Genomic DNA, 72089 nt, shown 5'->3' with positions numbered 1-72089 from the left:
GGGCTAGGTTTATACTTCTGTAATCCCTATGCCAAAATATGACATCTTATACTGTTTGGCAGGGATAAGTCTGACATTACTTGATTAATAAATGCAAAAAAAAAGTATGCTGGCAATTATTAAGACATTTCTAATATTACTTTACCAATTATTTTAAAGCTAGCTTTGTTTATTAAATATTTTACTTAAGTTACATCAACTTGAAAAAGAACTTGACTAGTCCTTTTTTTTCCTGATAAAGTATTTGATTTAAGCACTTCTATTTTTCTTCAAGCCAATTACAGCTGTTTTATATATTTTTAGTGGTGAAACATTGTGTACCCAACCCATAAATACATAGACTTATTAGGCATGCCAATGGAAGTACATTTTATACATTCATAAACACCCTTCCTTTCATGTGTGTCCACGTGAAGAGACCACCAAACAGGCTTTGTGTGAGCAATAAATTTTAATCACCTGGGTGCAGGTGGGCTGAGTCCGAAAAGAGAGTCAGCGATGGGCGATAGGGGTAGGGCAGTTTTATTGGATTTGGGTAGGTAAAGAAAAATTACAGTCAAAGGGGTTGTTCTCTGGGGGGCAGGAGTGGGGGTCGCAAGGTGCTCAGTGGGGGAGATTTTTGAGCCAGGATGAGCCAGGAAAAGGACTTTCATAAGGTAATGTCATCACTTAAGACAAGAACCGGCCATGTTCACTTCTTTTGTGGTGGAATGTCATCCGTTAAGCTTGGGGAGGGTATTTTCACTTCTTTTGTGATTCTTCAGTTACTTCAGTCCATCTGGGCATATACATGCAAATCACAGGGGATATGATGGCTTAGCTTGGGCTCAGAGGCCTGACACTTCCTCTTTTCCCTCCTATCTTAGACTTTTAGATTCTTGATAACCTGTTTCACAACCCTAGCTGGTTGTCAGCTAAATAGCCTTAAATTTGGATATGAAAGGAAACAATTCAAGTGAAAATCAAATAGCAAATTTACATCATAAGGTACAGAGAGAAAAAGTCTGGTTTTCCTAGAGGGAGATGCTTTTATGTTTCTTTGAACTAAATAAAACAAAATTACACAAATCCATCATATGATTTTATAAGGAAACCAATTTTATTTAGATAAGGACGACCTATCTTTTAAATGGATCTCTGAGCTCTGGGCAGAGCCTCTCAAAAAGCCACAACTTTTGCACCCCCTACCCACCCCCCCAAAAAAAACACAAGGTCTTAGATGAGAAAAACAAACAAAAAACATGAAGGTCTTTTAAATACAAACATGCAAACATACACACACACACACACGCGCACACACAGGCACACACATCATGGATCTTAGCCTTTTAATTACACTGACTTCTAACCATTGAGATCCTTTAAAACATGTTTTTAAATCTCATTACCTTATTTCAGCTAGGACAAAATGCTGCTATTTCAGAAGTATAGCCATTGCTCTTTCAGTTTGGTCTGCCTGGCAAAAAGGCAGCCTTGTGATGTAAATGAAAGCCCTTAAGAATCTTTCCTTTTAGTTTTTTTTTTTCTTTTGCTAGCTGTTCTCCTACCCCTACCATACCACCCCTTTTTGTGTGTGGCAGGGGATGCATGGGGGACAGTAATTAGCTATTTCAGAGGACTTGTTCCTTATAATTTAGGGTTCTCCTTTGGATTTGACCAAGTCCAGATGTGTGTCAGACCCAAAATGTGTTGCTTGAAGACCGTGCTTTTCAGGGTCATTACCCCCTGAACTGGTTCAGTCCACTTGTTTCACAGCTACCTGGTGCAGTGTGCCAGGGGCTCGAGGTGTGGGAGGGATCAGACACTTATATGCAGCTGCTGGCTGAGATTAGACCCTAAGTATTTTCTTCTGAGGGGGAAACCTATTTATAGCCACTGCACATCTTAGGGAGCATTCATCCCTGACACCCTAATGCAATTCTCAGTCACCTGAGAATTTTGCCAAGGTTGAGGATGTGCACCTGTGACAACCTCAGGAAGTCCTGATGACATGTGCCCAAGGTGATTGGGCACAGCTTGGTTTTATCCATTTTAGGGAGACAAGAGACATCAATTAATATACGTAAGAAGCAAAATGGTTCTGTCCAGAAAGACAGGACAACTCAAAATAAGCCCCTCCTGCCACATGCTTCCAGGTTACAGGTAGATGAGAGACAAATGGTCCCATTCTTTTGGATTTCTGATAAGCCTTTCCAAAAGAGGCAATCAGAATATGCACCTATTTCCCTTACCAGAGGGATGACTTTGAATAGCCTGCCATACTTGTTGTTAGAAGTAAATGCCCATCTACATAAAATGGGTAGCTCAAGTCTAACCATTTTATACACACTGAGGGCTCTGGGTTATGATGATTGTTGTCTTTGCTGTTACAGTTCATATTGTCATCTGTCAGGCCTCTGAGCCCAAGCCTACATGTATACATCCACATGGCCTGAAGCAAGTGAAGAATTACAAAAGAAGTGAAAATGGCCAGTTCCTGCCTTAACTGATGACATTACCTAGTGAAATTCCTTCTCCTGGCTCAGAAGCATCCCCACTGAGAAAGTTGTGACACCCACCCCTGCCCACCAGAGAACAATGCCCTTTGACTGTAGTTTTCCACTCCCTACCCAAATCATATAAAATGGCCCTGTCAGGCCTCTGAGCCCAAGCTAAGCCATCATATCCCCTGTGACCTGCACATAAACATCCAGATGGCTGGTTCCTGCCTTAACTGATGACATTCCACCACAAAAGAAGTGAAAATGGCCTGTTCTTGCCTTAATGGATGGCATTATCTTGTGAAATTCCTTCTCCTGGTTCATCCTGGCTCAAAAGCTCCCCTACTGAGAACCTTGTGACCCCCACTCCTGTACGCCAGAGAACAACCCACCTTTTTGTTCACCTACCCAAATCCTATAAAATGGCCCTTCACCTATCTCCCTTTGCTGAATCTCTTTTTGGACTCAGCCCGCCTGCACCCAGGTGAAATAAGCAGCCATGTTGCTCACACAAAGCCTGTTTGGTGGTCTCTTCACATGGACATGCATGAAATTTGGTGCCCTGACTCTGATCGGGGGACCACCCTTGGGAGATCAATCCCCTGTCCTCCTGCTCTTTGCTCCATGAAAAAGGTTCACCTATGACCTCAGGTCCTCAGACCCACCACCCCAAGAAACATCTCACCCATTTCAAATCTGGTAAGCGGCCTCTTTTTACTGTCTTCTCCAAACTCCCTCACTATCCCTCAACCTCTTTCTCCTTTCAATCTTGGCACCACACTTCAATCTCTCCCTTCTCTTAATTTCTATTCCTTTCATTTTCTGGTAGAGAAAAACGAGACACGTTTTATCCTTGGAGCCAAAACTCCGGTGCCGGTCATGAACTAGGGAAGGCAGCCTTCCCTTGGTGTTTAATCATTGCAGAGACACCTCTCTGATTATTCACCCAGGTTTCAGAGGTGTCAGACCATGCAGAGATGCCTGCATTGGTCCTTCACCCTTAGCAGCAAGTCCTGCTTTTCTGGGGAAGGGGCAAGTACCCCAACCCCTTCTCTCCATGTCTCTACCCCTTCTTCGCCTTTCTGGGGGGCAAGAAATCCCCAAACCCTTTGCCTTTACCCTTAGTGGCAAGTCCCACTTTTCTAGAGGAGGGGCAAGTACCCCAACCTTGTATCTCTGTGCCCCAATCCCTTATTTCCGTGTCCCAACCTCTTATATCTCTGCACCCTGATCCCTTATTTCCATGACCTGACCTCATTTCTCTGTGATCCTACCCCTTTCCTGCTTTTATGGAGGATAAGAACCCCCGAACTGCTTCCCTCCATGTCTCTACTCTCCCTTTTCTTTAAACTTGCCTCCTTCATTATGGGCAACTTTCCACCCTCCATTCCTCCTTCTTCTCCCTTAGCCTGTGTTCTTAAGAACTTAAAACCTCTTCAACTCTCACCTGACCTAAAATCTAAGCATCTTATTTTCTTCTGCAATGACGCTTGGCCCCAATACAAACTTGACAGTAGTTCCAAAAAGCCAGAAAATGGCACTTTCAATTTTTCCATCCTGCAAGATCTAAATAATTCTTGTCATAAAATAGGCAAATGGTCTGAGGTGCCTGACGTCCAGGCAGTCTTTTACACATCAGTCTCTTCCTAGTCTCTGTGCCCAATGCAACTCATCCAAAATCTTCCTCCTTTCTCTCCCACCTGTCCCCTCAGTCCCAACCCCAAGTGTTGCTGAGTCTTTCTAATCTTCCTTTTCTACAGACCCATCTGAATTCTCCCCTCCTCCCCAGGCTGCTCCTTGCCAGGCTGAGCTAGATCCCAATTCTTCCTCAGCCTCTTCTCCTCCACCCTGTAATCCTTTTATCACCTCCCCTCCTCACACCCAGTCTGGTTTACAGTTTCATTCCATGAGTAGCTCTCCCTCACCTGGCCAGAAATCTCCTCTTAACAAGGTGGCTGAAGCTAAAGGCATGGTCAAGGTTAATGCTCCTTTTTCTTTATCAGACTTTTCCCAAATCAGTGAGCATTTAGGATTGTTCATCAAATATGAATAACCCAGCCCAGTTCATGGCTCATTTGGCTACAACCCTGAGACACTTTACAGCCCTAGACCCTAAAAGGTCAAAAGGTTGTCTTATTCTGAAAATATATTTTATTACCCAATCTGCTCCTGACATTAAATAAAACTCCAAAAATTAAGTTCCAGCCCTCAAACCCCACAATAGGATTTAGTTAACCTCACCTACAAGGTGTATAATAATATAAATAAGTTGCAATTCCTTGCCTCCACTGTGAGACAAACCCCAGCCACATCTCCAGCACACAAGAACTTCCAAATGCCTGAACTGCAGCAACCAGGCATTCCTCCAGAATCTCCTCCCCCAGGAGCTTGCTACAAGTGCCAGAAATCTGGCCACCATGCCAAGGAATGACTGCAGCCCAGGATTCCTCTTAAGCATGTCCCATCTCTGCAGGACTCCACTGGAAGTTGGACTGTCCAACTCACCTGGAAGCCACTCCCAGAGCCCCTGGAACTCTGGCTCAAGGCTCTCTGACTCCTTCCCAATTCTTTTTGGCTTAGCGGCTGAAGACTGATGCTGCCTGATTGCCTCAGAAGCCCCCTAGACCATCACAGATGCCAAGCTTTGGGTAACTTTCACAGTGGAAGATAAGTCCGTCCCCTTCTTAATCAATACGGAGGCTACCCACTCCACATTACCTTATTTTCAAGGGCCTGTTTCCCTTGCCTCCATAACTGTTGTGAGTATTGACAGCCAGGCTTCTAAACCTCTTAAAACTCCCCAATTCTGGTACCAACTTAGACAATACTCTTTTAAGCACTCCTTTTAGTTATCCTCACCTGCCCAGTTCCCTTATTAGGCTGAGACACTTTAACTAAATTATCTGCTTCCCTGACTATTCCTGGATTACAGCTACATCTCATTGCTGCCCTTCTTCCCAATCCAAACCCCTTCCCTACTTTGCATCCTCCTCTTGTATTCCCCCACCATAACCCCCAAGTATAAGATACCTCTACTCCCTCCTTGGTGACTGATCATGCACCCCTTACCATCTCATTAAAACCTAATCACTCTTACCCCCACTCAATGCCAATATCCCATCCCACTGCATGCTTTGAAAGGATTAAAGCCTGTTATCACTCACCTGCTATAGCATGGCCTTTTAAAGCCTATAAACTCTCCTTACTATTCCGCCATTTTACCTGTCCTAAAACCAGACAAGCCTTACAAGTTAGTTCAGGATCTATGCCTTATCAACCAAATTGTTTTGCCTATCCACCCCATGGTGCCAAACCCATATACTCTCCTAGCCTCAATACCTCCCTTCACAATCGGTTATTCTTTTCTGGATCTCAAACATGCTTTCTTTACTATTCCTTTGCACCCATCATCCCAGCCTGTCTTCTCTTTCACTTGGACTGACCGTGACACCCATCAGGCTCAGCAAATTACCTGGGCTGTACTGCCACAAAGCTTCACAGACAGCCCCCATTACTTCAGTCAAGCCTAAATTTCTTCCTTATCGGTTACCTATCTCAGCATAATTCTCATAAAAACACACGTGCTCTCCCTGCTGATCGTGTCTGATTAATCTCCCAAACCTCAATCCCTTACAAAACAACAACTCCTTTCCTTCCTAGGCATGGTTAGTGCAGTCAGAATTCTTACACAAGAGCCAGGACTACACCGTGTAGCCTTTCTGTCCAAACAACTTGACCCTACTGTTTTAGCCTAGCCATCATGTCTCTGTGCAGAGACTGCTGCTGCCCTAATACTTTTAGAGGTCCTCAAAATCACAAACTATGCTCAGCTTACTCTCTACATTTCTCATAACTTCCAAAATCTATTTTCTTCCTCATACCTGATGCATATACTTTCTGCACCCCAGCTTCTTCAGCTGTACTCACTCTTTGTTAAGTCCCACAATTACCATTGTTTCTGGCCCAGACTGCAATCCAGCCTCCCACATTATTCCTGATACCACACCTGATCCCATGACTGTATCTCTCTGATTCACCTGACGTTCACCCCATTTCCCCACATTTCCTTCTTCCCTGTTTCTTACCCTGATCACACTTGGTTTATTGATGGCAGTTCCACCAGGCCTAATTGCCACACACCAGCAAAGGCAGGCTATGCTACAGTACAAACCACTAGCCCATCTCTTAGAACCTCTCATTTCCTTTGCATCATGGAAATCTATCCTCAAGGAGATCACCTCTCAGTTTTCCATCTGCTATTCTACTCCTCTTCAGGGATAATTCAGGCCCCCTCCCTTTCCTACACATCAAGCTCAAAGATTTATTCCTGCCCAGGACTGGCTAATTGACTTTACTCATATGCCCCGAGTCAGATAACTAAAATACCTCTTAGTCTAAGTAGACACTTTCACTGGATAGGTAGAGTCCTTTCCCACAGGGTCTCAGAAGTCCACCATGGTCATTTCTTCCCTTCTGTCAGACATAATTCCTTGGTTTGGCCTTCCCACCTCTATACAGTCTGATAACAGACCAGCCTTTATTAGTCAAATCAGCCAAGCATGTTTTCAGGCTCTTTGTACTCAGTGAAACCTTTATATCCCTTAGAGTTGTCAGTCTTCAGGAAAGGTAGAATGGACTAATGGTCTTTTAAAAACACACCTCACCAAGGTCAGCCACCAACTTAAAAAAGACTGGACAGTACTTTTACCACTTTCCCTTCTCAGAATTCAGGCCTGTCCTTGGAATGCTACAAGGTACAGCCCATTTGAGCTCCTGTATAGACGGTCCTTTTTATTAAGCCCTAGTCTCATTCCAGACACAAGACCAACTTGGAATGTGCCCCCAAAAACTTGTCATCCCTACTATATTCTGTCTAGTCATATGCCTATTCACCATTCTCAACTATGCATACATGCCCTGCTCTTGTTTACACTGCCAGTTTACACTGTTTCTCCAAGCCATCACAGCTGATATCTCCCAGTGCTATCCCCAAACTAGCACTCTTAACTCTTGAAGTAAATAAATAATCTTTGCTGGCAGGACTATACTGAATCTCCTTAGGCACTCTCTAATTAGATGTCCTGGATCCTCCCAATTCTTAGACCTTTAATATCTGTTTTTCTCCTTCTCTTATTCCATTTAGTTTTTCAATTCATACAAAACCATATCCAGGCCATCACCAATAATTCTAAATGACAAATGTTTCTTTTAACAGTCCCACAATATCACCCCTTACCACAAAATCTTCCTTCAGCTTACTCTCTCCCACTCTAGGTTCCCACGCCACCCCTAATCCTGCTCTAAGCAGCCCTGAGAAACATCACCCATTATCTCTCCATACCATCCCCCCAAAATTTCAGCATCCCAACACTTTACCACTATTTCATTTTATTTTTCTTATTCATATAAGAAGACAGGAATGTCAGGCCTCTGAGGCCAAACTAAGCTATCACATCCCCTGTGACCTGCATGTACACATCCAGATGGCCGGTTCCTGCCTTAACTGATGGCATTCCACCACAAAAGAAGTGAACATGGCCTGTTCCTGCCTTAACAGATGGCATTATCTTGTGAAGTTACTTCTCCTGGCTCTTCCTGGCTCAAAAGCTCCCCTACTGAGCACTTGTGACCCCCATTCCTGCCCCCCAGAGAGCAACCCCCCTTCTCCTTTACCTACCCAAATCCTATGAAATGGCCCCACCCCTATCTCCCTTTGCTGACTCTCTTTTTGGATTCAGCTCTCCTGCACCCAGGTGAAATAAACAGCCATGTTGCTCACACAAAGCCTGTTTGGTGGTCTCTACACAGGAATGTGCATGAAAGCCCCCACCCCTACCTCCCTTCACTGACTCTCTTTTCAGACTCAGCCCACCTGCACCCAAGTGATTAAAAAGCTTTATTGCTCACACAAATCCTGTTTGGTGGTATCTTCACATGGATTCGTATGGCACTAACCCTAAAGCTTTTCATTCTTTCCATTGCTTTTTCTACTGATATTAAATTTGCATTTCTGCTCCTCTTGCACTCTAGAGAGGTAGCCCCCCTCCCACTGCCTTAACTAGTTGGCTCTTAAGAGATCATAAGATAGGTATTAACTTTGCCTGAGTAATTTCCCAACTCCTGGAATGGGATGGGAGGCATATAATCTCATGACAAGTTCAGTCACTTCTGTGCCATAAATCAACCAGAGCCCCACCAGGGCATTCATCCATCCATAAGCCTCCTTTTCTAGGGAGCATTCAGCCTTGACATGGTGGTCAGTGCCACTGGACATGGCCAAAGATCTACCCTGAAAATTGGGGAGGATGTTTATTGAAGACCTTTAATGTGTTAGAGTGTCAAGTGCTTCCCAGGCTTTGGACAGTTTGCTTTGTGTTGATGCCTGCAGAGTCTGCTGCTCTTCTTTCTTTTTTCTTTTTTTTCAATTTTGTTTTGGTAAGAACACTTAACGTGAGATGTTCTCTCTTGTTACATTTTTAAATACACCCGTATTTTTAACTCTATGCAATAATATTATACAATAGATGCCTAGAATATATTTATCCTGAGTAACTGAAAATTTATACCTATTGATAAGTAATTTCCCATTTTCTTCTTGCCCATTCTCAATGCCTGGTGACCACCATTCTACACTAAAATTTTCTATGTTTGACTGTTTAGCTACTTCATATAAGAGGAATCATTAAGTATTTGTCCTTCTGTGACTGACTTATTTTGCTCAACATCATGTTTTTGTTTTTTGTTTCATTGAGATGAAGTCTTGCCCTGTCACCCAGGATGGACTGTAGTGGCACAATCTCAGCTTATTGCAACCTCCACCTCCTGGGTTCAAGGGATTCTCCTACCTCAGCCTACCAAGTAACTTTGTTTACACGCATGCACCACCATGCCTGGCTAATTTTTTGTATTTTTACTAGTGTTACCTGCGGGTCCTTGCTCCCAGAGCTCCCAAGATGGTAGGGGGCCGCTTCCAAGATGGCCACAAGCCTCTTCTTATCTGACCTGGGATTCTTGACCTCGCAGATTCCAAGGAATGGAATCTTGGGCCATGCAGTGAATGTTACAGCTCTGTTAGAAGCCGTGGGTCATGGAAGAGAACCGCGGAACCCAGCGACAAGTGTTCAGCTGGATTAGGATGAACCAGGGCACTTAGCCATGTAGGAACAACGGCAAGCCTTTAGCCAATCTGGAGTGGCAATGGGTGCCTCACTGGATCAGGAACACAGTGGATACCCTGCTGGATCTGTAGGGGCGGAATTCAGCAGCAGGTCTGCGATGGTGGCAAACAGCAGTGGTGAACAGCAAGCGAAAGCTCAGGTAAAGCAGTAACAAACACGAACCAGAACAGTGTGCAGTTGCAAGATTTAATAGAGTGGAAACAGAGCTCCCATACAAAAGGAGGGGATCCAAAGAGGGTAGCCATTGCCAGCTGGAATGCCTGGGTTTATATCCAGACTATTGTCCCTCCTGCTGTGCTTTCAGGTGATAGATGATTGGCTATTTCTTTACCTCTGTTTTTGCCTAATTAGCATTTTAGTGAGCTCTCTTTACTATCTGATTGGTCGGGTATGAGCTAAGTTGCAAGCCCCATGTTTAAAAGTGGATGTGGTCACCTTCCCAGCTAGGCTTAGGGACTCTTAGTCAGCCTAGGAAATCCAGCTAGTCTTGTATCTCAGTAGAGATGGGGTTTCACCATGTTGGCCAGGCTGGTCTCCAACTCTTGGCCGCAAGTGATCCACCTGCCATGGCCTCTCAAATGCTGGGATTGCAGGCATGAACCAGTGTACCCAGCCTCAACATAATGTTTTAAGTTTCATATGTGCTATTGCATATTGCAAGATTTCTTCATTTTGTAAGGTTAATAATATTGTAAGAATAATACTGTAACAATAATGTTACATTGTATGTTGGGATGGCTAATTTCATACATCAACTTGACTGAGCTAAGGAATGCCCAGGTAGCTAGTAAAGCATTATTACTGAGTGTGTCTGTGAGGGTGTTTGTGGAAGAGATTAGCATTTGATTATTTCCTATTTTAATGTATTTGGGAGTACAAGTGTTATTGTATTACAGGAATATATTGTGTAGTGAAGTCTGGACTTTTAGTATACCCATTATCCCCATCATCCAAATAATATACATTGTACCCAATAGGTAGTATTTCCTCCTTCACCCCTTCCCACCCTCCCATCTTAAATAGTCTTCAATGTGTATTATTTCACTCTGTCTGTCCATGTGTACTCATTGTATGTATCTCACTTATAAGTGAGAACATGAGGTTTATATTTTTGTTTCTGAATCATTTCACTAGGGAACATTCTCTTTGCTGCAGTCAAGTTCTTGTTATGTAACTTTGTTGTTTACATGTCTTTTGTAGCAACATGGATGAACTGTCCTCCAGTTTCACCCACGTTGCTGCAAAAGACCTGAGTTTGGTTTTTTTATGGCTGAGTAGTATTTCATAGTGTGTGTGTGTATGCATGTGTGTACACACAATGTGTGATACATATATATATACACACACAGACACACACAATGTGCTGTGTGTCTGTGTGTGTATATGTATGTGTGTGTGTGTGTGTGTGTGTGTGTATATATATATATATATATATATATATATATATATATATATATCCCATTGTTTTTATCCAGTCATCATTGATGGACATTCTCCTTAGATCCAGGTAGATTCTGAGAAAATGCATCAGACTATAGATGTATAAACATCACAGGGTTTTAGACATGGTAGGAGCCTTTTTATTTTACAGCTATAGAAACAGAGAGCTGCAAAGACTGGATAACATGTCCAAATATTGACAGCTAGTTAGCAGCAGCACCAGGAAGGCAGCCTGTAGTAGTGGCTGATACCTGTAATCCCAGCTACACTGGAGGCCAAGGTGGGAAGATTCCATGAGTCCAAGAGTTTTCAGTAAACCTGGACTACACAGTGAGAACTCATCTCTACAAATATATATATATATATATTTTTTTTTTTTTTTAAATTAGCTAGGTGTGGTGGTGCATGCCTGTAGTCTCAGCAACTCAAGAGGGTAAGGCAGGAGGATTGCTTGAGCCCAGGATTTTAAGGCTGCAGTGAGCTGTACTTGCACCATTGTACCCCAATCTGGGTGCTAGAGTAAGACTTTATCTCTAAAAGAAAATAGTTTTATTTAAAAAATTAAAAAATAAGAAGGAATTAACAGAATTTTCACACATGCAACACTTAATGTGTCCCAAACACTTCTAAAGACTTCAAATGTAAACAAACAGGTCAGGCAAGACTTACTTTTTTAAACATAATTTTTAGATTAATATGTTGTTAATACTCAACATATATTATGATAAACTTAATTGTGCTAGGTATAATTGATTCTATTGAGAAATACAAAGACCAATGCACCAGGTAGTGCAGCACAGTAAATAGAAACAGATTCGCTAAATCGGTAAATCTTGAACATTTATTTCAGAAAAATCACACGTGATTGTCCAGGCCTGGTGGCTCAGGCCTGTAATCTCAGCACTTTGATAGGCTGAGGCAGGTGGATCATGAGGTCAGCAGACCAAGACCATCCTGGCTAACACAAACCCTGTCTCTACTAAACATACAAAAAAAAAAAAAAATTAGCCAGGAATGGTGGCGGGTGCCTGTAGTCCCAGCTACTCAGGAGGCCGAGGCAGGAGAATGGCATGAACCCAGCAGGTGGAGCTTGCAGTGAACCTAGATCGTGCCATTGCACTCCAGCCTGGGCAACAGAGCGAAACTCCGCCCCGCCCCCCCCCCCCCCAAAAAAAGAAAGAAAAATCACACACGTAATTTAAATATGTATTTAAATCTATAAAAAATATCTGTTTAGATACGATTTCAGAATGGGTTTTTGCTGTCCTCACGTCAGACTATTTTTCTTTATCTAATTAAAACAGGATATTTATTAGACAATAACATTTTCTGAACCAAACTTCACCACTGTGCATACCAGGGAGTGAACAAAGCTGCTTTTCTTCTAAAAAATATTGTTTGTCATGCAAGTTTTTCTCTGTTTTTAAAAACCTTTCTTCCCAATCTAGCAAATATAGCAGGAACATTTTCTTTGATGTGGTTAAGTTTCTGTTATATAAGCACATTGTTAATCTTCTTTTAATGAACAAATTTAATATAATTACATGTGTAGTTATAAAAATGTTATTTTGTCTCTCTCCTTCCTAATGATTTCTTCTATGAACAGCGCTTTCTCTATAAAAAAAAGTTTTTAATGATCTTTTGCCAAATAAATGTGTTCAGAAAAATGATTTTTAAAGGGAGAATTGTGCAGTTTTTCAGAAGTTAATGCACCATGTTCTTAATATTTTGGAGTGGAGCACTTTCATTTAATTTAAATGCTATTTATTTATTTATTTTACATTTTTATTACACTTTAAGTTATAGGGTACATGTGCACAACGTGCAGTTAAGTTACATATGTATACATGTGTCATGTTGGTGTGCTGCACCCATCAACTTGTCATTTAACATTACGTATATCTCCTAATGCTATCACTCCTCCCTCCCCCAATCCTACAACAGGCCTGGTGTGTGATGTTTCCCTTCCTGTGTCAATGTGTTCTCATTGTTAATTCCCATCTAGGAGTGAGAACATGTGGTGTTTGGTTTTTTTGTCCTTGCGATAGTTTGCTGAGAATGATGGTTTCCAGCTTCATCCATGTCCCTACAAAGGACACGAACTCACATTTTTTATGACTGCATAGTATTCCATAGTGTATATGTGCCACATTTTCTTAATCCACTCTATCATTGTTGGACATTTGAGTTGGTTCCAAGTCTTTGCTATTGTGAATAGTGCCACAAAAAATACACATGTGCATGTGTCTTTATAGCAGCATGATTTATAATCATTTGAGTATATACCCAGTAATGGGATTGCTGGGTCAAATGGTGTTTCTAGTTCAAGATCTCTGAGGAATCACCACACTGACTTCCACCATGGTTGAACTAGTTTACAGTCCCAACAGCAGTGTAAAAGTGTTCCTTTTCTTCACATCCTCTCCAGGACCTGTTGTATCTTGAGTTTTTAATGATGACCATTCTAACTGTATGAGATAGTATCTCATTGTGGTTTGGATTTGCATTTTTCTGATGGCCAGTTATGATGAGCATTTTTTCATGTGTCTTTTGGCTGCATAAATGTCTTCTTTTGAGAAGTGTCTGTTCATATCCTTCACCCACTTTTGATGGGGATGTTTGTTTTATTCTTGCAGATTTGTTTGAGTTCATTGTAAATTCTGGATATTAGCCCTTTGTCAGATGAGCAGATTGGAAAAATTTTCTCCCATTCTGTAGGCTGCCTGTTCACTCTGATGGTAGTTTCTTTTGCTGTACAGAAGCTCTTTAGTTTAATTAGATCCCATTTGTCAATTTTGGCTTTTGTTGCCATTGCTTTTGATGTTTTAGACATGAAGTCCTTGCCAATGCCTATGTCCTGAATGGTATTGCCTAGGTTTTCTTCTAGGGTTTTTATGGTTTTAGGTCTAACATTTAAGTCTTTAATCCATCTTGAATTAATTTTTGTGTAAGGTGTAAGGAAAGGATCCAGATTCCGCTTTCTACATATGGCTAGCCAGTTTTCCCAGAACCATTTATTAAATAGGGAATCCTTTCCCCATTTCTTGTTTTTGTCAGGTTTGTCAAAGATCAGATGGTTGTAGATATGTGGCATTATTTCTTAGGGCTCTGTTCTGTTCCATTTGTCTATACCTCTGTTTTGGTACCAGTACCATGCTGTTTTGGTTACCGTAGCCTTGTAGTATAGTTTGAAGTCAGGTAGCGTGATGCCTCCGGATTTGTTCTTTTGGCTTAGGGTTGACTTGTCAATGTGGGCTATTTTTGGTTCCATATGAACTTTAAAGTAGTTTTTCCAATTCTGTGAAGAAAGTCATTGATAGCTTGATGGTGATGGCATTGAATCTATAAGTTACCTTGGGCACTATGGCCATTTTCATGATATTGATTCTTCCTACCCATGAGCATGTAATCTTCTTCCATTTGTTTGTGTCCTCTTTTATTTCATTGAGCAGTGGTTTGTAGTTCTCCTTGAAGAGGTCCTTCACATCCCTTTTAAGTTGGATTCCTATCCCTGATGAACATCAGTGCAAAAATCCTCAATAAAATACTAGCAAACCAAATCCAGCAGCACATCAAGAAGCTTCTCCACCATGATCAAGAGGGATCCATCCCTGGAGCGCAAGGCTGGTTCAACATACACAAATCAATAAATGTAATCCAGCATATAACCAGAACCAATGGCAAAAACCATAGTTTATCTCAATAGATGCAGAAAAGGCCTTTGAAAAAATTCAACAACCCTTGATGCTAAAAACTCTCAATAAATTAGGTATTGATGGGACATATCTCAAAATAATAAGAGCTATCTATGACAAACCCACAGCCAATATCATAGTGAGTGGGCAAAAACTGGAAGCATTCCCTTTGAAAACTGGCACAAGACAGAGATGCCGTCTCTCACCACTCCTATTCAACATAGTGTTGGAAGTTCTGGCCAGTGCAATTAGGCAGGAGAAGGAAATAAAGGGTATTCAATTAGGAAAAGAGGAAGTCAAATTGTCCTGTTTGCAGACGACATGATTGTATATCTAGAAAACCCCATCGTCTCAGCCCCAAATCTCCTTAAGCTGATAGGCAACTTCAGCAAAGTCTCAGGATACAAAATCAATGTGCAAAAATCACTAGCATTCTTATACATCAATAACAGACAGAGAGCCAAATCATGAGTGTACTCTAATTTTAAGTACTTTTTTGCCAATGACTCTGTTTCAGTTTTTGAAACCTCTTTATAAACACCTTGTTCTAAGCCAGGCTTGTAGGAAAGATAAAGTAAAGTCCAGTTACTTCTGCTGGTAATAATTTATATACAGTGGGATTATAAGTGGCTCTCTTTTTTTTTTTTTTTTTTTTTTTTTGAGATGGAATCTCACTAACTCTGAGCACAAGCTGGAGTGTAGTGGCACAATCTTGGCTGACTGCAACTTTTACCTCCCAGGCTCAAACAATTCTTTTGCCTCAGCCTCCTGAGTAGCTGGAATTATAGGCACACAGCACCAAGCCTGGCTGATTTTTGTATTTTTAGTACAGATGGGATTTCACCATGTTTGCCATGCTAATCTCACAAACTCCTGACCTCAAGTGATGCACCTGCCTCTGCCTCCCAAAATGCTGATATTGCAGGCATAAGCTACTGGCCTTAAGTGGCTTTTAACAAACTTAAATTTTCACACATTCTTAATTGGGCTAGATGGTACTTCTCATCCTAGTCCTGATAATATCTACCCCAGGCACATTTTGGAGTTATAATTAATGATATGCTGTCACACTGAGCTAACCGAAATCATTTTGTGATTCAGAGATTAATATTGACATTAAAAATTATTAATAGGGTTTGATCCTATTGGGTCCAATTTCAATAAAAAGGTCTTCATCTGAACTAACCATTTCATCACAAAGCACAAAAAATAGAAATAAACCTCCAAGGAGCGTGCGCATGTTCGCAAACACACACACACACACACACACACACACACACACACACACACACAATGGATCTCTATTTATTTACCTACTTACTTTTAAGATAGAGTCTCACTTTGTCACCCAGGCTAGACTGCAGTGGCATGATCTCAGCTCACCGTGAACTTCAGCTCACTGTGACTTCCACCTCCTGTGTTCTAGCAATTTTCCTGAGTCAGCCTCCTGAGTAGCTGTGATTACAGGTGTGCACCAACATGCCTGGCTAATTTTTGTATTTTTAGTAGAGATGGAGTTCCACCATTTTAGCCAGTCTGCTCTTGAACTTCTAACCTTAGGTGATTCTCCCAGCTCAGCCTCCCAAAGTGTTGGAATTACAGACATGAGCCACCATGCCCAGTCTAGTGGATCCCTTCTATGGTGGCATCTTGGTGTGGAGCAAATTAATGATCTTAAGCCTCCAGTATTTTTCATTGTTCCCTACCCAGCTAATGATACCAGTATCTTTATTTTTATTTTATTTTATTTTTTATTATTTTTATTATACTTTAAGTTCTAGGGTACATGTGCACAATGTGCAGGTTTGTTACATATGTATACATGTGCCATGTTGGCTTGCTGTACCCATGAATTCACCATTTACATTAAGTATTTCTCCTAATGCTATCCCTCCTGCATCCCCACATCCCACGACAGCCCCTGGTGTGTGATGTTCCCCACCCTGTGTCCAAGTGGCCTCGTTCAATTCCCACCTATGAGGGAGAACAGGCAGTGTTTGGTTTTCTGCCTTTGTGATAGTTTGCTCAGAGTGATGGTTTCTAACTTCATCCATGTCCCTACAAATGACATGAACTCATCATTTTTTATGGCTGCATAGTATTCCATGGTGTAGATATGCAACATTTTCTTAATCCAGTCTATCCTTGATGGACATTTGGGTTGGTTCCAAGTCTTTGCTATTGTGAATAGTGCTGCAGTAAACATACAAGTGTATTTGTCTTTATAGTAGCATGATTTATAATCCTTTGGGTATATATCCAGTAATGTGATTGCTGGGTCAAATGTATTTCTAGTTCTAGATCATCGAGGAATAGCCACACTGTCTTCCACAATGGTTGAACTAGTTTACACCCTCACCAACATTGTAAAAGCATTCCTATTTCTCCACATCCTCTCAAGCACCTGTTGTTTCCTGTTTTTAATGATCACCCTACTAACTGGTGTGAGATGGTATCTGATTGTGGTTTTGATTTGCATTTCTCTGATGACCAGTGATGATAAGCATTTTTTCATGTGTCTTTTGGCTGCATAAATGTCTTCTTTTGAGAAGTGTCTATTCATATCCTTTGCCCACTTTTTGATGGGGTTGTTTGATGGTTTTCTTGTAAATTTGTTTCTTTGTAGATTCTGGATATTAGCCCTTTGTCAGATAGGTATATTGCAAAATTTTTCTCTCATTCTGTAGGTTTTCTGTTCACTGTCATGGCGGTTTCTTTTACTGTGCAGAAGCTCATTAGTTTAATTAGATCCCATTTGTCTATTTTGGCTTTTGTTGCAATTGCTTTTGGTGTTTTAGTCATGAAATAATTGCACATGGCTATGTCCTGAATGGTACTGCCTAGGTTTTCTTGTAGGGTTTTTATGGCTTCTAGGTCTAATATTTAAGTCTTTAATCCATCTTAAATTAATTTTTTGTAAGGTGTAAGGAAGGGATCCAGTTTCAGCTTTCTACGTATGGCTAGCCAGTTTTCCCAGCACCATTTATTAAATGGGAAATCATTTCACCATTTCTTGTTTATGTCAGGTTTGTCAAAGATCAGATGGTTGTAGATGTGTGTTGTCATTTCTGAGGGCTCTGTTCTGTTCCATTGGTCTATATCTCTGTTTTGGTATCAGTACCATGCTCTTTTGATTACTGTCACCTTGTAGTATAGTTTGAAGTCAGGTAGTGTGATACCTCCAGCTTTATTCTTTTTGCTTAGGATTGTCTTGGCAATGCAGGCTCTTTTTTGGTTGCATATAAACTTTAAAGTAGTTTTTTTCCAATTCCATGAGTAAGTTCTTTGGTAGCTTGATGGAGATGGCATTGAATCTATAAATTACCTTGGGCAGTATGGCCATTTTCATGATATTGATTCTTCCTATCCATGAGCAAGGAATGCTCTTCCATTTGTTTGTGTCCTCTTTTATTTTGTTGAGGAGTGGTTTGTATTTTTCCTTGAATAGATCCTTCACATCTCTTGTAAGTTGGATTCTTAGGTTTTTTATTCACCTTGTAGCAATTGTGAGTAGGAGTTCACTCATGATTTGGCTTTCTATTTGTTTGTTATTTGTGTATGGGATGCTTGGGATTTTTGCACATTGATTTTGTATCCTGAGACTTTGTTGAAATTGCTTATCAGCTTAGGGAGATTTTGGGCTGAGACAATGGGGTTTTCTAAGTTTATAACCGTATCACCTGAAAACAGGGACAATTTGACTTCCTCTTTTCCTAATTGAATACCCTGGATTTATTTCTCTTGCCTGATTGCTCCGGCCAAGAACTTCCAACACTATGTTGAATAGGAGTGGTGAGAGAGCACATCCCTGTCTTGGGTCAGTTTTCAAAGGGAATACTTCCAGTTTTTGCATATTCAGTTTAATATTGGCTGTGGGTTTGTCAAAAATAGCTCTTATTATTTTGAGATACGTTCCATCAATACCTAGTTTATTGAGAGTTTTTAGCATGAAGAGTTGTTGAATTTTTCAAAAGCATTTTCTACATCCATTGAGATGATCATTGTTTTTTGTCTTTGACTCTGTTTATTTGATGGATTATGTTTATTGATTTGTGTATGCTGAACTAGTCTTGCATACCAGGGATGAAGCCCACTTAATCATGGTGGATAAGCTTTTTGATGTGCTGCTAGATTCGGTTTGCCAGTATTTTGCTGAGGATTTTTGCATTGATGTTCATCAGGAATATTCTTCTAAAACCCTTTTTTTGTTGTGTCTCTGCCAGGCTTTGGTATCAGGATGACGCTGGCCTCATGAAATGAGATAGAGAGGAGTCCCTCTTTTTCTATGGTTTGGAATAGTTTCAGAAGAAATGGTACCAGCTCCTCTTTATACCTCTGGTAGAATTTGGCTGTGAATCCATATAGTCTTGGACTTTTTTTTGGTTGGTTGGCTATTAATTGCTGCCTCTATTTCAGAGCCAATAGGTCTGAATAGAGAATAGACCAATAGGTCTATTCAGGGATTCAACATATTCTTGGTTTAGTCCTTGGAGGTTGTGTCCAGGAATTTATCCATTTCTTTTAGATTTTCTAGTTTGTTTGTATAGAGGTATTTATAGTATTCTCTGATAGTAGTTTTTATTTCTTTGGGTGGGGTCAGTGGTGATATCCCTTTTATCTTATTTTATGGTGTCTATTTGATTCTTCTCTCTTTTCTTCTTTATTGGTCTTGCTAGCAGCCTATCTATTTTGTTGATCTGTTCAAAAAACCTCCTCCTTGATTAATTGATTTTTTAAGGGTTTTTTGTGTCTCTATCTCCTTCAGCTCTGCCTAATTTTAGTTATTTCTTGCCTTCCGCTAGCTTTTGTTTTGTTTGCTCTTGCTTCTCAGTTGTTTTAATTGTGATGTTAGGGTGTCAATTTTAAATCTTTCCTGCTTTCTCTTATGAGAAATTAGTGCTATAAATTTCCCTCTACACACTGCTTTAAATGTGTCCCAGAGTTTCTGGTATTAGTGTCTTTGTTCTTATACATTTCAAAGAACATCTTTATTTCTCCCTTCATTTCTTTATTTACCTAGTAGTCATTCAGAAGCAGGTTGCTCAGTTTCCATGTAGTTGTGTGATTTTGAGTGAGTTTCTTAATCCTGCATTCTAACTTGATTGCACTGTGGACTGAGAGACAGTTTGTTGTGATTTCTCTTCTTTTACATTTGCTGAGGAGTGCTTTACTTCCTTCCATCTATGTAGTCAATTTTGGAATAACTGCAATGTGGTACTGAGAAGAATTTATATTCTATTGATTTGTGGTGGAGAGTTCTGTAGAGGTCTATTAGGTCTGCTGGTGCAGAGCTGAGTTTAAGTCCTGGATGTCCTTGTTAAACTTTTGTCTTGTTGATCTGTCTAATATTGACAGTGGGGTGTTAAAGTCTCCCATTATTATTGTGTTGGAGTCTAAGTCTCCTTGTAGGTCTGTAAGGATTTGCTTTATGAATCTGTGTGCTTCTGTATTGGGTACATATATATTTAGGACAGTTAGCTCTTCTTGTTGAATTGATCCCTTTACCATTATGTAATGGTCTTCTTTGTCTCTTTTGATATTTGTGGGCTTAAATTTTGTTTTATGAGAGACTAGGATTGCAGCCCCTGCTTTTTTTTTTTTTTTTTTTTTTTTTTTTTTTTGGCTTTCCATTTGTTTGGTAGATCTTCCTTCATCCCTTTATTTAGAGCCTATTTGTGTCTCTGCATGAGAAATGTGTCTCCTGAATACAGCATATTGATGGGTCTTGACTCTTTCTCCAATTGGCCAGTTTGTGTCTTTTAACTGATGCATTTAGCCTATTTATGTTTAAGGTTAATATTGTTATGTGTGAATTTGATCCCATCATTACGATGTTATCTGGTTATTTTGCTTGTTTCTTGATGTAGTTTCCTCATACCATCGATGGTGTATACAATTTGGCATGTTTTTGCAGTGGCTGGTACCACTTGTTCCTTTTCAGGTTTAGTGCTTCCTTCAGGAGCTCTTGTAGGGCCTGCCTGGTGGTGAAAAATTCTCTCAGCATTTGCTTGTCTGTAAAGTATTTTATTTCTCCTTCACTTATGACACTTAGTTGACTGGATATGAAATTCTAGATTGAAAATTCTTTTCTCTAAGAATGTTGAATATTGGGCCCCACTCTCTTCTGGCTTATAGAGTCTCTGCCAAGAGATCCTGTTATTCTGATAGGCTTCTCTTTAAGGGTAATCTGACCTTTCTCTCTGGCTGCCCTTAACATTTTGTCCTTCATTTCAACCTTGGTGAATCTGACAATTATGTGTCTTCTGTTTGTTCTTCTTGAGGAGTATCTTTGTGGTGTTCTCTGTATTTCCTGAATTTGAATGTTGGCCTGCCTTGCTAGGTTGGAGAAGTTCTCCTGGATTTATATCCTGAAGACTGTTTTCCAGCTTGGTTCCATTCTCCCCATCACTTTGAGGTACACCAATCAAACATAGATTTGGTCTGTTCATATAGTCCCATATTACTTGGAGGCTTTGTTTGTTTCTTTTTTCTCCAAACTTCTCATCTTGCTTCATTTCATTTAATCTTCAATCACTGATACCCTTCCTTCCACTTGATTGAATCAGCTACTGAAGCTTGTGCATGTGTCATGTAGTTCTCATGCCATGGTTTTCAGCTCCATCAGATCATTTAAGGACTTCTCTACACTGTTTATTCTAGTTAGCCATTCATCTAATCTTTTTCCAAGGTTTTTAGCTTCCTTGTGTTGGGTTAGAAACATGCTCCTTTAGCTTGGAGAAGTTTGTTAGTATCAACCTTCTGAAGTCTACTTCTTGGTCTAGCTTTGTTCTGTTGCTGACAAGGAGCTTTGATCCTTTGGAGGAGAAGAGGCACTCTGGTTTTTAGAATTTTCAGCTTTTCTGCTCTGGTTTCTCCCCATCTTTGTGGTTTTTTTCTACCTTTGGTCTTTGATGATGATGACCTAGAGATGGGATTTTAGTGTTGATGTCCTTTTTGTTGATGTCGATGCTATTCCTTTCTGTTTGTTAGTTTTCCTTCTAACAGTCAAGTTCCTCAGCTGCAGGTCTTTTGGAGTTTGCTGGAGGTCCACTGCAGACCCTGTTTGCCTGGGTATCACAAGCAGAGGCTACTGAACAGCAAATATTCCAGAACAGCAAATATTGTTGCCTGATCCTTCCTCTGATGCTTTGTCTTGGAGGGTTGCCTGGCTGTATGAAGTGTCAGTCGGCCCCTACTTGGAAGTGTCTCCCAGTTAGGCTACACGGGGATCAGGAACCCACATGAGGAGGCAGTCTGTCCTTTCTCAGAGCTCAAACACTGTGCTTGGAGAACCGCTGCTCTCTTCAGAGCTGTCAGACAGGGATGTTTAAGTCTTCAAAAGTTTCTGCTGCCTTTTGTTCTGCTATGCCCTGCCCCCAGAGGTGGAGTCTACTGAAGCAGGCAGGTCTCCTTGAGCTGCAGTGGGCTTCCCAGTTTGAGCTTCCCAGATGCTTTGTTTACTTACTCAAGCCTCAGCAATGGCAGATGCCCCACCCCCAGCCAGACTGCCGCCTCACAGTTCAATCTCGGACTGCTGGCTAGCAGTGAGCAAGGCTCTGTGGTGGTGCGACCCATTGAGCCAGGTGCGGGATATAGTCTCCTGGTGTGCCATTTGCTAACACCATTGGAAAAGCAAGTATTAAGGCAGGAATGTCCTGAGTTTCCCGGTACAGTCTGTCATGGCTTCCCTTGGCTAGGAAAGGGAAGTCCCCCAACCCCTTGCACTTCCTGGGTGAGGCGAGGTCCTGCCCTGCCTCAGCTCACCCTCCGTGGGCTTCCCTGACTGTCCAGCCAGTCCCAGTGAGATGAACCAGGTATCTCAGTTAGAAATGCAGAAATCACCCATCTTCTGTGTCAGTCACGCTGGGAGTTGCAGACCTGAGCTCTTCCTATTCAGCCATCTTGGAAGCTGATATCAGTATCTTCTTGTTTTTTGTTTTGTTTTGTTTTGGTTTGGTTTGTTTTGTTTTTGTTTTTTGTTTTTTGTTTTTTGTTTTTTTTCCGAGATGGAGTCTTGCTGTGTCATCCAGGTTGGGATGCACTGGCATGATCTGGGCTCACTGTAAGTTCCGTCTCGTGGGTTCATGCCATTCTCCTGCCTCAGCCTCACAGGTAGCTGGGAATATAGGCAACCGCCACCATGTCTGGCTAATTTTTTGTATTTTTTTGATAGAGGCAGGGTTTCACCATGTTAGCCAGGATGGTCTTGATCTCCTGACCTCGTGATCTGCCGTCCTCAGCCTCCTCAGCCTCCCAAAGTGCTGGGATTACAAGCATGAGCCACCATTCCTGCCCTTGGTTCCAGTATCTTTCTACAGAGCAAGGCGGATATCAGCATTGACTGTTTTCTCTTTCTGACATTTTGCATCCAGACAATTACCAGGTTCTGTTGATTGTGTCTCAAATTGGCTCAGTTCTCTCCTGCCTGCCCCTGTGCTAGTCTGGACCAGCTTCCCTGGGGTGGTTATGGCAATTGTCGTGGGATCCACTCTAGTTTCTGTCTAACCCTTCTGCAAGGGAGCAGCCAGAATGTCTGCAGGAGTGAAATGAAACCATGCCTGTCACCCTAGTGTCCTCAATCTCTGCTTCATCACTTCTGAATAAAGATAAATGCCCCAAACCTAAATTAAAAGAAACAAATGATAAATACCCTCCATGTCTGATCATGATGATTTATCCTGACCTCTTGTCCACCTCACAGTCAGAGTTTTGCATGGAAAAAATAACGAACCAGCCAATGCACACAGTTTGTAGTAATACTGCAACATCGGCAACTTATACAATAATGATAGAAAACAAAGAATATGGAGATAAACATACACATATTACTTGAGTGTCTCTCTGAGTGGCTGGTTGATAGTTTCTCTTTCGTGCATTTATAATAAAAGTAAAAAAACAACAAAAATATACTTTAAAAAAATTCCATTTTTGTGTACAAAAATTACAAAACATAGTAGCCCAAAGTAGGTCTCTGTATAGCTATTTATTTTTGTGTCTGTGTGAGATTTTAGTTAATAGTCACATAGAGCCTTCATTTTGCTATATTTAATCTCTTTTTCAACCATTTCCCTTGGGGCTACCCTAAATGCCTTTTTTTCTAATTTCAGTGCTTTCAATTTTCAATTGTAAAACACAAATTTATTTATTTATTTATTTATTTATTTATTTATTTATTTATGAGACAGAGTCTCACTCTGTTGCCCAGACTGGAGTGCAGTGGTGCAATCTTGAAGTACTGGAAGCTCCGCCTCCCGGGTTCACGCCATTGTCCTGCCTCAGCCTCCCTAGTAGCTGAGACTACAGGTGCCTACCACCATGCCTGGCTAACTTTTAAAATTTTTAGTAAAGACAGGGTTTCACCGTGTTTGCCAGGACGATCTCGATCTACTGACCTCATGACCCACCTGCCTCAGCCTCTGACAGTGCTGGGATTACAGGCGTGAGCCACCGCGCCAGGCCCCAAAATTTATTTTTATATGGTTGCTGAGTTGAGACATGTGTCCTTAAATCGCTTATATAAATTCTGATGAATGATTACTAATGAAACATGTTCTTAAAATAAGTTCAACATGACATTCAGAGCCACTACTCTGGAGTGCTTTTCCTCATATTCATTGACACAATTGAACTTCTCATCTTAAGCTGTTGGAGTTATCTACTACTGTGTAGCAAATTGCACCAAAACGTAACAGCTTAAATCAACTCACATTTGTTATCTCATTGTTTCTGTAAGAGAGAAATCTGGGCACAGCTTCTAGGTCTCTGTTAGTCTGCAATCAAGTGCCAGAGCTGCAGTCTCATTTGTGGTTCAAATGTGGCAGCATCTCTTTCCAAGCTCATTTAGTTGGTTGCAGGCAGGGCTTAGTTCCTCACAGGCTGTCTGCCCGAAAACCTCAAATTTTGCTGGCTGTTGGCTAGACATTTCCCTCTTTTCCTTATAACATGGGCCTCTCCATAATGGCCACTTTCTTCATCCACAACCAGAAAGATCTAGAGTGCCAGCGAGATAGAGGTCATAGTCGTTGGCAACCCAATCACAGAAGTGACATCTGATCACTTTTCCCTTATGCTATCATTGGAACTAAATCAGTAGGTGCAGCCCATACTCAGTGGGAGGGGATTGTATCAGATGTGAATACCAGAAGGGAAGTCACTGGGGCCACTTTTAGTTGGCTGACCACATTTTTTTAAAAACACTATTACTATACTTTATACTCTACATAGCATATTGTTATTAATAATAACTTATAAATTATTAATAATTCAATATTATTAAATAACTACAGTGAAAAACTGTGGCCTCTTACTATGATTTCCTTACTAAATCAATAAGTACTAAGAACCCAGAAGGAGACCCTGTCTCTCTCTAAAAAAAATTTAACATTAGCTGGGCATGGTGGTGATCCCTTGTAATCCCAGCCACACTATTAACAAAATTTAAGGTCTCTAAGGCTGAGGTGGGAGGATTGCTCGAGCTGGGAGGTCAAGGCTTCAGTGAGCTTTGATTGTGCAACTGCAATCCAGCCTGGGTGAAAGAGTGAGACTCTGTCTCAAAATAAATAAATAAATTAAAAATAAATATTTAACAATCCTCAGTGTGTAGTTTTATCCTCAAAATAATACTTATAAGGTATTATTATTCCTCTTTTACAGAAGAGAAAACAGGCTAAATATACAGCTTGTGGTTTCACTGCTAGCAAGCACAGGAGAGAGAACGTAAATCTCAACAACAAAAAACACGTTTCTGACTCTACTGCCCAATTTAGTGGACATAGTACTTGCGGATTTCCTCATTTGACCAGTCAAAGTCTTGTAGGGTGACTGTGTGTCTCATCCAATGTGGAACCACCACAGGACTGTTATGATGTCATCTTTCTAGGTTTTACACCGTGTTTGTGGAATTGAAATGGATTCAGTTGAATTGTCAGTGAATTGCTTTCTACTGTAAAAGTGCAGCTAGATTAAAATGTCCCTAACAAGTTACACTTGCCTACCACTTTATCATTTTGAAAAACTTTTTTTGGGGTGGAGGGGGAGGGCAGGGTCTTGCTCTCTCGCCCAGAGTAGAGTGCAGTGGCATGATTATAGCTCACTGTAGCCTCAAACTCCTGGGCTCAGGCCATCCTCCTGCCTCAGCCTCCTGATTAGCTGGGACTACAGGCACATGCCACCAAACCCAGCTAATTTTATTTTTTTTTTCTAACCTCAGGTGTCCCACTGGCCTTGGCCTCCCACAGTGCTAGGATTACAGGCATGAGCCAATGCCCCTAGCCTAATTTTTAAATTCTTTGTAGAGTTGGGATCTTGCTATGTTTCTCAGGCTGGCCTTGAACTCCTGAGCTCAAGCAGTCCTCCTCCTCAAAGTGCTGGAATTGCACATTTAAACTGCTGCATCTGGCCACATTTCAGAAACATTTTATTTATAGTATCCTGGGTGACTCCATGATGGTTAAGGTGACATCTCAGAGTGATGTGCAGAAGAATGATTCACAAGGAGAACATGCCTCCTAAAGCATCATAGCTGGTGGTCTGAGATGAGGTCAGAGTATGACTCATTTCTCCTTTCATTCTGCTCGTTCTTGAAAAACAGAGAATAAAAGCTACCAAGGAGATAATTAAGGAGAGTTAGGAATCAGAGAGTAGCTGCAACCAAAAAAAAAAAAAAAAAAAAAAAAAAAAAAAAAAAAAAATGGAGACTATCACATTTCCTGGCTTGGTTATCTTTACAGGAAGAATTCTGGCGCTCTGGGTTAGCTTTTTATGAAAACAGGAGATCCTGAAAAGGGAGGGAGGTGAGAAGGTGATTGGAAGTAGGTCAGGGGAGAGAGACAGAGAAGGCTATGGTGTCCAGGCTGGATGCAGTGGCCCATGCCTGTCATCCCAGCACTTTAGGAGGCTGAGGTGGGCAGATCACTTGAGATCAGGAGTATGAGACCAGCCTGGTCAACATGACAAAACCTCATTTCTACTAACAACAAAAAAACTTAGCCAGGCGTGGTGGTGAATGCCTGTAATCCCAGTTTCTCAGAAGGCTGAGGGAGGAAAATCACTTGAACCCACTAGGTGGAGGTTGCAGTGAGTCCAGATTGTATCACAGCACTCCAACCTGGGCCACAGAATGAGTACTCTGTCTAACAAAATAAAATAAAATAAAATAAAGAAGGATATGATTCCCAATGATCAATGTGTGGGACTAAGGATTTTTTTTTTTTTTTTTTTTTTTTTTAGTTGGAGTCACTCTGCTGCCCAGGCTGGAGTGCAGTGGCACAATCTCGGTTCACTACAACCTCCAGCTCCTGGGTTCAGGCGATTCTCCTGCCTCAGCCTCCTGAGTAGCTAGGACTACAGGCTTGTGCCACCACACCCAGCTAATTTTTGTATTTTTAGTAGAGATGGGGTTTCATCATGTTGGCCAGGATAGTCTTGATGTCTTGACCTCATGATCTACCTGCCTCGGCCTTCCAAAGTGCTGGGATTACAGGCATGAGCCACCACTCCTGGCTGGATTTTTTAATTTGGGTTCAGACTGGCAAGGAGCACGATGCTGTTGTGCATAGGATAACTCTTGATAAAAATTCAAGCTAGCGAAAGATTTGCCACATGGACAAATGGTGGAATAAGCAACTGGAAAGGTATGAGAAGAAGAAATATTTTCAGCCTAATGTTTGCCTCGAAAAGCCTTTTTGGAGATGGTTGCCTATGTGCATTGGAATTTAAGGGCTTCTATAACTTGTAGAAGTATATTATACCTAACGAAGATTGTCTGTTAGAATTGAAATGTACTTGTGGTTGCAAACAAGAAATTTTCACCTACTCAAATGGTTTGTCATTTCCAAATCCTTTGGTAGATGCCCGTCTGCCTATGTACAGGAGCAGAAGAAATAAATTGCAATTCTGTTATGTACAGGAGGTGAAAATGCTACAGAAGATATTGTAATGCCAAAGGTTCTTGCCTTAGACACACCAAAGAATTTGTGTGGTGGCTGCTTGTGGCGAGTGATGGAGACATGGACCAAGATTAAAAAAAAAAAAAGCTGTAGGCTTTATTGAGCAGAGTAACAGTACAAAGCTTCCACAGCATGGAAGGGGTCCTGAGTGGGTAGCCAGAGTTCGATTATGCAGTTGCCTTTTAAACTCTTTAAGGTGGGAATTACGTCCAGAGGGAAGATGTTAACCAAGCAAGAAAAAAAAACAGTAAATTATTTTGTGACAAGCCTTAGATTTTGAGGAAAACCAAAATTGCAACTTAGGTTTTATCTACCTTTTGACCTTGTAGCAGCATGGTAAAGGAGACAGGATTTTACAGGACTTTACAAAGTATGTTCACAAGGAATTGGAATTGGGAGCATAGATAAGGACCACTGGTCACAGAAAAACAGGTCTTTAACATTCCTTTTAGTTTTAGGGGACGGGGAAGGGAGAGAGGGAGAGAGGACACGGGGAAGGGAGAGAGGGAGAGAGGACACAGGGAAGCTTACAGCAAAATTTTTGCTGTCTATGGCTTTCTTGGGGAAGAAAACCCATGCATAAATCTTGCTGTTAAGAATATAACTTTAATATTATTCATCCAGGACAAAAGTAAGTCCTGAAGCAGGAAATAAGTGAGTTTCACAGCTTTCTGAGCCTTTACTTGACTCAGGAATCCCAGCTGGCCCCTCCTTTCAACAGGGAGGGTAACATGCTAGCAGTAATGCAGTGGTTTCAACCAGGGGCACTTGTGTGCCCCAGAGGATATTTGGCAGTATCTGGAAGACACATTTATTTCACAACTAGGGGAGAACAGAGAGGGTTGGGGGAAGCATCCTGTTGGGGTTTTGTGAGTAGAAGCCAGGGATGTTGCTAAATATCCTACAATGCACAAAACAACTCCCCTCCCCACCAATAAAGACTCATTTAGTCCCCATGTCAATAGTGTTGAGGCTGAGAAACACTATCAACAAAATCTGAGGTCCTTAAGTCAAATATCACTCATGATAAAAATGTGTTCCCCTGTTATTTTTTCACACAGGCGAAATTGGTTAAGAAGTAGGTAAAGCAGTTGCAGGGCTTGGTACATACTAAGCCCTCAATTATTATTTTAATATAATAAAAATTGTGTATTTATTTTCTGTATCTAGTGAAACATGAACCTAGTAATGAAGTAGATACACAGAACACAGCCTGCTGCCTCTAGCCTTCTCTGATATGAATACTATATATTGCACTCTTACAGAGACAGGTTATTAAGCTCATTCTTTTGCAAATTTCTAAAATTAGTTATGGATTTGTAAGGCATTAAATCTACTTAGGGACTCCTGATTCTCCAACCCTGAGCTTTTCATGGGCATTATTAATGGTGTTGTTGGTTATCTTTAAATCATCCAGTGTGTCTCACACTTCATATTTAAAGACGGATGCTAAATTTGAATCTTCTCTGTACCCTGTAAAACCTTCCAATCATTTAAAAACTGGTGCGTGGCCCTGCTTAATTTCTTCTCTGGTTGAAATGGCATGAGGGCCTTTTAATTAAACAGAATAAACATACATGTTTGATTTAATATGTCTTCCTTTGATACTTGCTCAACCAGCTCCTGCTCACATGGTATCTACAGTCCAATTAGGAAGGGGAACAATCCTCTGATCTCTGATTTACAAAACTTCTCTGTGATTATTTACTCATTGGCTCAGTTTACAAATATTGACTATCTAGTGTGTGCCAAGCGTGAGAGTGGATGGTAGGGACATAGCCAGGAGGCATTTAGACTTCTTCCTGCCCGCAGAATGTTTCCAGTGTAGCAGGGAAGATTAAACACAAAATAACCTAAACTGCAGTTGCTTGTATCATCAGTGCTGAGAAAGAAATGCACAGTGATAATAAAAGGAGAACTTCTTCCTCCCATACAAGGAACTTCCTCCCATGCAAGGAATCCCTAGATAAGTCACATGGAAGCTGGGGATGGGGGCTGAAGATTGGCCTCTCCAAATTATCTCTGCCCTTCTTTCATTCTTCAGCCTTTCCTCACCTCACTCCAATATGAGGTCCATTGTTATGATTGCAGTTTTTAAAGATGGGAAAGTTCACCTTTTATTACATTCATCTAGCTGTTTAAAGAGAAGCATGCAGTACTTTTACAGATACTTTTGCTCATACTTCCGATTTCTGTATCACGGATGTGGAATTGGAGCCTAGATTTGTCAGCCAAAGAGTTAATGATGTTGAATGCAATGAAGAATTGTCTCAAAATAGCTTTTCCAAGAAAGGGATAGTGTTTCTAAAACAAACAAACAAACAAAAAACACACGACAAAATGTGTTGGAGCACACATCATCTTGAGTCTAGCCTTAAAAAGCCTGTTTACAAGATAAGCCAGTTTGCTCTTTGTTACCAAGTTTGTGTTTAAGGACTTAAGATTTGGGAGAGACTCTCAACTTAGCTGCGGGTCCTGCCCAGCACAGTGTTCACAGTCTGCAAGGAAGGTAGCAGGGTACTGCATGGGATTTTATGTTAATGATGTTCAGGGGATGATAATTCTCACCTGGGAAGGAGATGATCCATTAGTAACACTCTCAGTGTCTGTCTTAGGCCAGTGTGAAGCCATCACAGATCCTTAACTGCAAAATAATAATTTTATGATGAGATAAGGGGTAGTTTTATTTCTGGCCTCTTTTAAAAGAGAGAAGAGGCAAAGTCTATGCTAAGGACTATATCATTTTTTTCTAGACTTTCTATAGAATTCATGTCAAGTGAATGTCATAAATTATAAATGAAATGTGTGTCACATAAAATAATTCTGTGGTAATAATGATAGAACTAAGCTGAATAATCTGAATATACCAAATACATGTCTGTGTGTGTGTGCATGTGTGTGTTTTCATGTAAACATTTCCCCCTATCATAGAAAGTGAATGACCATCAAACACATCCTTGAATTCTAGGATTAGTCCCATGGACTTTAGTCTCCCAAGGAGATAAAAGTGAAGAGACTTAAAGCAAACAAACAAAAAAACTATTTTGCCCTATTTATTTGAATAAATAAGAGTAAGAGAATCAATCACTCAATCACCTTCCAAAGCTTAGGAATCTAACTGAATAACAAAAGTACCAACTCAATGTAGATAAGGAGAATTGAGTGGATCAGGAGAGAGAGAGAGGTGATTGACTATGATTAGTAATGTCATGTGTGAAGGAAGTACCCCCGGACTGCCAGTCACATAGCTTCCCACATTTAATGGGTCTTCTTTAAAAAATAGCATGCTTCTGAAAATACTTCACATTCTACTAGTGTGCAGCTGCAAGAACATAGAGTTAATGATTGCATGGAACAACTATGTAGGATGTTGTAAGAAAAAATACTTCTCTTGGAGCTAAGAGGAAAACGTAGTTGACAATGACTTCTTTCTCATTACTGAATCTCTACTCTCTCACCCCAGCTTCCTTTTTTGCTGTAATAGAGTAGTATTCAAGCAGCAGAAATTTTTGTCTCCCTTTCTCTCAGCAGTGGCTGGTACAGTCTGGAGACATCTTTGGATCTCATAACTGAGGGGAGTTATACATGTTACTGGCATATAGTGGGTAGAGGCTAGAGATAAGCTGAATATCTTGCAATGCACAGGACAGGCCCCTACACTAAGAATCATCTGTCCCCAAATGTCAATAGTGCAGAGATTGAGAAATCCTGATTTAATGCCATTCATGACATATAACGGAACCCATTATCCTGACTGTCTAATTTGCATTTGTGTGTACTCCTTTACCAAGGCTGAATTAAGTAATTTAGTGAATATTTATTCACTCAGAGAGCCATGGGGGAGAATTGCAAAGGAAAATTAAGGGATTATAAATACTTTATGGGAAGTCAAGGTGAATACACATGAAAACAGACCAAAAAAAATCCACTTCAAAATGTTGTTGATTTTCTCTGGACCCTAATTATGTATATTATATCAATATTTGCAGTTCATAGCTTTTGTCTGTTTTTGCAAACTGACAATTCAGATAATATAGTGTCTCAGTAAATTGTTACCACAATAATGTCATGTACACTCCGAAGCTCAACAGTTTAACACAACAGTGTATATTCTCACTGGTTTTTCTGTTGGCTGAAACAAACAAGCTCCAAGCTGCCTGTTGGGCTGTGTCTGCTACAAATGCATTTATTCTGGGGCTCAGGCAGAAAGGGAGGTACCACATACTAGAGAAAGTGCTTCTTGTGGTAATGACAAAAGTACAACGGGCCAGGCTAAACATGCAAGCATAATGTTTCTGCTTCTCTTACATCTGATAGCATCCCATTAGCTAAGCCAAATCACATGGTCAAGCCCCAAATCAAGGCTGAACAAGTATACTGTGGTTTCTATAAAGCCAGTGCAAATTACATGGCCTCATTCAATACCGGTGGGTCAGAGAAAGGATTGCATTTTGTTGTTGTTGTTGTTGTTGTTGTTGTTTTGAAACAGAGTCTTGCTCTGTCAGCTAGTCTGGAGCACAGTGACATGATCTTGGCTCATTGCAACCTCTTCCTCCTGGGTTCAAGGGATTCTCCTGTCTCAGCCTCTGGAGTAGGTGGTATTACAGGCACATACCACGACGCCCAGCTGTTTTTTGTATTTTTAGTAGAGATGAGGTTTCACCATGTGAGCTAGGCTGGTCTCGAACTCCTGACATCTGGACTGCCTCGGCCTCCCAGAGTGCTGGGATTATAGACATGAGCCACCACTCCCAGCCATATTTTTTTTAACTAAAAAGTTCATTTTAATATTTCCATTTCAAATCTAACATTATAAGATTTTTTCTTAACTTATTTGTTTTTTAAGATTGGTTATTTATAATTGTGGCAAAATACACATAACATAACATTTATCATCTTAGCCTTTTTTTAAGTGGTATTAAGTATGTTCACACTGTTGTGCAGCCATCACCACTCTTTATCTCTAGAATTATTTTCATCTTGCAAAACTGAAATTCAGTATCTATTAAACAATTATTTCCAATTCCCCTGGGATTGAGTACTTATTTTTTAAAAATAATAACCTACCACCCATTTTTAATCAGAACAAGGCTTATTTTTAAAGACATAATTGGCATATAGCATGCATTTATACTTTCCAGCCCAACCTATGCCTAAGGTGTATTCTATCCAGGGTACAGACATATCTTCAGGACCCAAGGTAGAAGCACCACAGAAGTCTGTTTTACTCAGATAAAAAAGCCTATTGAGAAGGAATTCCTTCCAAGTTCAGGCTGAGAAGCAGTATGGGCCACAGCCAGGTAGCCTGATTAGAGAAATCTGTTGACATTCAGACCCATGTCCATTGATCACTCAACAGGGAAGTCTACCTAATTATCAGGTTCCAAGGGGGAAAAAGTGAAGTGCGCTTTTACTGAAATCCACAAGAAATGTTAGGACTTAGGGCATCAACAGCATATAGCTGGCAGCTTCAGGAACAACCAGTGCAAGAGCCAGCCATCTGGCAGCAGTAGGGGCTTTAGCAGTATTAAACCCCAAAGTCCATGAGACAGAGCTCCGTATCCTCATCATCAGCCACCAGTGGTGGGACTCAGTCTGGGTGGGCAGTGGTTGTGACGTTTTTAGACAGGACCTGTTTCTATCAGCAGGAACAGGAGGCATCAGTACAGAGCCCTGGGAAATGACAGGCAGTATTCAGTAGCTAAGGGAACTGCTTGAGTAATTAGAAAAGCACTGAAGTCTCCACCATGTGGAATGCTGAAAAGCCCATTAGAAATACTGGGTTCCAGGGACAATCTGAGAGAGAAGAGCCATAAGGAGTCCTGGGTGCTAGTCTAGAAACCACAGCTTGCTGTGAGTATGACTACAGCAGTTCACTGAATCTCTCTGGGTCTTTGTTTTCCCTTCTGAAAGTAAGAGAATTGAGATGCATGATTTGCCTGGTCTTTTCTAACTGATATTGTCTTACCTGAATATTATATGAATGTTGTTATATTATATCAAGCCAGCCTTTACATTCATGCCAGGTTTTTTTGGTACAAAGTCTGTATTCTGTATTTAATAAATAAATAAATTAATTAGAGAGTCTCACTCTGTCACCAGGCTGGAGAACAGTGGCATCATTACAGCCCTCTGCAGTCTGGAACTCCTGGGCTCAAGCAGTTCTCCTGTGTTAGCCTCCCAAGTAACTGGGACCACAGGCGTGCATTACCATGCCCAAATAATTTTTATTTTTATTTTTTTAGAGACAAGATCTTACATATTTCCCAGTCTGGACTCAACCTCCTGAGCTTCAGCAGTCCTCCCTCCTCAGCCTCCCAAAGCACTGGGATTATATGTGCGAGCCCCCATGACCAGCCAATCTCTCTGAGTCTTAGTTTACCCGTCTGAAAATAAAAGAATTGGGATGTGGGATTTGCAAGGCATTTTTTAACTGAAATTATACTATCTGCATATTGCGGTACGCTCTGAAGCCAGTGTTTAAGTTCATTCCAGCTTCTCATTGTGCAAGTCCACAGTCTTAAACCATGGTTTTAAAAAAAGAGGTTATTTCTCATTTTTTTTCAAAGCGTAAATATTAGCCTAACCATTAAGATGGACAAAGTCTTTGACATGAAGGCATTGTGTAGTTGGATTATTTCATTCAGTCTTACATGAGGAATTCATTAAGAAGTTACTTTGCACCAGCTTTGTCTGTATTTAGCATTTAAGCACATTAAACTAAATTGGGGGCCTTTAGACTCAATGGCAAAAATAGTTTCACATAATAATAGCAGAGTGCTTTTTACATTCATAATCTCTGTTTGAACATGTTAAATTCAAGACACCAGGTAGATGTCCGTATGGAGAATCTAATTCATTGTTTGGACATTCAGTCTCTCTGGATGAAAAACTGTGGTGTTTCTTAGCATTCATTTGGTATTTAATCTCACCAAGACAGCATGTGTATTTCATAAAGGTAAAGAGGAGATCACAAAAGCAGAAAGTGTCTTGAGGCTTACAATATTTAGGAAAAGCAGAAAGTGTCTTGAGACTTACGAACTGGACAATGGACAATGGACACTAAGAAGTGGCACCAGGTCAGGAAATACGTATAGTCATTGTTTGATTGTTTCTTTGAGTATTTGCACCAAGTTAGCCTACACATTTGTTTAAATTATTAAACTAATGGTCATATAACTGGAGGAAAATCTGTGTGTCTGTCTTCTCTTCAAAAATTGGAAGCCACTACAAGATAACATTTTTCAGGATGGGTGCAAGCTCTGGGTTGGCAAAGTCCCCTCCCCATATCAATTGCTAAACCCAGGCCATTTCCCATCTCCCATCCAGCCTTTGTAATTATGTGGGGTTGTGATCCTGATTCTGAGGTCCATGAATGAGGAAGAACCAGCAAATAGACACTCTGCAGAAGGAGGGACACAATAGGAACCTCAGGGAGTGTGTTCAAAGAGGAGTGCATACTTGAGCGAGGGAACAGCTCACTCTGATAGGTGTTGCTGGAAAGCCAGGTAAGAGATTCTGCCATACTGTGTGCACTGGCGTTGATGCCAAGTGTCCTCAGTGACTCTGGGGGTGCTACCCACATGCACTAAGTCTGGTGTGAGTGCAAGAGCAGATGCAGAGTAAGGTCAAGCTCACATGCCACTTTACATGCTGAAGGGCGATCAGTGCTCCACATATGCAGCAATAAGAGTCCAGTGTCAGGAGAGAACAAATAGGTACACTAAAAGCCCAGACTCCACCAGTACACATGCATGTAAGATATCTGTACTATACCCCCTAAATCTGCACACATTTAAAAAATTAAAAGTAAGTAAAATTAAGCTGAGCACAGTGGCTCATACCTATAATTCTTGTCCTTTGAGAGGCCAAGGTAGGAGGATCACTTGAGCCCAGGAGTTTGAGACCAGCTTGGGTGACATAGCAAGACCCTGTCTCCTCAATAATAATTGAAAATAAATTAGCCAAGCCCAGTGTTGCTCACCATCATACCAGATACTCAGGAGGATGATGTGGGAGGAGCACTTGAGCCCAAAAGTTCGAGACCAGCTTGGGCAACATAGTAAGGTCCTTGACTCTGAAACATAACAAAAAAAAAAAATTACCCAGGCATGGCAGTGTGCAACTGTAATTCTAGCTTGCTCAGGAGGCTAAAGTGGGAGAATCACTTGAGCCCAGGAGTTGGAGGCTGCAGTGAGTTATAATCACATGATTGCACTCCATCCTGGGCAACAGAGCCAGAACCCTGTCTCAATTATTTTTTAAAAGAAAATAAATAAAAATAAAATTACTTAATAAAATGAAAAAAATGTTCAATTTCTTTCACTTTACAGTTAAGGAAACTAAGATTCAGAGAGCTGATATGGTTAACCGCTACCCACCCCACCACCACCTAAACTGAATGTCATGAATTTTTTTCCTGGGCTAGTGAGAAAAATAAAGAATATATGTATATTTTTTCCCCCTGGGAAGGTGAGAAACAGAAAGAGAAAGTAATGAGTTCTGTCTCCTGATGTCAGGGTCAGTACAGCAGAGACTTGGCTCTGGAAGTTTGTTTTTGTTTTTTGATTTTTGATTTTTTTTTTTTTTTTTTTTTTGAGAGGGAGTCTCTCTCTGTCACCCCAGTTGGAGTGCAGTGGCACGATCTCAACTTACTGCAGCATTTGCCTCCTGGGTTCAAGCGATTCTCCTGCCTCGGCCTCTCAAGTAGCTGGGGTTAGAGGCACATGCCACCATGGCTGGCTAATTTTTGTATTTTTTGTAAAAACGGGACTTCTCCATGATGGGCAGTCTCATTCCAAACTCCTGACTTCAAGTGATCTGCCTGCCTCAGCCTCCCAAAGTCCTAGGATTATAGGTGTGAGCCACCACAATCAGCCAAGAAGTTTTTGAGAGCAAGAACCTGGCTCAGGACTCTGAACCAGGAGGTGGGAGAGATACTGCCTACCACAGCTTATGGGGAGAAGACTAGAAAGACATTGATATTGAGTAAGATCTAGGGCTACCACACCACACACCTACCTACCACCTTCAAAGAAACCAAGCCAGGCCTTTCTCTGTCTGGGAAACATGTTGAGTAACCTACTCATATTTGCTCAACATAAACTCTGGTTCTGAATAGAGAACCTGTTGCAGGTGGGTCAGCAAAACCGCAGGAATCAGAAGAGAGGCAAACTACAAAATGAAGTAGAAAGCCAGCAACCCCCTCAACAAGAGGGACTCTGACTCAAGGGGAGACAGGCTATGGAACACACACACGGACCTCCACACAAAAGAGGCATTGTGTGTGTGTTCAAGCTGCCATTCTCCCTGAAGCTTCCTCCACCTGTTATTCTTGGAAGGAATGAAATGCAGTGAGGTGAGAGAGTGTTGAGATGGCAGACATGGACAATGGATGAATTCTCTTCCCTCTGTATATTTTCCAGCACAAAGAGCTGCCCCAGGCTGGTGACCTTGTGCACTTTGAGTTTTGAAAGGTTTCCATGTTTCCCTTAAAAAGCTACTAAGCCAGGACAGGCATCACAACTTAGTCCTTTGAAAGGCTGAGACATAAGGATCTTTTGAGCCCAGGAGTTCAACACCAGTTTGGGTAATATAGCAAGACCTCATCTCCACGAAAAATACAAAAAGTAGCTGGGCATGGTGGCACATGCCTATAGTCCCAGGTACTTGGGAGGCTGATGCAGGAGGATTGCTTGAGCAAAGACAAGTGTCTTTCTTGCACATATTGTGTGACAAAGGCAAGTTTTAAGAATGGCTGCTCCAGTCACTTTGTGCAAGGAAGGAAAGGGGTCCAAGAGGTGGAGGGTCACAGCCAACCACAAGCCAGCATTGTTCATTTCCTTTTTGTGTCCGTGTCCTTTACAGGAAGAAGAAGATTCCTTTCCACCTACTGTTCTTTCTGTGAGAAGCTGAGAGCCATGCAGCATCAAGGCCGAACATCATCCTGGTCATGGCTGAACGACCTTGGCATTGGAGATCCTGGGTGCTATGGGAACAGGACTCTCAGGTTGGAAAGGCAGCTCCTCAGTAAACACATAAATCATAATGTTGAAGAAAATCTTCCCCACAAGACATAGCCAAATGTGTCTCACTTTCAACCTGAACTTTTGCGAAACATTGCTTTTTACTTTTTTAAAATTAGATTGACCTATGATGTTGCTTAAATTTTAAAAAGCATACGCAAAGATAAGATCTCAGTTTTAAGAGAGCACTTTTAATTAATTATCTATGTATGTTTTCTGCCTCACCTTTTGCCTGCATTTTTAAAACTTTTACAGATTACTTTTTACATCTGTGATATAGATCTTTTTAATTTAGTTTTTCTTACCAGTGTCACAATTTTATTCCGTTTTTTATTTTATCTTTTTTTAACTTTATGTATTCCTAAGGTGTATTGAGATAATAGATAACTGTTCCTACCAAGATGTCTTAATTAAAAAGTTAGAGCCAAGTCTTTAAAGTTAACTCTTTACCAATTATCAAAAGAAAAAATGTCTAAAAGTCCCATGGAAGAATTGATAGCAATATCAACCCTAGATCTGTCTTGGGCTCTATGTTAGAGTCCCGTTTTTTCTGAGTTACATTTCTCATATTATAGTTTGTAATATCACACCCCAAAATAGTCATATTTTTTTCATGGGCGGGTATAGACACTAGGAGGTTTAATTCAAATGCAAAAACCCTCTCCATCTTCTAAGCAGCTCACTCTTTAAGAAAACAGCAAAGTAGAAATACTGATAATTAAACACATTCACTAAATTAATAAATGGCCACTAATTTGACATTACAGATCCAAAGGAAGTATTTCCCCCTTCAAGCTATGCATCACTGCAGCACTACTCTGGGAGAGTATTGCTCTAGGGAAGCCATAGGACCAATGAACAAGATGTATACTCCCACCCCACAGGCAGCCATCTTGGAGGGGAGCCTAGTTAGCCATATCATTGCCTCACAGTGAGGAAGCTGGTGGGTTGGTGGAGTATGGACTACTCTCCTAAATACAGGTCAGTTCCTTGCATAAACAAGGAAGAGCACTGGAGGCCCATGAGAATTTCATCTGTACCTGGAACTGAAGGATGGCAGATGACTAGCCAGGTAGGGAGAAAGGGATTCCAGGATTCCCAGTGGAGGATCTGGGATATATCTTGTGCGGTATAGCTTAGTATGGTCCAAAAACTAAAATATATTAATTCCTAAATGACTTCCAAACGATGATCAGCCTATCCATTCATGGAGAAAAGGCACCAGGGTGGCTTATCTTGCATAAGGTATCACTTTACAAGTGAGCTCATAACAAGTATTTATAAAGTGTATTAAAAAATAAGCCAACAAAGGGTATGCGGGGATCACAACATCTAATTTCTTCACTATAATGTTTGTGCCTTTTCCCTGGAGCATATTAACCCACTTATTGATGCTCACTGTTGAGGCAGATGGAGTCTGAATATTTCCTGTCCCTGGGGGCATGAGGAAATTAGGCAGGGGCTTATTAAAGCTGGTTGTTGTTATTCCCTTTGGCTGTGTTGGGAAGAGGGGAGTCGGATTGACCCTGCAGATTTCTCTTTTTGGGAAACAGAGAAACTTGGAAGATGTGAGTGGGAGTAACTTCCCTCCTTGTAGTATACCATTTCTAAGACTTGGTTTCTCTCTTCAAACTCGGGGCTAGTGGGACCAGGAGCTCACAGCCCTCTATAGCATGAATGGACCTTCTGGGGATGTCCTACCTTCATCATTCACATATCTCCATGGTTTTGTTGTAGTTTGAGTCTTGGTTCTGTATCACTTCTTTCCTGCTTCCTCTGCATCTCATTTTTTCTCTCTACCCCTCATAACCCCAGACTCACCCTTGCTCGTTGAAAAGTTTCTTACTATAAAGAGCCACAGCACAGTTTCATTTTGAAAATTATCACAAGGCGGCTGGGCACGGTGGCTCACATCTTTAATCCAAGCACTCTGGGAGGCTGAGGCAGGCAGATCACTTAAAGTCTGGAGTTTGAGACAAGCCTGGTCAACATAGCGAAACCCTGTCTCTACCAAAAAATATAAAAATTGCCCAGGCGTGGTGGTGCTTGCCTGTTGTCACAGCTACTCACGAGGCTGAGTTGGGAGAACTGCTTGAACTCTCAGAAGTTGGGGGTTGCAGTGAGCGGAGATCGCACTACTGCACTCCATCCTGGGTATAGAGTGAGACCATGCCTCAAAAATAAATAAATGAACAATAAATGAAAATGATCACAAATACTATCATTCTTTTTTCTAGGACTCCCAATATTGACTGGTTGGCCAGTGAGGGAGTGAAACTCACTCAGCACTTGGCAGCATCACCGCTGTGCACACCAAGCAGGGCAGCCTTCATGACTGGCTGGTAGCCTGTCTGATCAGGTAACCTCCTAACTGCATTGCAGGGGCTGTGGTCTCCTTTGGGACAGTTTCTCACCTCCAGGTATCTCCTGGTTCCTAAGGTTGATTTTTTCCTGGTTCAGGAATGGCATCTTGGTCCTGCACTGGAGGTTTCCTCCTCAAAGCCTCTTCGGGAGGACTTCTCACCAATGAGATTACCTTTGCCAAGTTTCTGAAGGTTGAAGGCTATTCAACAGTGCTAATAGGTATGGGCATCTGAGGAACAGCAGGGAGGACTTGGACAAAGTTCGTAGAAGAGTGGGAGAGAGCATCATGACAGTTATCTTAGGGATAACATCAATGGTATACTTTGAACAATTTTAATTGGGAACAAAATGATTTCAATTCTAGGTTAAAACCACAATGAGCTTACCTGGACTACTTGAATGTATAGATGTGTGTGTGTGTGTGTGTGTGTGTGTGTGTGTGTGTGTGTGTGTGTGTTTTGTCTGGTGTGTGTGTGTAGAGATAAATAGATACTTAGATAATTCCTTATGATAGATGGATAAATGGATGAATGGATAGTTGGAAGAAAGCGTTGATGAATGGATAGATAGATAGATAGATAGATAGATAGATAGATAGATAGACAAAGATGATATAGATGTGATGGATGGATGGATGGATGGATGGATGGATGGATGGAATAGATGATAGCTAACTAGGTAGCTAATTACCTAGCTACCTAGATAGATAATAAAGAGACACATAGAGAAACAGATAGAAATATAAATAGAGAGATACATATATACATCGATATATAGATAGATGCAGAAAGAGACAAAGATGAGATAGATGGATGGATAGATGGATAAAATAGATGATAGATAGCTAGATAGATAGATATTATCAATAAATAAATGCAACGAGAGAGGCAAAGATGACAGATGGGATGGATGGATGGATGGATGGATGAAATATAGATAGATAGATAGATAGATAGATAGATAGATAGATAGATAGATAGATGAAATAGATGATAGATGTAACAGATGAAAGATAGACATATAGATAGAACACACAAAACTATATATACACATCATGCTATTGATAAAAATTTTCATTTTACTTTCCAGTACTAAAATTATGTCAGAATTTGTCATGGTTGACACACTCACTGATTTTATACTGTAGATAGGATTGACACCTTCCTGACTGCATGAAGAACGGGAGTCTAAGCAAGTCATAAGATGAATCCTAGCGAACCTCAGAGGAGCAAAATGACTCGTCTCTTTCTTCCAACATCTTGTTAAAAAAATCATTTTTTTGAGGCACTCATTAATTTAGTGATCTAATTAACATTTTATAGGACATTTTCAGAGGTGCTTTAAATAATTGCTGAGTTACCGAGAGTGATTTCTGCATGTCTCAGGGGTATGTTCTGAAGTAAGTATTCATTTCCACTTTTAACATTCATGGAACAAAATTAAGTTTCTTCTAAAACTTTAATTTTAAGGGCCTGTCTCAGAAAAGCATCTGGGCAAGAAAAAGACAAAAAAAAAAAAAAAAAAAAAAAAAAAAAAACCTTGTAATTTTCTGTGGAGTGTTTCCTGCCCATTAAAAATGTTAGGTATTTTCTTTTGGCATTTTGATCTGGTTGGGCTTTTTTGTTTTTTTGTTTTGTTTTGTTTTGTTTTGTTTTGTTGGAATCACTAAATTACTTCCTATTTTCTGGTAGACTGAGTAGGTAATACCTTAGCATTTGTGGAAAAAGAAGTGAAAAACTCTAAGGTCCTATGAGCAGGAAGGTTAGCTTCATAAAGTAGTCAGAAAGAGCCTCCTTTTCAGTATGTGGGAAAAGAAGCTTGGATTGGAATCAGGGTATTTATTGGGACTGAAGTGATCCCCCATTTGTCTTCTCAGAGAAATGGCACATTGGGATAAGCTGTCACAGCAAGACTGACTTCTTGCTTTTCATCATAGCTTTGATTATTTCTATGGGATGACCTCCTTAACCCATCTGAGAGACAGCAAGGCAAGGGAGGGCAGTGTCTTCACCATGGGCTTCAAGAGACCGGTCTTCATCCCCCTGCAGATCATCAGAGTGGCCCTCCTTACCCTCACTGCACTCAATTGTCTGGGGCTGCTCCACCTGCCGCTGGCCACTTTTTTTGGTCTTCTCTTCCTAGCAGCTCTGATCCTGACCTTTTCCTGGGCTTCTGTGATTACTTCCAGTCCCTGAACTTCTTCATTATGAGGAACTACCAGATCATTCAGCAGCCCATGTCCTATGGCAATCTCACTCAGAGGCTAATGGTGGAGGCAGCCCAGTTCATATAGTGGTGGGTATTGCCTTGTCTTCTGATACTGCCTGTAAAAAAAAATCATTCTGGGTTATTTTTTTGTGGAGCTGGAAGAACCAGCAGCGTTATTGTGCTAGCCACATTTTCCCTTCCATACCTAACATATTTCTTCATCCAGAGATCTCCATAGCACATGTTTAATAGCTTCAGAAAGGTATTGCAATGCAGTGTGCTCTCCTTAGAGTCTCTTTGCCAACATTCCCCACATCCTGGGCCAGAAAGTCCATGCCAAAATAATGTCTGCTGATGACAAAGGAGGTGTCAGATAACCCGCTGGCCTTTACTTTTCAAATGTGGCCATCAAGAGAGGCAAGGTAGTGGTTTATGTTTAGCTGAGAGATTGTCCTTGTGACATAAATAGTGTGGAAAGATCCAAAATATTTTGGGCCAATCTCTGAGCAAACAAAACAAAACAAAGACCTCTGTAAGTAAACTGGGTGAAGTGAATGACATCTTTTGGGTCTCTTGAGTCCCACTGAGTTTATAGTTTTGGGGATTGCAATCTGTAAATGGAATAACTGTCAACAGAGGAGCAGAGAATATTCCTGAGTTATACATGTATATGTATAATATATACCTATATTATAATACATAATATAGAGAGCATGAAAATACATAGTTAGATATATAAAGGCTAATCAAGAATATTTGCTATTCAAAACACACAAATTAATGTATTTTTTCAACTTGTAACTGTAGAGGACAGGACATTGAAGAGAAATGGAAATTTCAACTGAAAATCAGAACTTTGGTCTTTATGGTGACTTAAATCCTAGGGAAGATTTAAAAGATAGTTTTGGGGGTGATTAAAAAATTATAAAGGAGGCAAAGGAAATGTAAGTAATATTGGTTTATCATCCAAATAATTGCATGACACAAAATTCTAAAATCAATATCTGGATTGAACAATTATTGACAATAAAAGGGAAGTTACTGTGATGAAAGGAAAGTATATTAGAGATTTAATTTAAAATAAGCAAATGTGCTTAGCCTAAGAAGAAATATGTAGTTAAGATATGTGGAAGCTACATAAGGTAGGACTGGTGAGAAAGGTAAAAGGTAACATACTCTGTGAAAATTATTTTGTCGTTTCCTCACATGGAAGATGTTGTGTTCCTCTGTCCAGATCTTGTGTCCATGGAGTTGATGCTTTACTGGAGGTTGGGAATGGCAGTGGTTCTCCTCACTCTCTTCTTCCAGTTATGAAACAGCATAGGAGCAACCCATTCACCTGGAGGTACAACAGTGTCCTGCTACCCACAACATCATGGATTATGCAATAGATAAATCATAGGGTATATTTTTGTATATCTGGTATCACAAAAGTGTTTCATCGACTCTGACAGAAACCCACATATGGTTTGGGTGTCTGAACAGACTATGAAGTGACCTACACAAAAGTTGCCATTGATAGTGTTATTTCCTCCCTCTAAAAATCAGACAGAAGTAGAATGATTAGTTCTTATAGTTCACACCACCTCTCAGTTTTAACAAATTTTATTAAAATCTAAATTGTTGTTTAACTGTGAAATATAAAAACTGGTCATTGGTCATTGTAACTATTCTCAGTTTCAGCCTCTGGGACTTGACTCCAGAGAATATTCTATGTACTAGCTGCCCAACTGCTAAGAGAACACCTCACAGTTTTTTTCATTTTGGTTAGCATCCCACTTCCTCTGCCATTTCTGTTTTTGTCAGTGAAGACTGACAAAATCTTTGAGGATTAACACTTGAAAGTTTGTTTCTTGCCCATTCAAAATCTATTGCTGCTTGGGTGATGCTGTAGGGAAGCTTTGCTCCATGAGGAGACTCAGGGATCCAGGTTGCTAATATCTTGTGCTTCTGTCATCTTAATAGGTGGCCTTCCCAATAGCATCCACAGGAGAAAAGAGTTGAAGGATCACTTGGCAGCTTTTCCTTAATTCACTGACCTAGGGGTCAGCATGTAGAACAGGTCCCATATCTCCACACTGACTTGACATGGGGCTAAGGGGCAGTCTCCCCATATGTTCAGGAAGAAGAAAGTGAAACAGCCTTACTGAACACATAGCAGTGGTTTTCCTACTGCAGGTAGTGATTTTCAAATTTGTTTTAAAGCTGAGGAATATTTCAGATGAAATTTTATGAGAAGCTAAGTATGTCAGAGGCATAAAAGTTGCAGTGCTTGGGTGAACCTGGAACAGAGGACTGCATTTGGAAACTACTGACATTTAGTAAAGCCCCATGGAAACCTCATGAACAGCTGGAGAGAAAGGGCAGACTCTGAAACAAAAGAATAAAAGAACATCTGAGCAAACATCTAGTTAGTGCAGACTCTAGGCAAATTAATATTTAACAGACATTCATAAGTACAAAATGTAGGCACATGAAGAGAAAAATCAATATGAGCCTTGGAATTTTAAAAAATGGTTATTTGATATTACAGCTATATGAGTGGAGGTTGAAGGAATTTGTCCGAGTTTATAGATAAATGTAAACTAAAGGGGCTAATTTATTATAAAATTTGGATTGTAGACATGACCACATAATGACATTTTGGTCAACAGTGGACCACATATATGACAGAGGTCCTATGAGATTATAATGGAGCTGCCTTATAAAGCTGGACGTTTGTATCTTTTATACTGTAATTTTTCCTGTTCCTTTTCTTTGTGTACATATGACTAGATACACAAATACTTGCCATTGCTTTGCAGTTGCCTGAAGTACTAAGTACAGTCACATGCTGTGCAGGTTTGTAGCCTAGGAGTAATAGGCTTTACCATATAGCCTCGGTAGATAGTAGGCTGCACCATCTAGGTTTGTGTAAGTGCACTCTATGATGATTGCACAATGATGAATTTGCTTAATGATGCATTTGTCAGAACTATATGAGAACTATGTCTCTGCCACTGTATGATGCATGTCTGTACTTGAAGTGTTGATGTAAAGTATACTCTTCATTGGTATTGTAATATTTTCATCAGAGAAAGAGTAAAGAAAAAATATTTTTTGGTGTTGTGTGTGTGTATGTTTGTGTATACATGTATGTGTAAAGTAAATATATATGTGTATATATGTAAACTAAATACGTGTGTATATATATGTGTATGTATGTGTACTTTACACACATATGTATTTAATTTACAAAGAGATAAATTATTGATCCTGATTTCCAAGGGAAGCTGTAGGAGATATGCATGTATAGCAGCAGCAAGTATTAATGTAAAGAATAAAAAATTTCCTACCCAGGGATGGATAATAGCTACTGAAAGTCCTTTAAGCAATTATTTATTGATCTGTCAGAATTCAGGTAAGATGTGGGCTATTTGTCATGATTTTCACAGATTTGGGCTGACGGGCACATGCTGGAGGGGTTGTGAGTCATTCTTGGGCAATATGCCTATAGTCTGGGTGCCTGTCCTGGGTAAACACTGGGGTCTGTGGGTAACCATAGCTCCATCATGTCATGCCCATGCTGACAGCCTGTCTTACCCAGACACCAGAGACTGCAGAAACCTATCGGATTCTGCTCACAGTAAAATGGCATGGTGAAGGATGTTGTGCAATTCCTGAGAGAGGAAGGAAGACTTCAAGCTGTCAGTCACACTCCTGAACATTTATTTCAAGTATTATTTTCACAGAGATACTGCAGAGTTATCAGTGCCAGTGTTCAGCCCACACAGCTAGATGCAGGCATTGCAGGGGTGGCCACCTGCCTCCTGGACATGGTGCTTGATTCAGAACTATGCATTGTAGGTGGCCCTTTGCTAGCCTAGTGTGTGGTGGGTTATAATATAGGATCATTATGACTTCCTAAAGGTAGACAAAGAGGGGAAAAGGGAGATAGTCTAGGACTACATGGGTAGACAAGTGATACCTCAGACTTTGCATAAGGAAAATCCCAGAGGTGCTTATTACAGCTGAAGATGGCCAGGATGAATTCTAGGGACTGTCACAGAGTAGTCCTGAAATGAGACTTTGCATCAGCATTTTAATAAGCTTCCCAAAACATTCTAAACTGGGTGTTTCATAGGACACTCTAAGAAAAACTGGGTTTCATATACATGTATGAGCTTTGGCCACTATGCTGAAATACTGCAATTATTTGTCACCTAGATTTTTCTAGAACTTGATGCCAACATGTAAAAGCTTTGGAACTTAATAAGATACATCATTCAGTTATATCATCATCTAATAAGATACACACAGATATGTGATTGAAACAAAAGCTTACGGAAATGATCTTTCTCTTACTAGGGTAATTACCCTAATATTTCCTACCCCGGTTTATTCTGTTTTTTTTGTTGTTGTTTTTTTTTTTGTTTTTTTTTTAATGATCTGGTTGTAGAACTAAATTAAATTCATGATGTATCAATGGGTCACAGTCTACATGATTGACCATGTTCTTACCTAGTGTGCGAGCTTTACTGTGTTTGATAAACAGGAGCATAGCCATTCCAAGATGGAGCAACACTCTGGGAAGAATGTCAGGCCAGTCTATTTAAGGCATAAAACAACAGTGTGCTGTTTGTCAAATTTGCTGGGAAAGCTGGACATCCTTATATTAGTCTTCATCTACCATGAATCTCTCAAAAACATACAGAGTGGAGATTAATAAAATGTCCTTCATATAATGATGGTCAAAAATGACCCTGGGCTTCCAGGCTGAATCACCTTGTATGACATGTATTTTGACTGAAATTATTTAATCTGTTAGGTATATGAATATTCATATGATTAAAAGGCATTTTAATGGCTTCCTTAGTATATAATTTTGGGAGGGGACCAAAACAAATTTGATGATCATGAGGACATTGAAGCCTGACAAGCTAATATTTATTACCTCTAATTATTCAGGAGCTAAGATTTTCTTTTAGAACTAGAGATTTAAGATGTTCTAGCAACATCAAAGTTGGAGGGATGGTTATTGAATTACAACAGAAGAATTTTTTCTTTAAAATAGGTGATTCTAGTGTAGATGGCTATTATCCACATTGGAGCACCCACTGCATGGTTAATATTAGTGAAAATGCTAGCATTTTGTACACTGTGATGCCATTCACAAACAGCTTCTTACGTACATTATCTGAAGATACAAAGATTTAAAGCACATTGTTACAATCATCCTTGGGTAGAGCTGTCTATCTATGTTAGATTAGTTATCTAATTATCTCAATATGATATCCAAGAGTCCTGAGAGAATGGCCTTGATATGCTACCAAAGACCTAACATTTGTGACACCACTATGTTCATAAAACATTCCTTCAATATCTGAAGACACATTTATGTGTGTTATTTCATTATCCAGAATATCCTGAGCAATTTAGCCAGGTCTTACCACCTTTGTAAGAAATGGAGGTAGAGTTATTCAGCAGCTGAAAAAGGAATGCCTGATCAAAGCAATGGTAGTATTAGTGGAATTTATTCAAACGCTTTTGAATTTAAAAATTTCCAGTTGCAACTGGTGCCTTGTTTAGATATTTTAACATATATATATATATAAATATATATATACACATATGTATTTGTACACAGCTTTTTCTCAGTTCATCTGTCAAAGGTGGGAAGAAAATGATTTAAAATTCTTACTTCTAAAATTTACAGTCTTTCTCTATGCTGTGTTGCTGATATGATTTATACTCAGGGGTTTGCTCCTGAGATGCTGGCTTGTGATATTCGTGTATGAATGACAAGGGGGCATAAGGCAAAGATGCTTCATTGGTTTGTGATTCTTGAAAATGAGGTCCACATAGTCAAACCCAGTTTGTGGCCTGGGATTCCACGCAGATATTTTCAAGTTGAGGAGAGTGATGATTTAGAATATATAACCATGCACTCCACAATCTTTCACCCTGATTGTCTCATTGAAGGATAATAAATTTATCCTTCTATTATTAGAGAGTTGGATAATTAGCTCACCATATGTTATATGCTGCATAGTCACACAGGAGATGGGTCATCCTGCATACACTTTAGCCAGAAATCCTTGTTATTCTTGCAGAGAGGAATGAACTATGAATTTCGTGAAGATACGCAATGCTCTGTATGTGCTCTGCAGATTCATCCCATTATGACGGTTTTGGGTTTTGCCATTCCTCTCTTCATTTCAATGCAAAACAGATACAACTTAGGTGCACAGCAGAAACGGTAACACAGAATGGGACATGTTCAAGTATAATGTACACCATGAAGTGGTTGCCAATTATATATCAGGTGCTGTGGATACACATATTGCTTTGTGTACCTTCCATACCCATTGCTTCCTTCATACCACATAACAACCTCATAAGGTCGGTAAATAAATGTCTCATCACGAAGAAACTTTCAGGCTGAAGTCCTTTGATTTCAGCCCCACAGGTAATAAAGAGTAGAGGCTGAATTTAAACAGAGTAAACTCAACCATCTGAATGTTGGAATGGTCCACAAACAGTTGGGGGATTCTTTTCTCCTCCATCCACTCTGGTGCGGTAGACTTATTGAGTGAGGATTAGCTGGAAGAAGATTAGGGCACTATATGGGTGTCTGAACACCTTTCTCTAGATAGAAGAGTCTAGGTCTAACGCTTAAGGAAGGAGAATGCATCTCTTTAATCCTCATAGATAAGTTTTAATGTCAGTATTGTTGTCATTACCATGGTAATGGAGAAGTACTTGAATGCTCTGATAAGAAAATAAGGGGTACATGATGATGGGTGAAGTTAGCAATGAATAGGTTATGTTATCCAATTATGGGATTTATAGATTTATCTGAAATTTGCCATAATTAAAGTTTCAATTAAAAACTAATAATCTGTAGTCACTCTCAATGTAGGCTAACTCTTGTTCTTTATCAATGATTTTTTTAGCAAAGGGTTTATGGGTACCAAATTGAAAATTTGAAAATGATGTAGAGTTCTGTTTTTAATCTCTGACTTCCTGCAGTAGTAACATCTCCTATTCTGACTATAATAAACCCTGCTCCCTGACAACTCTCCACAGAAAAACAAAACAAAACAAAACAAAACACCATGACATCAGCATGATAGAAAGTATCAGTAACCAAGGAGTTGGGGGTTGGAGGGAAATAATCTTCATGAAAAGATTATACCCCTAGTGGAGAACTGTGGAAAGACTCTCTCCTCTACCATTTCCTATCATCTGTAGTTTAATGGTAAATAAATACTCATTTCTATAAACATTGCTTGTGTAATCATAATCCCCTAAAATCTATGATAGATAGCAAATGTATTATTGGAAAATATACGACTTTTTGTCCTGGTCTATGTACTGCCATCACCATTTGGCAAGGTCACAAGCCTGAAATGCATTTATCAGATACCTCCAGCCTATCCTCTCCCATTTCCAGCTGGACTCCAGTGTAAGTGGCTGTGATGAATAGCTGTGATTTGGCTAAAAGTGTCTTTTGAATAAAGTGATCTTTAGGAGATTTCATTACTTTAGATAAGAGTGTAAGCCAGAAAGGAATGGGGTGATATTGATTTTAATTCATGGTAAGAAAAGTAAATCAGATTAAACTTTAAGGGCAATACATGGGACACAAACAGATGCTCATTCAAAAATGGAAAAGTTAAATAATTAAAGAGTTGTCATCAAGAGTCACATTATTATATAACTGTAGATGACGCATGATTTGTTTTTAACTTTTGTGGGCCTATGAGATGATGTATTTGAAAATGAAGGTAACAGGCACAATTACTCATGCCTGTAATCCTAACATTTTGGGAGGCCTAGGTGGGAGGATAATTTGAGCCCAGGAGTTTAAGACCACCTTGGGTTATATAGCAAGACCCTGCGCCTACAAAAACTAAAGAGACATTAGCTGGGCATGGTGCCTGTAGTCCCAACTACTCAGCCAGCTGAGGTGGGCTAAGGTGGGAAGATTGCTTGATTCCAGGAGTTTGAGACCAGCCTGGGCAATATAGTGAGACCTTGTCTCTAAAAAAATAAATCTTAACTCGACATGGTGATGCACATCTATAGTCTTAGCTACTCAAGAAGCAAAGGTGGGAGACTCTCTTGAGCCTCAGATTTGGAGGCTGCAGTGAGCTAAGATTGCAGAACTACACTCCAGCCTGCCCAACAGAGCAAGACCCTGTCTCCGAAAAAAAAAAAAAAAAAAAGCTGGGTGAGGTGCTTCTTTTTTTTGTTTGTTTGAACCCCTGGTTTCTGCCTGAGCATATCATAACAATATAGGTTCTGAGGGATATTTATCTTTTGCCATACTAGATCCAGTGGGTCCATGCCATTCCCAACTCACTGGGGCATAAAGAATACTTAAACCTGACCCTGGAAATGCCCCTCCAACCATAAATTTCTATATCTCTGAATATCATACCTGTGAATAGCTCGAAAGCCTGCATGTTTATGGAAAACATTCACAAATGCTGTCATGCTATGTGAACCTTTGGAAGCTATCTCGTTCTAGGAGCAAATTCTGACCCCTGCCAGGTTGAGATAAGTTCTCCTTCTCTGAATTCATTCTCTGCAGTGCTGAGTAGGGGCACTTAAGACAGCTTAGATTAGCTGTCAATGCTCTTGTCTGAACTGTGGATTGCTGATGGCAGGGTCCAATCCAGCCTCCTTTTGTATTTCTAGTGCCTGGTATCATGTGTCAGCAGAACATTTGCTTAGTAACTGCAAAACTCAGATGGAAGACATGAACAGCTGGATGTATAAATCCACCTGCTGCACATAGAGGTGGTCACATGAACTTTGGGGAGGGTGGGAAGGCGGCGACTGTTGATACCGCTATCTGATTTATGCCATACTCTAATTACCAGCAGCAAAAGGTAACCAGAAGGAATTCACAGACATCCGTACTTGCATTCCCATTATTCCCTATGTCCACTGCAGTTGGAACAATACTACAATAAAAAGTCAGACACTCAGATGAAGATTATTATTCTGAATATCTTCAGAATTATATTTAATGGCAGACAGAAAACAATGCCTTAGGCATCTTCTTGCCTGCATTTTTATTCCTGCCTCTATAGGACATAAATCTTTTTTATTCTGAGATTGGAATGATTACATGTTCCTGGAAAGGCTCAGGGCTGCCTTCAATGTTTTTAACAAATGGAGCACAGGCATGTAGCAGCTGAAAGTTCTATCTTTTTGCAGAGTGTGAAAAACAGTGGCAATAAATTTTCAAAACAGTTCTTTACTGAAGTACTCCAGCTAATAAAAAAGGAGTTAAGCTGCTATTGAGAAATCTTTCTCCTATCAACTTGCTGATATGTCATTCAGTTTTCAGGGTCATAGAGAAGAGAGCCCAGATCTCCTCCCTGAGCCTGGGTGTGAAGCAAATGACCTTTCCTGATCTCTCAAAGGATATTACAAAGCAAGAATTCCTTCACCCAGGCACAGGCTGTCAATTACACCCTAGGTGTGTGCAGGAAAGCTGGTGATTTATGTCTGTCTAGCCAACATTCCCATGCACCATTGATTTCATTTCTGTTTCCAGATGGTAAATCTTGGAACAGTATTTTTGCAAGCCAAGTATGCTTTTCTGTGTTTTCTGGGTTTGTTTTTGTATTGTCAAACCTAATCAACTCTACTCGATGCACAGAGTATACACAAAGATGCTCGTATCTCTGATGTCACCTATAGGATGAAAAACCACTGCTTTATAGAGAGGTGTTAGAAAATGAGTTATATAAATATGTGAATTGTGAGAACAAACACATTAATTTCCTTCTTCTTTTCTAAGGGGGATTCCCCTGCATTCCAAGACAAAGATCATGTTCATAGCCTTGATTGAACCCGGAGTTGGATCTCTGACTCATCTGCTGTTGCAGTCCTCATGAACTGGCTTGTATTTCATGCTCTCTTATTTACTGGTTGTACCATCTTTATCATTTATTTCTTTATTTCCACCTCACATTTTAATATGCTTCAATTTTACAATCCTGTCAATCATGTTGGCTGGTGTCTGTTTCTTGTTTATAATTCTTTGTTGGTTATTTTTTTTTTGAACTTTTGAACAAGAGGACAACCATCCAAAATTGGAGAATCCAAGTTGAAACATGCAGTAGCTCTTGCTGCTCAGCAAATTCTGCCAGTCACATGCTATATGACCATGCTTGGGAGATTGAAATTTTAAGCTTTCTCATCTATTTTCTTTAACTTTAAATCTAAAAATAAATGGGAGAATAGATGAGAGAGAAATTGCAGTGAGACTATTCTCATATATAATGTAACTATCTAAGTAGGAACACAAAGATTGTAATTTCATGTTTGTTTTGAGGAATCTAAGCGAGTTTAGGAGAACACAATCTGCTTCTGGGGAAGGAGGTGCAATTTGCCCAGGTGTGAATAAACTTTCCCCATAATAAGTAGGATGGAGGCTTCACAGTCTGCCCTGGGTGGCCAAATTCTCTAACATACTGTGGCTCCATTTCAGCTCCTCCAGGTTCCTCAAGGGCATCTTCTCTTAGAAGGAGCCAGACACATGGCTTGGTAGAGAGGCTTATATGTAAGTCATCAGCTAGGATGACAATTACAGTGCTTCCATCTAAGCAGTAGTATGTCCTGTTTTCTTTCTGAGACATAATGGTGAATGTTACAGACCAGGTCCAGTGGGCTCTCATTGCATGCCTTCTTATTCCAGTTACTGTGAGAGGAGAGACAAACCCCTCAGGAATTTGTTCTTTTCTTTACTTTCTGGGCTGTGAGATATTAACATTTCCTTGCTTTATATTCTTGTAAAAGATGGGGACTGGGACATAAATTGCCACAATGTACTGGAATAATAAAACATGGTACTAGTGATTACCAACAACTTGTTAGATTTGATCTGCCTATTTTCAGAGAACTGGAGATACCTGGCTTAGCTCTCACCCAAAGTGTGCTGTTCTGTGTTAATTTTCTGTTTAACAGGAGTAGGGGTTAATAAATGTAAGGATTGACCTGAAATGGGAAGTGTTACAGCCATAGGTGTGAGCAGTTCACCTAGAAGGAAACACATGGTCTGGAGGATCCCAAGGTATATTGACATTAGCAAAATACAAATACATTTAGAAACGCATACATCTGGGCCAGGCATGGTGGCTCACACCTGTAATCCTAGCACTTTGGGAGGCCAAGGCAGGCAGATCACTTGAGGTCAGATGTTCAAAACCAGCCTGGCCAACGTGGTGCAAAAATATCTGTATTAAAAATACTCATCTGACAAAGGGCTAATATCCAGAATCTACAGTGAACTCAAACAAATTTACAAGAAAAAAACAAACAACCCCATCAAAAAGTGGGCGAAGGACATGAACAGGCACTTCTCAAAAGAAGACATTTATGCAGCCAAAAAACACATGAAAAAATGCTCATCATCACTGGCCATCAGAGAAATGCAAATCAAAACCACTATGAGATATCATCTCACACCAGTTAGAATGGCAATCATTCAAAAGTCAGGAAACAACAGGTGCTGGAGAGGATGTGGAGAAATAGGAACACTTTTACACTGTTGGTGGGACTGTAAACTAGTTCAACCATTGTGGAAGTCAGTGTGGTGATTCCTCAGGGATCTAGAACTAGAAATACCATTTGACCCAGCCATCCCATTACTGGGTATATACCCAAAGGGCTATAAATCATGCTGCTATAAAGACACATGCACACGTATGTTTATTGCGGCATTATTCACAATAGCAAAGACTTGGAACCAACCCAAATGTCCAACAATGATAGACTGGATTAAGAAAATGTGGCATATATACACCATGGAATACTATGCAGCCATAAAAAATGATGAGTTCATATCCTTTGTAGGGACATGGATGAAATTGGAAACCATCATTCTCAGTAAACTATCGCAAGAACAAAAAACCAAACACCGCATATTCTCACTCATAGGTGGGAATTGAACAATGAGATCACATGGACACAGGAAGGGGAATATCATACTCTGGGGACTGTGGTGGGGAGGGGGGAGGGGGGAGGGATAGCATTGGGAGATATACCTAATGCTAGATGACGAGTTAGTGGGTGCAGCGCACCAGCATGGCACATGTATACATATGTAACTAACCTGCACAATGTGCACATGTACCCTAAAACTTAAAGTATAATAAAAAAAAAATACTTTGAAAAAAAAAAATACTAAAAAATTAACTCGACATGCTTGTGGGCAACTGTAATACCAGCTACTTGGGAGTCTGAGGCAAGAGAATCATTTGAACCTGGGAGACAGAGGCTGCAGTGAGCTGAGATCGTGCCATTGCACTCCAGCCTGGGTGACAGAGTGAGATTCCATCTCAGAAAAGAAAAAAAAAAAAAAGACTATCCAGGCCCTAGCACCATGCCTGGCCTGTGGAAGATGCTTAACAATATTGTTTTAGGGTTCCCTTTTCTAAGCCCCGATGGTGAAACTGGAGAATACTAAAGACAAAGAGGAGAAAACCATCAGAGAATTGTCTCTCAGTCTCATCTTCCCCTGAGGCTAGCCGTACAAACTAGAATCCCTTTTCCCCAAGGCAGGTTATAGAGACCAGAACACCTTCTCCCCAAAGCTAGTCATAAGACTGAAAAATAGGACCAATTTTTCCTCATCCTTTCTATGTAAAAACTGGCCATAAAGAAATCCCCCATCCTACCTTGTTTGACTGTGGGTCTTAGTAGTACCATTCCAGAGGTCTTACACCACACCTAGGAGGAAGGCTCAGAGAGGCCAAGAAGAATCTAGATAGAAAGGCCTTGTCGGCTTTCCCCATTCAGTCCATTACCTTTTGCCCAATCCCATTTCTTGTTGTTTTTTTTTTTTCTTTTTGAGATGGAGTCTCTCTCTGTTGCCAGCCTGTAGTGCAATTATACAATCTCAGCTCACTGCAACCTCCACCTCCAGGGTTCAAGCGATTCTCCTGCCTCAGCTCCTCATGTGCCATCATGCCCAGCTAATTTTTGTGTTTTTAGTAGAGACGGGGTTTTACCATGTTGGCCAGGATGGTCTCGATCTCTTGACCTCGTGATCTGCCCGCCTTGGCCTCTCAAAGTGCTGGGATTACAAGCATGAGCCACTGTGCCTGGCCTGTCCAATCCTATTTGCATGTGCTTTGTTGAACCTAAGCAGAAAAATAGACAATTTACCTTTTATCTTTGGATCTTCAATCTGAAGGCTCCTGTGTGTACACATTAAATGAATTTGTATGCCCTTTCTCCTATTAAAAAAAAAAGAAATCAAATTCCTGCCCTCATCCATTCATTGATTCTTTCATTTGTTTGGCAATATTATTAAGCATCATCTACAGGCCATGCATGGTGCTAGGGCTTGGAGATTCAGTGGAAGGCAAATGCCCCATGGTGCTTTGCTCTGATGGGACTGCCTGGAAAAGGGGAACAGGCTCTCAGAGAAGGTGGCGTTGGAGATGGCTTCTGAGTAATGACTGCTTACCAGGGAGAGGAGGAAGTAAGTTTTAGGTTGAGAGATGATGATGTGCAGAGTATTGAGCTGTGAATATGCAAGCTGTATTTGGGACTGGTTATCACATTGGGGTAGAAGCTGGGCTGTGTGAGAGTATTGGCATCAACATAAGGCTTCATCAGGACTCTTCATGTTTTGTTAATAAATCTGAAGTGTAGTTAGTTATTTAAGGAACCCACCCAAGTTCACAGAAATAGTTAAATCTTGAATCAGGGTAAGAAGAAGACATTGGGCAGTGGGCAGTGAGGCAGGGGCTATCATTAAGGTGTTTCCCCTCTAAGCATTGCAGCTTCTTGCATGAATCTCTCAGAGCTTCCTCCACGCCTAGGGAAGTAGACACTTGTCCTGTGCCCTGATAGCCTTCAAAAAGGCCTCTCACCCAGTATTGTCTTTTAGCAGAAAGAAATTGCTAATTATTTCCCAGATGAGGGGTAAAGATTGAGCCTACAATGTGAAAGTGAGACACAGCACTAAATGCGTTTCTCAGAGGGCAACCTGAGGTGATGAAGCAGCCTTGGGACTTACTGATCTCTATCAGCAGACTCAGTTGTGAAAACTCAGACCTTCCTATAGCAACATTGCTCACAGCCCATTGTAGCAAGGGCCATGCATTGACAGTGACTTATAACTCTTGAACATCTGTGCATTGTAATCAATTCAAATGAAGGAGGTTTAGGTGCCCTCTGAATTTAGAAATACATTGGCAGTATCATTCCTCTCTCGATAGGTTTGGGCCAATTGAATGAGTGTTCTATTTAAATTTTGAATACTCTATTCAAAATTTCAGTATTGACCATTGAGTGTTCATTTTAGACTTGTTGTATTATAGAAGCAGGTAGAACACAAAGTTGAGTTGGACTTAAAATGGCATTGATGAAAGTAGTTGACAAATGAAGGTACCCAATGGAATACTATTTACCTTTAAAAAGAAGGTAATGCTGTCATTTGTGACAACATGGATGAACCTGGAGGACATTCTGCTAAGGGAAATAAGCCAAACACAGAAAGACAAATACTGCAAGATCTCACTGCTTTTTGGAATCTAAGAAGAAAGTTGAACTCCTAGAAGCAGACAGTAGAATGGCAGTTACCAGGGAATTGGGCTAAGAGAGTGGATGAGGAATGGGGAGATGTTGGTCAAAGGATAAAAAGTTATAGTTAGACAGGAGGAATAGTTAGGGTATGTATTGCCTTGCCTGGTGAGTATAGTGAATTACAATGTATTATATGTTTGAAAATTGTGGTGAGAGTAGATTTTAAATATTTTCACCTCAAAGAAATGACAACTATACAATAAATGAATATTTTAATTACCTTTATTTAATCATCCCACAGGTGGACATATATTACTGCATTGTCCACAACAAGTATATATGAGAATTATTGTGTATATCAATTTATTTATTTCAAGTTGGTATTTGAATTTTTGTATATATATATTTGTATATATATATGTATAATTATTTGCATATATCAATCACAATTTTTAAAAGATGGTCTTTTTTAATAGTGTGCATATATTTGTGTATAATTTTTTTCCAAAAGAAAATACTATTTTCAGAGTGCTTGAATTCATTTTAATCACCGCATACAGAAGGAAAGAGAATTTAAAACAAAACAAAAAAAACAAATACAGACAATTTTCTATTAAATCTCTTTCTGAGTTGGGTCTTTGGGAGATGTGTCAGTAACATAATTCTTCACTTACTGATCCATAGAAGGTAACAATAAGTCACTTCATAGAGACAAAATAGAGACTTACCTTTCTCTGACAGAAGATACCATCAGGAAATTAACTTGTAGTATTTTGTGAATTTTCAAATAGCCTGCTATGATAATAGGTGGATCCTAATCAGAAGGGTGGCAGACATACTCACATTGTCTGTGGTCTTTTTTTCCTCCTTTTTTTTTTTTTTTTTTTTTTTGCAGGAACACTGAGACTCCTTTCCTGCTTGTCTTGTCCTACCTCCACATGCACATGGCCTTGTTCTCCAGCATGGACTTTGCCGGCAAAAGTAAACATGGAGTCTGTGGGGATGCTGTTGAGGAAATGGACTGGAGTGTGGGTATGTCTCTCCTCAGTGAATACTTAGAAAGCTGCTAAGTCTTTGCTTCCTCGTGTTTTCTTTCTTGTCTATTTCCACCTATGTTCCTGATGCCTTTAGAGACAGCAAGTGTATGGTGTTTTTTGAAGGTAACCAAAAATGCATTGATCCTGAAAGGTAAACAGAATACAAAAATCACCTTCACCAGCCAGGGCAACATAGGGAGACCCCATCTCTACAAAAAATTAAAAAAAATTACCCGGGTGTGGTTGTGCATGCTTCTGGTTCCAGCTACTTGGGAGGCTGAGGTGGGAAGATGGCTTGAGCCAAGGAGGTTGAGGTTGAGCTATGATTCTACCACTGCACTCCAGTCTAGGTGTCAGAGTGAGACCTGTCTCTTTAAAAAAAATATCTTTGCCCTCATGTGCATGTCTGCAGTTGCCAGTGGATACATTGCAGGGGAAGTCTAGTCTGTGGTCTGAAGATGGAAGAGATTCATGAAGGAGAGAAGACAAAACATTAGTCCTTATTATCCCTTATTCTATCAGCAATGAAATATGAACAATGTCTTGTCATTATCAGTTAGATGTCTGGATCTTAGGCAGATAAAAGATGAAGGGGGTGAAGGGGAGGTTAGAGACTTGAGGCTTCTTCAGTTTAGCATGTCAAAATGCCATCTTTGGGGATATCAGTTGCTGAGTCCCAGCATGTAACCTCATTTTGTGCTGCCAGTGGTCTTTGTGCAGCAGGTGATGTTCTCATCATTCCCATTCCACAGGAAAAAGGCAAGTGAGGCTTGCAAGTTAAGTACACCCACCTCAGGTTACAGAATTCATAATGGATGAGCATGTGTTCAAATGCAGGTGTTCCACCTAGAACCTGAAATCTACATGACTTCATTCTTTTTCTTCCCATATAACAAGAAAGTGTGTATTATGTCAGTGCAGTCAACAACGTATCTCCAGGAAAAAGCCAGTTCATTTATTAGTCATGTTGACTGGATGTCTTCACACATCCCTGTTTGTCTCTGATCTTTGCTTCCATAATCTTGTCTCCTTCACTTACTCTGACACACCCGCCTCCCTCTTATAAGGACACTTGGGATTATGTTCGGCCTGACTGGATAATCCCACATCATCTTCTCATCTCAAGATCATGAACTTAATCTGCAAATTCTCTTTTGCCCTGGGGTGTAACATGTTTGCCATGGGATGTAACATCCCAGGGATTAGGATGAGCATATTTTAGGGAGGTCATTATTCAGCCTACATGAACCCACAATACACTATTTCAAGCTGATGCTTCTTTTAACTTTTTTTTTTTTTTTTTTTTTTTTTTTTTTGCAGCATTAGCTGAGCCACTTTCATGGTGGATCAGGCATCATGCTAGTTATTGGAGATATTCAATAAGATCCAGACTCTGGCTTGTACAGCGTATGTTTTGGTACATAAAACACACATATCTAACATCTAATATTTATACTTAGACATATCCAAATATACGTAGACACACCTATCCTTTAATATCTATATACATTAGGCCTAACTGAAGTATAATATATACATACCTAATGTCTATGTTATATGACAGACATTACATGATACACAATATTGCTCATTTCACAAAGTGATATGATACCCAAAATGATGTATCAGTTCTAAGGGTTGGAACTCTGCAGCCAAACCTGCAGTGGATGTGGGTTGAAGGTACAAGAAGAGATGATGCCTTAGCCAAGAAGGTAGGGTGTATCAGAGCTTACATGCAAAGATATGAAAGAATAATATAGGGAATGCTTTTATCTAACAATTTGTTTAGAAATTTTGATTATCTTCTGTGTTTCTGGCATTGGGCCAGACACAACACTACACATCAAACATGGTGTCTGCCTTGAAGGAAGTCATGTTGCAGTAGGTGGGTGGGTAGGTGATGGCGTGAAGCCTAGAAGACTGGTGAAATTTGATAAAGGTGCTGACACTTGTATGCACAAGATACTAATGACACAAAGGGAAAGAGAGCCTCACTTGGCGGTGGTTCCCAGGAATGTTTGCAAAGGAGATGTGGCTAGAAATGAGGTCACCAGTGGGTCTGTGCATCTGCTCTTATTCTCCTTCTATCTGTTTCTGCCTTTCCAACCCCTTGTCTCTTTCAACATGCTGGAAGTGAGAAGAAGCAAATAGCTTGTCATGCAAACTGCAATTTGCTCAGGAAGGCCAGACTACATGACACCTGAAGCAAAGAGAAACAGTCCTCTGTAGCATATCCTTTGGGCCGCAGGTACCTTATGAAACGTTATACTTCTATTTACATATGCATGTGCACATCTGGAGTCCTGTGACAGGCTGAACAAATGGGGGAAGGAACTAACTCCTACATCTTTTTTGACCTGGCACCTAGCACAAAAAGATGCCTGTTTGTTGCATCTGGATGACCTTTATAGGCTTCTCAGACATCCTCCCAGCCTCTTCCTTTAGGTCTCATTGTTACATTGCTCAATGCATTATGCATTATCAATATGTAATGAGGGTTCTATTAATGAACAAATTTGTTTAATCTGAACAGGAATAACCCCAGTAAGCTATCACTCTTTCAGCCCTTCTCTGTGTACTACGTTATTTTAGAGTAACAAAAAGTGGAAACATGTACTTCTCATATATGAAGACTTGGTGTCACTGGGCTGAACTAGGATCCACTCAGCCAGTACAGTAGGGCCAAACATCCACACCAAACTTTTGCAGTGGGGGAAAGGAAGGTATCTATTTGCAGAGTTGCAATCAAGTAGAATGAGGCAGCTCTCACTTAAGATTCTACTTCCCTGATGGTTTGCAAACAAAGGCTTTTAAAGGCTAGGAGGCAGAGGCTACAGTCAGTCATAAGTCAGTACATGGAGGTTATATGTTCGTTTGACCTCAAAAGGCAGGACATCCCAAAGAAGGGCGCACCTGCAGGTCACAGGTGGCTTCAAAGCTTCCCTGATTTGCAATTGGTTGAGGAAGTGAAGCTTTGTCTGAACGCTTGTTTTGGTCAGCAAAAAACAAACATGATATCTGGCCTGTGGTCATGGCTTCTTCCAGGACCCTTGAGAAGAAATTTGGAACAAAGAATGTCAATGAGAGTTCAGTCCTTAGTTCCTCCTCACCTCTGGTTTAAGTCCAAGCAGACTGCATTTTCCATTTGGTAGCATTCCAGGTTTCTGAAAAACAACCCCTGGACATATGTTAACATGTTATCTTTAATTATTATAGGGAGCCAAACATTCTGTGGCTCTAACTTCCTTGTCTGTGGCTTTATGCTACAATTACCTTCTTGCTCATTTACCTTTTAAAGATAGCTAGGTGCCTGGAATTTTTCTTGAAGGAACTCAAGATTTTTCTCTACTTCCATTCTGGGGGGAGCCCAGAAGACCCCTAAGAGGGGTCCTTGCTCCATCTCATCATTGTTTCAGTGTTATTTCCATGAGGCTATGGCCTATGAGGAGAGAGTTGTTTTTATTTCATGTTATGGATGCCAGTGTCTCTAAAGACTGGAGTTCCAGGCTGCATTCCACACTCTCACTCATCTATTTATTCATTCTCTCTCTTACTGTCTGTTCAGTTCCAAAACAGCTTAGCAGCTGCCAAGGAGGAGATGTGTATATAAATCACAATGCTAGAAGTGGTTAGAGAGTAATAGTTTCTTAAGAAGGGTACATATATTGCAAAAAATTTCTCCCATTCTGTAGGTTGCCTGTTAACTCTGATGGTAGTTTCTTTTGCTATGCAGAAGCTCTTTAGTTAAATTGGATGCCATTTGTCAATCTTGGCTTTTGTTGCCATTGCTTTTGGTGTTTTAACATGAAGTCCTTGCCCATGCCTATGTCCTGAATGGTATTGCCTAGGCTTTCTTCTAGGGTTTTTATGGTTTTAGGTCTAACATTTAAGTCTTTAATCCATCTTGAATTAATTTTTGTATAAGGTGTAAGGAAGTGATCCAGTTTCAGCTTTCTACATATGGCTAGCCAGTTTTCCCAGCACCTTTTATTAAATACGGAATCCTTTTCCCATTGCTTGTTTTTCTCAGGTTTGTCAAAGATCAGATAGTTGTAGATATGCGGCATTGTTTCTGAGGGCTCCGTTCTGTTCCATTGATCTATATCTCTGTTTTGGTATCAGTGCTGTGCTGTTTTGGTTACTGTAGCCTTGTAGTACAGTTGGAAGTCAGGTAGCATGATGCCTCAAGCTTTGTTCTTTTGGCTTAAGATTGACTTGGCAATGCAGGCTCTTTTTTGGTTCCATATGAACTTTAAAGTAATGTTTTTCCAATTTTATGAAGTTTTGTGAAGAAAGTCATTGGTAGCTTGATGGGGATGGAATTGAATCTATAAATTACCTTGGGCAGCCTGACCATTTTCATGATATTGATTCTTCCTACTCATGAGCATGGAATATTCTTCCATTTGTTCATATCCTCTGTTATTTTGTTGAGCAGTGGTTTGTAGTTCTCCTTGAAGAGGTCCTTCCCATCCCTTGTAAGTTGGATTCCTAGGTATTTTATTCTCTTTGAAGCAATTGTGAATGGGAATTCACTCATGATTTTTCTCTCTGTTTGTCTGTTATTGGTGTATAAGAATGCTTGTGATTTTTGCACATTGATTTTGTATCCTGAGACTTTGCTGAAGTTGCCTATCAGCTTAAGGAGATTTTGGGCTGAGATGATGAGGTTTTCTAGATATACAATCATGTCATCTGCAAACAGGGACAATTTGAATTCCTCTTTTCCTAATTGAATACCTTTTATTTTCTTCTCCTGCCTGATTGCCCTGGCCAGAACTTCCAACACTATGTTGAATATGAGTGGTGAGAGAGGGCATCCCTCTTTTGTGCCAGTTTTCAAAGGGAATGCTTCCAGTTTTTGTCCATTCACTATGATACTGGCTGTGGGTTTATCATATATAGCTCTTATTATTTTGAGATACTTCCCATCAATACCTAATTTACTGAGAGTTTTTTGCATGAAGAGTCGTTGAATTTTGTCAAAGGCCTTTTCTGCATTTTGCAATCCACTCATCTGACAAAGGGCTAATATCCAGAATCTACAATGAACTCAAAGAAATTTACAAGAAAAAAACAAACAACCCCATCAAAAAGTGGCCGAAGGATATGAACAGATGCTTCTCAAAACAAAAGACATTTATGCAGCCAAAAGACACATTAAAAAATGCTCATCACCACTGGCCATCAGAAATGCAAATCAAAACCACAATGAGATACCATCTCACACCAGTTTGAATGGCAATCATTAAAAAAGTCAGGAAACAACAGGTGCTGGAGAGGATGTGGAGAAATACGAACACTTTTACACTATTGGTGGGGCTGTAAACTAGTTCAACCATTGTGGAAGTCAGTGTGGCAATTCTTCAGGGATCTAGAACTAGAAATACCATTTGACCCAGCCATCCCATTACTGGGTATATACCCAAAGGATTATAAATCATTCTGCTATAAAGACACATGCACACGTATGTTTATTGCGGCACTATTCACAATAGCAAAGACTTGGAACCAACCCAAATGTTCAACAATGATAGACTGGATTAGGAAAATGTGTCACATACCCACCATGGAATACTATGCAGCTATAAAAAATGATGAGTTCATGTCCTTTTTAGGGATATGGATGAAACTGGAAACCATCATTCTCAGCAAACTATCCCAAGGACAAAAAACCAAACACCGCATGTTCTCACTCATAGGTGGGAACTGAACAATGAGAACACATGGACACAGGAAGGGGAACATCACTCACTGGGGCCTGTTTTGGGGTGGGGGAGGAGGGAGGGATAGCATTAGGAGTTATAGCTAATGTTAAATGACTAGTGCAGCACACCAACATGCCACATGTATACGTATGTAACAAACCTGCACATTGTGCACATGTACCCTAAATCTTAAAGTATAATAACAACAAAAAAGAAGAAGTGTACATATAAAAGGCTGTGGAGACTCAGGGCAGGGAGAAGTGACCCCTGACTGACAATCCCAGAGAGGCTTCATGGGGCAGAGAATGAAAGACATCACATTTTGCAAAGATAGTTTGGTAGGGCTCAGAGACACAAGAGGTATGGGTCAGAAAGTGAGCCTTGAGGGTCTTTAATGATGGCTGGGAACCCATGTTTTATCATACAACCCCGCAAGTATGTCAGGAGCTACTCCATGAAATTATTTTTTTTAAAGAAATGTATTGGATATATTAGAAGAAATGTTTTGCTTGAATGTTGGAGATACCATCAATATGTGACACTATTAATGTCTCAGTCACTGGTCCACCACTGCTCTATTGCAAAATATTATCCTTTGGTCAAACATAGCTCAAATTAAATTTACAGTTAAACATTGTTAAAATACAATGTCCTGAAAAGAAGGTGGGGTTTCCTTCTAGTTATGGGAAGTAGGCTTCTGAGTGTCAAGACATCTTGTTCTCTAAAGCTGCAAACTCAAACACACACCTATGGTTTATGCAGACACAGAGAAATCACGGGATTTAACACCTGTTCAAAATAGCATCCTTTTCTGAGTAATCACAACTTCTACTCTCCATCAAAACCCCTCAAAGATTCTTTTCTATTGGAACTTTTTTTTTTTTTCCTTTTGAGAAACTCTTGCTCTGTTTCCCAGGCTGGAGTGCAGTGCAGTGACCTCTACCTTTGAACCTACTGATTCCACTGCATTCCTAACTCAAATCTGTTTCCCTACTGAAATCTACAGGATTCATCAAATGACAGATTGGATAAAGAAAATGTGGTGGCTGCATGCAGTGGCTCACGCCTGTAATCCCAAGACTTTGGGAGGCCAAGGCAGGTGGATAGCGAGGTCAGGAGATGGAGACCATCCTGGCCAACACTGTGAAACCCCATCTCTACTAAAAAAAAAATAGAAAAAAAATTAGCCTGGCATGGTGGTTGGTGCCTGTAGTCCCAGCTAGTCGGGAGGCTGAGGCAGGAGAATGGCATGAACCCGGGAGGCAGAGCTTGTAATAGCCGAGGTCGGGCCACTGCACTCCAACCTGGGCAACAGAGGGAGACCCTGTCTCAAAAAAAAAAAAAAAAAAGAAAGAAAGAAAGAAAAAGAAAAAAAGAAAATGTGGTATATATACAACATGGAATACTATGCAGCCATAAAAAGAATGAGATAATGTCTTTTGTAACTTGGATGGAGCTGGAGGATATTATCCTTAGCAAACTAATGCAGGAAAAAGAAACCAAATACCACATGTTCTCACTTATAATGGGAGCTAAATGATGAGAACTTATGAACACGTAAAAGGAAACAACAGAGACTGGGATCTGTTTGAGCAGGGAGGGTGGGAGGAGGTTAAGGAGCATAAAAGATCACTGTTGAGGACTAGGCTTAATACCTGGGTGATTAAATAATTTGTACACCAAACCCCCATGACATGAGTTTACCTATGTAACAAACTAACCTTTGCATGAATCCCCAAATCTAAAATAAAAGTTAAACATAAATAAAATTAAATATACCAGACTTGCTGTTAAAAAAAAAAAATCTATGGGCTAATTTGATAAAATAGCTAGGATTAAATCATCCTTCTATTAAATTCAACATGTTATTCCTTTTAATAAGAGGGGCATTACATGTCTGCTGCAGTCTATGGTTAAAAACAATTATTTAATATTACAGGGGTGATTGAGTAATAACAGGACAGTTTCATTTTTTATTAAGGAAATGAGTTTGCAATATGATTATTCTGTTTAGATTTGGGTATTGGTAAATTTTGTCTTTGCCAAAATGTTCTAGCATAAAGTGAAATTGGGAAATAGGAGTAGGGTCAAATGTGTATTTTGGATATAATTCTGGTCAAAGTTTAGAAATCTTGGCAGTAAGTCCTTTATAGAGTACTTCCTAAAATATTTCCCTCTGAGACCCTTCTAAAATAAATTTTCTTCTATTGTCCACATGCTTTGAATGATTGTGTCAACCTAATAAAACCAATTTTCTAAGGAATAATATATCTTCCCATTTAATAATTAAGAAATCATTGTCTCCATTAGGGCTTCCAGTTAATTTGACTGTGTTCCATACCATGTGATTATGATTTTCATAGACAGCAAGATAAATAAGTAAACCACTGAACATCCCATAACCTGTGACCCTTTGTAGCTGTTAAATGTAAAATTTTCCATCAGAGCTGTAGACATTTGAAAATGTTCATGTTGCTTCTTTGGGATCTCAGGAGTAGAAACCATCACTTTAAACTCACAGAGGATTTAAGATTTTGACACAATCCTGAACTCTTTCTGGAAAACTTGCATTATGGCTCAAGCATGTTCCCGCACCCTGGATAGGTATTGGATATACTTGGATCAGCCTGGTGGGTGAATCTTGAGAGGATACTTCATTTTGCACTTGTATCTGTGTCAAGGCAGTGGAACAGAAAGGAGTTCAAGTCAAAAGTCCTGTGAACTGCAGTGTCTTATTGAAGGAACAAGTTGTACCATACCCAGCTTCACTTGTTTAAATCAGAGTTATAAACCTTTGAGACTCTCTTTGCATAGAGAAGTGGAAACAAATTCATGGAATTTCCTTCTCAACCTTCACAGCAGCTCCTTCTCACCTGATCCACCTCTTGATATCAATGTTGGACATCTCTGGGACTCTGTCCTGGGGCCCGTGTCTTCCTTTATCTTCACACTTGCCCTATCTGATGTCATCTAAATCCAGGACCTCATATGACATCCAACTGCAGGGCATCCCACATACTGAGCTGGGAACCTACTGTGAAGGTCCACGTTGCCATGTCAAGCTGCCCCCTTGCCACACAGCATGGAAGCTCAGTAAACATGTCATCTCAAACAGATACAAGCTAGACCTCAGATGCAAGCTAGCCCAAGCCCACACATCCCCAGATTTGCATGATCTTACTGAATGTTTTACGCAGTGACTGAACCTCAGTGCTGTGATGTTTGCTGGTTGATTTTCTTGTTTTATTTTGCCTTTCTTTAAATCCTATGTATCCTATCTTTTGGAATCACATTTATTTTCTAAGTTTATCTGACATTGGTCCTCTTTTTACAGCTGTATCAATTTTCTATCTTGTCCAGACCACTGTGCTCTGCCCTATGGACTTCTCCAATGTCCTTCCTGGTGGTCTCCCTAATTCTTTGTTCTCACACTCCATTCTCTACCCAGACACTGGAGTGAGCTTTCATAAACATAATGTACTCTGTTGAATTTCTGAGGACTGACATAACTGTTAGTACCACAAACTGGGTGGCTTAAAAGCAGTAGAAAGTTTTTCTCTCTCAGTTCTGCGGGCCAGGAGTCTGAAAGTAAGGTGCTGGAAGTGCTGGGCTCCCTATGAAATCTCTAGGGGAGAATCCTTTGTTGTTTCACCATTAATTCTTAACTTTCCTTGACTTGCAGATATATCACTCCAACTTCTGCCTGTATTTTCACATGGCTATCTTCCTTTCTTCAAACACTCAAATATCTACCAGGCATGGTGGCTCAGACCTGTAATCCCAGCACTTTGAGTGGCTGAGGTGGGTGGGTCACTTGAGCTCAGGAGTTGGAGATCAACCTGGGCAACATCATAAGTCCTTGTCTCTACAAAAAATATGTAAAAATTAGCTGGCTGTTGTGTTGCACACCTATAGTCCCAGCTACTGGAGAGGCTGAGGTAGGAAGATCACCTAATCCCAGGAGTTGCAATCTGCAGTGAGCTATGATTACTCCACTGCACTCCAGGCTCATCAAAAGAGTGAGAACCCTCTTTCTACAGAAAAAAAAAATAATAATAATAATACATTAACCAGATGTGGTGATATACATCTGTAGTTCTAGCTAGTTGAGAGGCTTAGGTAGGAGAATTGCAATTCTGCGGTGAGCTATGATTGCATCACTGCACTGAACAATAGAGCAAGATCCTGTCCCCAACAAACAACAAACAGAGACAAAACAAACAACAACAAAAAAAACCTCACTCCAATTTCTTCCCATACACTCAAAATACAATGTGAAGTCTGCTACCCCAACTGTACAGTTTTCTCCTCCTCTCTTCATGTTTTTTGTCTGGGCCCCCCAACCCATTAATCTTGTTCTCACTTTAGGGTCTTTGTGTTGACAGTTTCTTCTGTTAGAAACTCATACTCTCAACTCATCTCTGGATGGATTTTCTCTTTCACTCATATGTTGCCTTTGTAAGGTCTCCCTGGACCACCAAATCAAAAGTCCTTGGCCTCTCCCACCACTCTATTCTAATTGCTTGCCTATCTGATATCTTACCTGTTTATTATTTTATTTGCTCATAGTTCTCCTGTGTAAGTTGAGATCTGGGCTGCCTCATTCATCACTGTGTCCTAGTGCCTTGAATACCCATGGAGTAAGCATTCAATTGGAATCTACTGAATGAATAGGGTTATAGTTTGGCTGCGTCCCCACCAAAATCTCACCTTGAATTATGGATCCCATAATCCCCACATGTTCTGGGAGGGATCCAGTGGAACGTAATTGAATCATGGGGGCGGGTCTTTCCAGCATTGTTCTCGTGATAGAAAATAAGTCTCATGAGATCTATTGGTTTTATAAGGGGCAGTTCCCCTGCATGTGCTCTCTTTCTTGCTGCCGTATAACACTTGTCTTTGTTCCCCCAACAACTTCCACCATGATCATTAGCCCCTCTGCCATGTGGAACTGTGAATCCATTAGAACTCTTTTTCTTTATAAATTACCCACTCTTGGGTATTTATTCATAACAGTATGAAAATGGACTGATATAAACAGTGAACCCTTCTCAGATTTCTCTTTCTCTGTCTCCTTCTCTCCTTGAGTATTTCCTCTCTTTTTCCTAAAATACTATCCTTTAGATGGGATCAGAATAACTTCCTTAAGATTTCCTTTTTGCTGAGTTTAGAGTTGTTTGCCTTTGCCTTATTGTAAAATATTTCCTGTATTCTCAGAACAGAACAGTTAAAATTCTATGTCTGGCTTCATTTCCATCCCTCTCCCAAATCAAGGTCACTCTGAAGAAGGCTCTTCCTCCCTCTCTTTTTCTCTGCCTACAGACAAGTAATAAATGTCAGTGGAATGGATAGATGAACTCTATAGATGTCTTCTGCAGAAGTGTGGGGTGGGGGATCACATTTTCCAGAATGTTCAATAATGCAGACTTTTTTTCCATGTGCAGAGAAATGCTTTTAAAATTCCCTGATGGCTGCGTGGAAGGAACTGCTCTTTGTGCATGTTTTTACCTTAAAGGAAAATTCCAAACACATGGCTTGGGTCCATATTGCTTATGGGTTGCTTCTTACAGTCACTGCTTTTGGCATCTCTTTCCCTCATGCAATAACACATCTTTCAGAGAGCAATTGATACTTTCATTATGAAAAAAAAATAGTAGTGACTGGCTCTAGTAGATTATTACAAGGTAGTTATGTTCAAATGATGTTGGCAAACATTGTCATTGGCTTCCCAAGAGTAGGCAAAGCTGCCACTTCATGATAGTACCAGTATTTAGTCCTCCAGCAGGTATTCACAGCCTTTTCACCTTTGAAAGAAGATCACATCAGTCTCATTTATCTGTGCATGCATTCAGTTGAATTTGACAGACATGCAATTATATATTGATTCTATAGAACATGCCAGGCATATGCCTAGTTGCTGGGCTATATAGGATAATTTTGAAGGATTCTTTGAACTGATATCAACAGGTCATTTTTCCTTATTTTTGCCCTCATAATAATTGAGTAATATGTGGTAGAACCTAAAAAATCTCATTACATTACTCATCTGCAGTTCATACGTTTTAGTCTCTGGCATGAATAGATCAAGGAGAGTGAAAATGTAGCATCTTGGGTGAGAAAACATTTCGCATGAATTATCACATGCTTCAGTGTGGTTTGCCTCAATTCAGAGAATCAGTGTTATTTCAGGTAAGGAGATTCAAGGAGAAAAAAATGAAAAACAGAATATTACATGAACCTCTGCCTAGATCAAGCATAAGAATGACTAGCATATGCTCTTGCCATTAAGAGTTATTTGACCTGCTGTGTGGTAACATTCAGAAGGACAAAAATAGAAGCCTTGTTTGCAAGCAGCTGTTTCTATCAAGTCTTGGAGTACATTGTAAGAGAATACTCTCTACTCTTGCCTGGAGAGATTGAGTAACTCAGCCATCATCCTTCTATTATGGGAACACAACCACAACATGCCATCAAGATATTTAAAGTGTGAATTGGAAATTACTGTAACAAATTTTAAACTTAAACCAGACCAAGACTTTTTCTCTGCTCATAAATTTTCAGGAAAAATAATTCATACTCCTTCTCCTGTTTTTCTTTTTCTTTCCCCCATATTCCATTCTCCAACTTTCCTAAGTTTATTTCTACTTTGAAACCCGAATCAAAATCTATTGGCACAGGGCAGATTTTCCCAGGTAAAAGACATTTTCTGTTGGCACTCAATCAATTACCTGTGGATGTATCTTTTTGGGTTTTCTTTTTTGTGTGTGTGTGACAAGGTCTCACTTTTTCACTATATATAGATATAGATATACAGATATAGGGGGAACTTCTCCCCTTATATATTGCCCCCAAGTGGGCAATTTGTGTATATCAAACCATTAATGAAACTACTCCTTTTTTGTTATATAGGAATCACTTGTTTTGTTGTTAAATTTAAAGTGAAAATGGTGTGAGTTTGATCAAGTAGAAGGATAAGCAGGTGAAAATTCTACGAGTTTGATGGGTCAGAGGAAAAGAAGACTATAATTCACACATTATGATTTCTCGCAAAGCTCTGCTTTCACCTGCCTGAATGAACGATGGCAATGTAATTAAACTTCTCATTTGTTGGTTGTGATCTCTGTGAAGCAGGAATCACAATGTCTCTCAGAGAATTACCTTCAGGTGATATTGAAAAGATAAAATAGGGGAAGAGTTTTAGCTTTCATAGGAGGCCGTTACAGTATCTAGAACACATGATGTGAACTTCCATGATAATCTTCCCTAAGTGTCTGTACATATGGAACATATGAATGTCTGCAAAAGGCAGAGCCTGCCAGCAAGAGAAATTCCATCTACAGTCTTCAGTTGTAAGAAATAATCTTTTAACTATTCACAATAGCAAGGACATGGAGTTAACCAAAATACCCATTGACAGTGGACTGGATTAAAAGAAATGTGATACATACACACCAAGCAGTCATATAAAAGAATGAGATCCTGTCCTTTGCAGCAAGATGGATGGAGCTGGAGGCCATTATATTAAAATAATTAATGCAAGATCCTAAAACCAAATACTGCATGCTGTGACTTATAAGGGGAAGCTAAATTTTAAGTACACGTGGACACAAGGAAGGAAACAACAGACCTTGGGGCCTACTTGAGAGTGGAGGGTGGGAGGAGGGATAGGATTGAAAAACTACATATCAGGTACTATGCTGATTACCTGTGTGATGAGATAATCTGCACACCAAACTCCCAAGACAAGCAGATTACCTATATAAAAACCCTGCACTTGTACCCCTGAACCTAAAATAAATGAAAACAAATACATAAACAAATACATACATAGATAAATAATGTAACATCTGAAAAACACACTGGAGCAGAATACAATAACAGGAGGCATTCCTGTAAAGATTAAAAAGAGAGAGAGAGAGATGAGCTTTTAACAATGGAGATTTGCTTCAGGATCCCTGAAACCTCTGTCTCTAGTAATTTACCTCCTAAATTGACTTATTTCCACTGTGGCACTTATTTCCACTGTGACTCACACATGATACCCCTGTGAGGAATGAGTGTTTTTCCATTGGCTCCATTCTCAGTTATCTCACACCAATTGTTTAAAACAGTCTCTTTCTTAGAGTAGCTGAACTTCAACTCCATTCCCTTTGTCCCCAGGCTAACTTCCTGATGGCTACTTCTATGCCACTTAGCTCTATGCTCTGTTTGTTATAAAAGGTGAGGAAGCAGTGTTTATTCCCCCAGCGATGGGTCACCTGCCCACCTGGAGTGACTTCAGCCCTGGCCTGTCTGAGCCCTATACTGGAGCACTTGGTCTCTATCCCTCAGCGGGAGGTGTTGGTCATATAAGGGCCACGGGAAAACTGCCTATCTTGCAGGTGGTAGGCTCAGTGCTTGTGATAATCATTCCACATAATACTCACATGGAAACACTGTGGGAATGTGAGACACAGAATGCTGAAGCTA

The 72089-nt window shown here is 40.2% G+C and overlaps 1 pseudogene; it reads left to right on the top strand.

Annotated features, from left to right (window-relative positions):
* Positions 1–27393: 27393 nt before the first annotated feature.
* LOC100611199 (steryl-sulfatase-like) lies at positions 27394–61033 on the top strand (annotated as a pseudogene).
* The last annotated feature ends 11056 nt before the right edge of the window (positions 61034–72089 follow it).

This window comes from Pan troglodytes, chromosome Y (genome assembly GCF_028858775.2).
Source record: "Pan troglodytes isolate AG18354 chromosome Y, NHGRI_mPanTro3-v2.0_pri, whole genome shotgun sequence".
In the NCBI taxonomy this organism is placed as follows: Eukaryota; Metazoa; Chordata; class Mammalia; order Primates; family Hominidae; genus Pan; species Pan troglodytes.
This window is presented reverse-complemented; position numbering and strand designations above follow the sequence as displayed.